This window comes from Apium graveolens, chromosome 10, assembly GCF_009905375.1.
Source record: "Apium graveolens cultivar Ventura chromosome 10, ASM990537v1, whole genome shotgun sequence".
NCBI classification, from domain to species: Eukaryota; Viridiplantae; Streptophyta; class Magnoliopsida; order Apiales; family Apiaceae; genus Apium; species Apium graveolens.
The window spans coordinates 184456239-184527743 of NC_133656.1; the positions used below are offsets into that span (position 1 = coordinate 184456239).

Below are 71505 nucleotides of genomic sequence, written 5' to 3' on the forward strand. Positions count from 1 at the left end.
AGTGTTTCTGCAAGTGACTCTTTGACTAAAAGACATGCTTTCGAAATAAATGATACCTGGTGCCAAGGTTCCCTGTCATAGAGTGTTCCACAGAGTTGTTGGCTTTGAAGTTGTTTCTCATCATAACAAGAAATCAATCTTCTTCCATGAAGTTGACAGCTTCTCGAGATGTTTCCCCTGTCACTTAAGTTGAGAGCTTCAGAGATGCTTCTCCTGTCTTTCTTACAACCTGCGTAATCTATATTTATATAGCCAAACATGTTAAGCATAATATCTTTAGGGTACTTTACTCCAAGAGTTGTTAGTCCCTTAAGATATCTATTAATCTTGTTAATAGCTATAAGATTAAATTCTCTAGGATCCATTTGGAACCTTGCACTTTGGCATCTTGAGAACATTACATGTTATCTATTAGCATTTGAGTAAAAGAGTGAGCTCGTCATACCTCTATAGCTTGTCATTATACCTGAGTTTCATTGATCAAGCTTTAGTGGTTTCTGTTGGTAAATAATCTTGGCATGTTCAGAATCTTCCAAAATTTTACATCTTCAAAAGATCCTTAACTTACTTGTATTTCCATCATTCTTTTGGTTTACTCGATCTTCTAAAGAAAATATTCTTTTGGCATGCTTGTAGTAATTTCAAATAGACGTGCAACCTTTCCAACACGCTCCTCCATACCTACTCTGCAATTACTTAGCAAATAATCTTGCACAAGTTTTTGTTAGTAGACCAACATATAACATTATCATGATATCATTACACATATATAACATTATGTTCGTGCCTGGTGATAAGAGGGTTATTAATATGACGACTCTACTAGTTCATATTTAACTTTAACTTCAGTCAGAGTGCCATACCATATCATTGATGATTTCTTGAGTAGTATACTAGTTCATACCAACCTGAAATGAGCTTGTGAAGAAGAGATATACAGAGTCCAGTAGATCTGCAACTACAAAGTCCATGAACTGTTGTGCATTGACTACTTCCTTTGACTCACCAACCAGGAGTACACTTGTTCACACTTACCAAAGTCCAATTCCAGGTAGAATGTACAACATGTGCTAAATATGTCGTAATATCCTCAAGTCTCGTCACCGGTGCTTTCTGTCAGATACTGCTTCCTGATAATAACCTAGGGTTAGTATCCAGTTTGGCCTTGTCCCTCGTAACAATGCCATTGTCATCCAGTATTGACTTCTGGTTATCCTTGTACCAATTGCAATATTGTCACTTGGTTTGGATACCAGCTTCCCTACAATTTGCTTGCTGACTAATTGAGTTCATCTTATTTTGCAATCACCCAATCAATCCAGATCTATCATAGCTTCTGTAACTTTCTCAGTTTCTTCCTTAGATAAAAAACTAGATAAATAATCATTCATACTCAGTAGCCCTGCTAATCATTACTCCACCATCTGGATCATTTAAGAACTTGACTCTGGGAATAATATTAATATCAAACCCTTTGTCTCAACAGATATGTTCTTGTAGTGTCCTCTTGATTTGCAATGTGGTGTTGTGTCTGACTAGTTGATCCTTTTTGTGCTCCCCCTAAGCTGTTGATGGGATTTCCTAAAAATCTTTACCCTTGCTGATTGGCTTCATTGAAATAATGAGTTGTGTATTACACTGCCATTCCACTGCTTGGATATGAATCATCAATACCATTAATTTATCCTTTAATAGCTTGGAGCATGGAGTTGTTGAACTGTGCACTTAGACTTTCAATCATCTTCTGTTGATCTACCATAAATGCCCTGTAGGTTGTAGATTCCACTGAGTAGCCATAAAGAATATTCTCACAAGTCTTAGCTGCAAATGCCAAGATCTTCAAACAACTAAAAACATTTTATTGTTTGCTTCTGTAGAACATTCTCTCCAAACATTTTCAGGTTATCCAGTATTTGCTTCTATTGGCTATTAACTCATTAGTGGTCTTCATGTATACACCCTGATCAAGGCTTGATCTTACTTATTGCAAACTGTTTTAACTGCTCCAGCCCTTTGGTATCTAGAAAGTCTTGATTAGCTTGATATTTCCCTTGTAGCTTTAATCAAGTTCTGGTTCTTTCTTTGTACCACTCCATTCTGACACGGAGCTCCCAGTGCTGAATATGTCTCAAAATATTCTTGATGTTACAGATATTAATCAGAACTGCTTCTTGAATTCAATCCCATTATCTGATCACCAGATCATTTCTTCTACAGTTGCTTCCAGGTTGATTTGTCTGATATGATCGATCACCATATGTGATGTCTTGTCTTGAGAACGCATGAATAACAACTTTGTTTAATAAGAGTAGTCAACCACCATCACTAAGATATGTATTTACTTTGATGTGATGTTGTATTGGACTCCTCTTTCTGATATGCCTCACATTTATCATCCTTCTAAATTCCAGATGAGGCAGTCTTCTCACTAACCCCATTTTACAAAAGAGTTCCTTGAGTTGATGTTAAAGGGTGACAGCTTCTAATGACATAGCTAAACTTTTGTCAAATGAAGCTTTATAGTAGAAACCATTGACTTCATCTTTATTGAGATTCTAGTCTAGCCATGAGCATTTTCTTTCCTTACTCTAAGAAGAGCAAGCTTCTCAACCTTCCTGCTTTAGATGAGACATTAATCCTTCATTGAATTGACAATTTATCCTTTGATGCAGAACTGTCTGATAAGAAGAATTGTGCCTTGATTCTCCAACAAGAAAGATGCTTCAACTGTTATCAGTGACTCCAATTATTAGTTGTTATCAGTGATAACAATTGTTGAATCCATGATGACATCCCTTTTTCTGTATAGCTTGTCCCGTAATAAAAAACTTTATTGTCATCTCCAAAGATTACTGACGGAATAGCTTATGTCTATCACATTTGATTGTGAGGCTCTTTCTTTGATCACATACCTTGAGTATCAAATACCAAGAATACATATGAATCAAATAACCTGTTACGTCCTGCACTCACAAATTGATTAACAGTTCTTGGTACCCAACTTATCAGTTTGGGTCCAGATGGATTAGAGATTTTACTATAAGCAGATATAATAACAGCTGTAACCTTATCATGCTAATTCTTATTTTTGACTGACCATTTTCTCCATTTTAATACCCTTGACAAATTTGTCTCTAGGCTAGGGAAAAATTGGTTCCAACCTTACATAAGGAGGACTAGCAGTCTTTGCCTTATTGTAATCCTAAACATGCTTCTTCTAAAATTAATGCAAGTACTAATAGATGCATTCATGGCATAAAAAATAAGCAAGCATTGAAATAGGAGTGCATGGCATTCATTCAGAAACATTATGCATAAGAATTAAGCAATACGGGCATGATATAGAACAAACAGAATTAACATATAAATCACTAATTCTATCTAGTCCAATCATGTTGATGTATCTCATCTAGCTGTCTCAATCCAAATATAAACCAATACATCTTAACAAACAATTCAGATCAAATGAATAAATCACAGTATAATAGGATACATGAAAACATATATCTCACTAAAGCAATTAATCATGTTCAACAAATATTCAAACACATATTTAAGATCATCTAAAGTAACATGCACAAGTTAAACATCAATCCTAATTACCAGAAAATAATCTAGTGAACTAGTTCAACATTATCTATGTGTGATGCTATCATGCTTGTGCGAATGTTAAATATTTAAACACTATGATCTTAACATACATTGAATATTGAAAACAAAATATTGCAGTGGTTCAAGAATTTGAAACCCGAGATATGTAAGTTGGACCATCTTCAAAGTTTGCTACGAAATTAAGATATTCATTATTCTCGTCACCTGATCCATCCCTATTCTTTCCCGTGCACTATAAGTTTTGACTGGATGCTTCCCTAAGAAAACATTCCACCTTTGTCACAACTCTTCAACTAAATCCCTACTCATCCTTGTTTGTCAAGCTTATTGTTCTGTTGTAGCAAAACCCCTGAGAGTTACTTGACATATATTGCTTGTCATACCGGTAGCTATCAAATCTTGTTTATGTCCCAATCTCAGTATTCTAATCACCTCTTGAACTGAATCTGTAAAAGCCTTTGCTTCAGAATAGATAGGCTTGATCCTTGGATATAGCTTATGTACTCCTTGTGAATCTGATTCGACTAAACTTCCCTGACATGTGAAACACTGCCTTGACGTCCAGTCCCTCAAGTACTTCTACCTAAGCTTCCTCTGATTCAGCTATCAGTAACTCTTACATTCTGTCTTGAGGTTCCAACTTTACTAATTGTGACTGAGATGTTTGTTTGTCCCTACTATTCTCTCTAACCTCCACAATTCCTGCATGTATGATCTCATTGATTCCCGGATAAATATAGCATTGGTACAAACCACTGCATGATTGTATAATCTTGAATCATAGAGTTGTCTTAAAATCTCCGAGAAAAATTGTACCCGTAGAAATTTCATTCAATTCCTGCGTCTAAAAACCCTGTGGTATCCTATGGAGTAAGCCTTTGAGGAAGATCCACAATTTCCGTCTGTAGGTCTTAAAATCATTTTCATTGGAGTGAGAAAACCATTATCTTCAATTTTCGTATTCGGGAATTTTCCGTCTGAATAGCACATGGTCTTCGTTCACGTGGTTGCAGGCTATTGCGTGAGACCGCATGGTTTACCCAGTGCACACTCGAAGGGTAGCGGCTACGGGTTACCTACGATAAAAAAGAATTGCCCGCAAGGGTTGGCTCAGTTGGTTAAAAGAGGGAATAACTATACTCTTGGTCACAGGTTCGAATCCCACGGGAGGAGAATTTATGATTATGCCTCCAGAGTCAGACCCTGTCGCTTAAATACGGTTTACCTTGGTTCGCGTAGTTTGCAGGCTATTGCGTGAGCCCGTAGGGTTTACCCACTGCGCACCCCAAGGGTAGCGGCTGCAGGTTACCTACGATAAAAAAAAAAAGGAATCGTGAGTCTATCAATCCTTTGAGTACCCTTAATTCAATATTTAAGGGAAATTTAAATTTTCAGGATTTTTAATTTTCTTAGAAAATAAATAAACAAAAATAAATATTTACGTAAAATCTAATTTTAGAGAATTTCAATTTTTCTTAAAAATTAAATAAAATGTAAATTATTATTTAAGAAAAATTAAATTTAAGAATTTTAAATTTTCTAGAAAAATAAATAAATCAGAAATAAAAATTATGGCTAAGTCCAAATTATTTAAAATTCAAAAATCCCAAGTGTTGATAATTTTTGAAAATTAAAATATCTGAAAATATGAGAACTTGACTGTTTGGGCTGACACACCAGATCTGATCTTTATATCGATCAACAAGCTCTGATACCAATTTTTAGGTCCCGAATTATCGTAGAAGGGGGGTTGATAAGATAATCACTAAATTAAAAATTCTTTTGAATCTTTAGCGGATATAAGATTTAGTGCTCGGTTAGTGGTTCCGTGTTCTTGAGTTGAATAATATTTGAGAATATAAAACAAGGAACACAAGATATTCGGGGAAGTATATATTAATTTATAAATCCGCGAGGGGTGTTGCTACACTCCGGTAAATAAATTAACCATCTACAATCTAAGAACAATAAAGTTCCTAGCTTCTACAAAGATTTACAAATTAAATTATATAAAATGATCTAGCTTTTGTTTGTCTAAGAATTTAATTACCGGGTAACGATTATAATGCCCCTATGAATATACAATAATTAAATCGGGCATTATAACGTTACTCCGGTGATAAATTAAACATATATAGAAAAAGCTTGAGCTTCTCTGAAAATCTTTGATGCTATTTTTATCTCCTCTTGTCAGAGAAGAAGGTAAAACTCAGAACAATACAACTGATTACTTTTGCTTCAGATGTGTAGACTTTATATCAATTGAAATATGTGGCTCTGAATAAACCACATAAATTAATTTATAATTCAATAAAGTTGTGGCTGAGGTTTTTGTGGCGACCAAGGTAATATAAGTTCTGTGGCGACCAAGAGTGAATTTTGCCTTAGAAAAATTCAACTCAATTTCTCTGTGGTGACCAAGGTGAACATAGGGTGAATTTGCCTTAGAAAAAATTTAACCCATTTCTCTATGGCGACCAAAGTGAACCTAGGGTGAATTTGCCTTAAAAAAATTCAACCAATTTCTCTATGGCGACCAAGGTGAACCTAGGGTGATTTTACCTTAGAAAAAATTCAACCCATTTCTCTATGGATATCAAGGTGAACCTAGGGTGAATTTGCCTTAAAAAAAATTCAACCCATTTCTCTATGGCGACCAAGGTGCACCTAGGGTGAATTTGCGTTAGAAAAAATTCAACACATTTCTCTATGGCGACCAAGGGATGAAAACTACACTTGTGAAAGTATTCTTGCTCTCATTTATTCCCTCAGTATCACATTAAGTCAAGATCAGTTCCAAGTACTGAAATATTGAACTGTACATCCAGAATATTGCTTCTAAAGATCAATATACTGATTAGGATGACTCCTACTACAAGGTAGTGATCACCTTGACTTAGTTTCTGTAGAGCATTGCATTCCCTGAGCCGTCCCATCTTTAAATTTTCTCTCTTGAGTCTTTGTCTGAATCATAAAACCTGTATTCCCTGATACGAATCCTCACTTAACAATTCTTCTAATGATAATACTCAGATTCCTTTCATGAAATGCTGACGCCTAGTGCAACTGGTCTGGTTCACAGACGACTGGCTCCAATTCAGGTCTTCATATTATAGACTTGAATAGATTGTTAAGTTTGCAACAACTTTATCGCTTCGAACACTGACTGTCAACAAACAAATGTGCTTTCACTGGAATCTTTTCTGGTACTTTAGACAACGTCTTCATTGCTATTACAATATTGAATACTTCATTCACTGTTCTTCACCGATGCTTGAACATATAAATGAACTCTTGTCAGTGAATATAGCTTCAAGACTGCAGTTGTCTTTTTTAACCTCTGTCTATACCATGTCTTCAATTTTTTAGATTCTTATGCTTCGAACACTGTCTATCTTCAATCAGTGCTGATACACTGAAACTTCTGGTAGCACTTATACATTGAATCTTCATCATTTCTGAAACCCTAAAAGTCTTTAACCTTTATTCTTCACTGATGCATGATCATTTTAATGAGCTTCTTTCAGTGACCTGTAAACAGACTTCAAGTTTTCTTCTTATATTTTGATTCTTTGTATTTGCCTTGTCTTCATTTCTTCTGATTTCTTATGTAGTCATAGTATTATTAACATGTCTTGTTCTGGTGTTGTTCTGGTGTTGAGTTATCACGTAACTGTTAATACAGCTACACAGTCTCACCAACAAACAAGTTTGCTCGTGCTTGGAATGCTTTTATTTGTGCCAATATCATATCTTCTTCTCATGTGCATGATGTGACTGTGGATCGTGCAAAATTGTTTTGGGGATTTTGCAGGGAGATTATGTGGATCTCGGTTCTTTTATTTACCAGGGTATTTTACGGTTTTTACGTGGAAGTACTACGGGGTCTATCCCTTATGCTTCGATTGTGACTAAGCTTTGTGTTGCGGTGGGTGTCCATTGGCCCGCACATGAGTAGCTTCAGTTATCGAGCGCCCCCATCGACAATTCTATGATCTTGAGCATGCAGTTTTGGTATGGAGGGAAGGCTGACGAGAAAGGACTTGGGTACACCTTTGATCATTTACCGGTTGGCCAGCCAGCCGATCAGATGTATTCTGGTGGTTCGACTCAGGCACGCAGAGCAGCATGAAGACATCAGGTTGGTGGGGCTAGTTCTTCTCCGCAGCAGCAACAGCAACAGGAGGCAGATGATAGTGCTGGTTTAGGCTCGACGCAGTATAGGCGTTTGACGAGGCGGATAGATGCGATGTATGAGATGTAGAGCAGGTTTATGCAAGATCTTACTCAGGCATTGGGTACATCTTTTAGAGCCACAGAGGTTGACATTCAGTGGCCAGTTTTTGAAGAGGATTCAATGTACCCGCCTCCTCACACTTCACCCGCGGAGGGTGATGATCATTCTCCTTCCGAGTAGGTATGCCTGGATTCCTTGCTATTATCTTTACTGAGGACAGTGAAATTTTTATGTTTGGGGGTGATAGTTAAGGAATATTTGTGTGTGAGTCCATATAGATGCTTATTCATGATAGTTAGTTCATATAGTTTGCATATCTGTCATGTAGTTATTTGTTTTTGTTTGCGTATTTGTTATCATGTTAGTATGTTGCATATAATTGCATTGGAATTATATCATGATCCCTTAGGTAGCTTTCCCGATTAATTTGTGACGTTGATTCGAGTGTAGTGATGTCATACAGAGGAATGTTAAGTCCTAACGAATTGATTTGCATTCTAGAAACAAGACAATTTTCACTAAATCTTATAGGTTGCTTGAGTGCTAGATCACGAGCATGACTTGTTTGTTTGTCGAGGTTTAATCACTTGTTTATGTCTAGAATTTATGCTATTCTCTTAGTGACGAAATAACATGGTTTTTTTAAAAATTGGAGAAAAACATTGGATTTCAATGCTAGTTGTGGCTAGGCGTCAAACGGCTAGTAGCCGGCTCATATTTATATGAGTAGTTTAGGGTTGAGCGAGATGGAGCGAAACACACTCGTTCAGAAATTGTTGAACAAAAAAAGAAAAAAAAGAAGAAAATAGAAAGAAAAAAGAAAAAAATATGTGTTATGCATAATTGATCATGAGTGGGCTCTTTTATAGTTTGGGATCCGCTAACCTAACGCTCGCTACATGAGTATTATTGCATAAGTCCTTTGTGGACCTCGCTCATTGCACGATCAAATAAGCATGTTTGTGTTTTTTATGTGTTATCAATAAAAGCATGAATCCTTTTATAACTTTGATAAAAATTGAAGTATTTTCAGTCATTTTGTGTTTATCGTTTATTCTGTTTATAACCTTGTGATTGTTTTGACGAGAGGTGAGTTATGGTTATTGATCTAATTTTGAGAGTATATCTGTTAAGCAATTGCACACACACACATTTTTGGTTTGTGAGTTGATTTGTGGGATTTGATTGAACTTTGTGCGAATAATTGCATTTATTGAGATGTTATTTATTGGTTGGTTTAGTTATTCTGAGGGGATCATTGCATTCATGTTAGTTGCATTCATGCATTTTTATTTCTTGTTTTCGAGTCTGTTATGCTCGAGGACAAGCATCGATTCAAGTTTGGGGGTGTGATAAGTGGCATTTATATCCACTTGGAACGCTTCGTAAAGGCTCGAATTGGTGTTTTGTACTCAAGTTGTGTGTGTTTTTGATGTGTTTTTGTAATGTTTTGCATTTCAGGGTATATTTGAAGGAAGGTATGGATTTTACATGTTTTATTCTTTGAAGAGTGTTAGGATGGAGCCTCGGTCGAATGAGCGAAAGAAGCCAGCAATTGAAGGCAAAATAATAAAAAAAACCAATTTTTCCAGAAGGTCGGGTCAGCCGCGCTACACTTTGGAGCGGCCGCGCCCGTTTGGCAGAATCTTAGGGAGGCCGCGCTGGATCTGGAGGCGGCCGCGCTAGGTCGTTTTCTCAGAATCCTGTTTCTACTTGAATTTTGAGCGTTTGAAAGCCCAGGACGTCCAGAAGCCTATAAATACCAATAAAAAGACGTTTTTCATATAGAAGAGCAAAGAGAGAACAACAAGAAGACCTAATAGCACAATACAATGAAGAAGAAGAAGATCTAGTTTTTACTTGTGACTCTTTGCTTAAGTTGTATCTTAGATGCTTGTTTTCTTTGTTGTTTGGACCTAATACTCTTGTTAACGTACTTTGTTATTATTATTCAGTTTATAAAGACCTAGTTTATTTATCATGCTTTCATCGGAACCTATGGTGACGATGAGTTCGGTTATGAACTAATCGTTATTGCGGGGTTCTAAGGATTTACTTATGGATTTCTATAGTTAATTGTTTATATAGTTAATTGTTTCGATACCTAGTGATTGTATGATATCCTAGTATTGGTTGTGCTTATTCGTCTTATGTGTGTCGCGAACATATAAGATAGCGTGTTGATCTCTATTGAAGCGACAGTGAATATAAAGGTTTAGAACTTTCCATGCTAGCATAGGTTCATGTATTTGTTATGCATGATTCGTAGGTAATTTTAACCATCTTACTTGCCCTATGTAATCACAATAAATGACTTGTTCATTAAACTTTTATGTTGTCAAATTCTATAGACATATAGGGTCTCAACATAATTGGTGTCTATTCAGCTTTTATCTCTTTTGTGGATGTCTGGTAGTAAGGTATTCGGACAACGAAAGTTGGCGTTTACTAGTTTTTAGTATTATTTGATTAGCTGTCATCACCATTGCATGATAAGGTTAAAAACAATGACTTTGAATGAAGTATTTAATGAAGTTAGAATCCCATGTATGTCTCATATAGTTAATTCAATCACTTTTAATCTCTTAGTTAATTGCATATTAGTTTAATCTTAGTTAAAAACATCTTAATTTGTTATTGTATTAGCATTGAACGATAGCCATACCATTGTTGCATAAGCGCATAAATTGAAGTTAACCTAAACCAGTCTCTGTGGGAACAAATCTGATTTATATCTAATACTACTTGCGTGTAATTTTAGCGTGTGTTTTCATCCTAACATTGGTCTCTACAATAAAATAACGTAAATATAGTATATTTTGTCACCCGAATAGAAAATAGTATGCTAATAAATTCATAAAGTGAAAATATATTTAAAATATCTCATTTTTCAATTCAATTTTTTTATAGTAATAATTGATACCAATAATTTTGAACCAATAATTTTGAAAATTATTTTTAAAATGATTACAATTTAAATATAAAAGGTCATTTCATTTAAAAATAATGATTTCGTTTGTTATTTTTGAATATTCAATTTTTCCCCGATAAATTTATCTAATCGAAAATTAACACATAGTTCAGTGATGATTTCAAAATTTTAAATCTGATATGACATAAAGGTCAACACATTTTTAACGGCGTTGTAAGTATTTTGAACTTTAATGTTATGATTACAAGTTAATTACAACTAGCTCTATAGCCCGTGCAATGCACGGGCATGTTCTCTAATACGTGAATTGATGTTATTTTGATTGTAATTATCGACGATATATTCATGTTGTTTCATGATGGATCGATTATCTAAATATCTCTCTTTATGGAATTGAGATCGATGTCGTGCTTAACGTATTTTTTCTCAAAATGAATTAAATATGCGGCAATGAAATCGAAATATACGATTAAAATATTATACAAATGACATCACACATATCTCATGAAAATAATTACAATGAATGAAATATTGTGAAGTTAATTAAAGATTTATTATATTTGTTTACATGGTACAATTAGTGATACAAAATACAATGAATATGAGGTAATTCTTACTTTCCATATTAGAAAATATAATGATTGGATATGAAAGCCGACATATTAAATATAATATTATACAATTGATAATATAAATATATTTTTCAATATACATCATTTTTAATGATAAATATATTAATAGATAGGTCAGTAATCAATGGTTATGAAAATTGAAAAATGGACTACATCGGTTGAACTACCGTAAAAAATCGAGAATTTATCGTAAAACTAAATCGAAATAATGTCGAAAATTTTTTTATATTCTTTTTAAAATATATAAGTAATATAATTATATTTGAGATGTGTAAAATTGCATTTGTACATCCATACTAAGTTATAACATTATTTTGTGTGCATTATTTATTAAAATAATAAGAGTCTTAATCATCTTTACGCATCTCTCTTCTTCTTCCCTTATATTTTCAGTTTCTATTCGGCAGCCCTCTGATTTCTTCATTTAAAATCGTCATTCTTCACCAACTCAATGCTGAGTATATATCTTCTTCCTTTTCTTCTCTTCATAGCCTCAAATTGTGTGTTTGATTCGTCAAATTTTGACCGGAAAATTGCCGATTTTGATCGAAAATGGCAAAAATGTTGTATGCTCCGATTTTGCTCTATAATATTATTTGGTTTCCTTCTAGCAATTTATCGGCGAAACTATCGATTTCTATAACACTGCAGTAATCTTATAACTCTTTTACTTATACCTCTGAAAAAACTTTAAAGTTAATGTAAAAAAAATGATTCACCTTACCATTGTAAAATATTAATGTAACCATAATGAAACTTGATATTTTAATATTTTATTATATATATTCAAAATCTTCAAAGCAGTCTTAGTTTATATTCGATTTGGCCATATAATAAGAATATCAACTTTATTTAAACCCCCTCATAACCCACTATTTTATTCATGGGGGCCGGTCTACAACTAATGTTTGTTGTAGACCGGTATACAACAAACAGGTTTTCCACCGTTGAATGGTGGATCTAACGGCTGGTAATTAAAACAGCATCAAATGGACCGCGGAAATTTTCAGCAGTCCGGGGTAATTACCAAAATAACCCTCCGCACAGACCGCGGAAATTTTCAGCGGTTGGTGGCGTTTTTTGTTTACCTAATTCTTGGCAAACATAGACTCTCAGAACACATATACACAAACACACAGCCGCAACACAAACACAACCACAAACGCAGCAGCAGCCAGCAGCAGGAGCAACACCCACAACAAAGCATATTTGGAGCAAAATCAGTCTTCTTTTTCACTAATCAAGGTATGTAATCGGTATCTTAATTGTTATTTACAGTTTTATTGATATAAACTTATGTTTTTTTCTTGTTATAAATCTGATTTTGTGTATGTAATTTTGATATTTAGGGTTAGTTAATGTATGACTTAACATACGAATCGTACTATGAATAAATTCAAATTTTTAGAATTTCTAGGGTTCATAATTTGGACTTGATTTAAATCGATTTTAGGATAAATTAGTGTTAATTTAGAATTAATTTAGTGTATAAAATTGAAATTTACAATTTTAATTCGAATTTACAATTTTAATTCGAATTTTTAATAATCAAATTTATAATTTTAATTCGAAATTACAATTTTAATTAGAATTTTTAATAATCGAATTTATAATTTGAATTCGAATTAATTCGGATTTATAATTATAATTCGAATTTTTAATAATTGTGTATAAAATATAATTCGAATTTTTAATAATTGTGTATAAAATTAGATTTTTATATTATAATTCGAATTTGAATGTAATGAAAAATCTGTAAATTCGAATATTAGTGCTAAATTTAGTGTTAAATTTAGTGACAATTTAGTGATAATTCGAATATTTAGGAATAAATTTAGGATTATTCGTGATAATTTTAGTGTTAAATTCGAATTATAAATAAATTTAGTGTTAATTTAATTTATTTATAATTCAAATTGGTAATGATAAATTTAGTGTTAAATTCGAGTTATGTTAGTGTAAAAGTATGGATGCAAATAACATATGATTTTATTGCAAATAATGGGTAGTTATTTCGAATGTATTGTGAACTTGGTGTTTATATATGTGTTGATTGTCTTTATTATGTATGTTGTGGTGTTTTTATTGTGGTGATTGATGAATTTTGTTGGCAATATTTTCAGGTATGGATAATTTTGGTGATTTCGGGAATATGTTGCCGGGTCCTAACGCGCATAATTTATTTGGGATAATCGGTATCACGTCAGTGAGGATGTTTGGGATGGTGCAGGGAGAGATGAGTTGCAGAGCTATTCGGGGAACAAGTCATTGCACTTGTGGAAGTTAAGGAGACCACAACGGGAATTGCTACACATGCCTGAGTTTGGGATTTTTGCAGACCCTGCTGTTGTCTTGGCTACTGACACTCGGTAGATATCTGCTTTGGTGGAGCGTTGGAGACCTGAGACCAACACTTTCTTCACGAGGCAGAGGATATGACTGTTACATCGGAGGATGTAGGGTTTATTTTAGGGGTGCCAGTTCAGGGGGATGCGATGACTTGTGGGGTGATAGAGAACAAAGCGGCGTATTTTGCTAATAATTGGTTTGAGCCTTTGACCGAAGAGGAGGTGAAGGAGGCTTTGTATCGGAATAACATCAAGTTGGGGTGGTTGTTTGAGAGATATTGTGCACAGAAGCCTGAGAAGAACAATATGAGGGTCACGGTTGTATATACCAAGGCGTATCTGCTATTCATTATGGGTTGTATCCTCTTCCCCAGCATCAACCGGTCTTTTGTTCATGTTCGGTATATGCACCCATTGATTAATATGCGGGAGATTCCTTATTATGCTTGGGGTGCAGCTGTGTTAGCTCATATATACTGGGATTTGGAGATTGCTGCAAGGAAGGGCAGCAAGGGCATTGCTTGTTGTGTCTTGGTGTTACAGGTTTGGTCTTACGAGAGATTTCCTCGTATTGGCGTGCCTTTACGATCTCCCGATCAGGAGGATTATCCGGTTGCTGGGGGATGGGCTTATGCTAGTGATACTCATGTCGGGGTTTCGAAGAAGCGCAGGATGTCAGGTCCTCACCACAGCTTACCGTTCTATATGGGTGAGTTTGATGGTGTTGTTGGGGATGAGGTAGTCTGGAGGCCATATGCTAGGTTCGAGGATGTTATGGACAGCGAGATGATACAGGCACAGTTAGCTGGGTGCGGTCGAGTTCCCCTTGTATGTTACGACGTGGTCGAGTGGCAGCATCCGGACAGGGTGTCGAGACAGTTTGGTTCTAGTCCCCAGATTCCATGGGCACCGGTGAACATGGTTGGTTACAGGGGGCTAAGGATGCCACGTTTGCAGGGAAGGATTGGCCGGTGCGGTGGTTTATTGATATTGGCAAATGGGCCAGTTTCTATTCAGATTTGGATGGCCTTATTGATGACTCGGTAGACATAGCTTCGGAGGCTGATTACATGGCGTGGTATGCTAATATATCTCGTATGCGCATAGGGAAGCCCGATCCACAGCCTCAGCAGCAGTACAAGACGAGGGAGTTGTATGATAGCCTCGAGGGATATGAAGTTGTAAGTGTTTTACAAATATGCATATTTCACATTACACCCCCACACACTACAAAATTTGCATTCACACGTATTTCATCTTGATGATATGATATCCTTGTGGAATTAATGAAAAAATGTTTGCTTGTTTTTGTTTGTAGATGGTTGTCGGGCTTAATATGTTGAAGCAGCTGGATGTTAGGGTTCCTCCTGAGTTTGTGAAGGAGTTTGGGAGGATTTCTGGTACCTTCCTCACACCATTCTCTCGGTTGACGAAGAAGATCAAAGGACCCGCCTACAGACCTCCCACATTTCAGAACATAAAATCAGATTTCATTGCACCTTTGGCTGACGACTTTGACATTCCAGCCATTCCTGCCCAGGATGTCGTTGACATGACACATCCATCCCGACATGTGTCTCAGCCACCCCAGGCTATTGCCTCATCTAGTAGGCTCGCGAAGCTTTCATCCCGCAGGATGAAAGAGGAGAAGTGGAGTATCACTAAGAGTCTCAGCATGACAAAGAAGAATGTTATATATTCAGATTGGGCATGGGGCTTTGGGATGGCGCCGAGGAATCCCGGTGGTCTTAGTGTTCAGGATTATCACGTCCATGCATCAGCTATGCAGAGTCTGGCTTCAGGAACATGGATTGATGACAGGATCATATACACTTATATGGTATTGTTCGTTACTCGTTGCTAAGACATTTTAGTTGTCTAATACATTTTAGTTGTCTAACATATTTTAGTTTTTGCATTCATTTTAGTTGTTGCATTTCTTTTAGTTGTTGCATTCATTTTACTTGTTGCATTCATTTTACTTGTTCCATTCATATATATTTTGCATTCATATATATTTTCATGGATTGCTAAGGAGTCGGGAGGAGGAGATTCACACTGGAGGTATATGGGAGAGGAAACCCGTCTATTATTTCATGGATCCCTACTTCATGGTTCTTGGGAAAGGACATGTGAAGAAAATCAGAAAAGCATTGAGGGTCGGTGGAGATACATTGCAGAGGGCTTGGAATAAAGCATTACGTAGTTTTACTGGTTTTTCCAGTGTTACTATTGGTCCTTCTGTTCTCGAGGCGGACTACATATTCATCCCATGTTGTGTCAGAGATGTGCATTGGGTTTTGTTCATGTTCGGTACTAGACGATTTGAAGGTCTTATCATAGATTCAATGAATGACGAGCCGGATTATCGTGAGGATATACGAGTGGTGGTATGTTCCTCTGCTATTACTGTATTCTATATAGTCCTTACCAATTGTATATTATATTCATTCTCGGATCATAATTTCATTGCAGTCATGGTTGTTGCCGAGGCTATTACATATGATACACCCAGTCGAGGGGCGTGACCCTACTTTAGCCGAGGTCCTAGCTTTACCGTCCAGGCCAAAACAACGAAACTCTAATGATTGCGGTGTTTATGTGATGAGGTACATGGACTACTTCACACAAGGATATGACTTAGCCGAGGTACCGAATTGGTCGCAAGAGGAGGTGGATACCTTTAGGTATCGGATAGCCAGGGAGCTTTAGCTAGGGATGGCAAGGGGGATTCCCGGGATTCGTATGCGTAGGCGTCACGAAGCTTCGTAGTTGAATTTCATTTGATTTTAGGTTGTCAGATTATGTAGTTGGATTTTATTTCATTTTAGGTTGTCGGATTATGTAGTTGCATTTCTTTTGATTTTAGGTTGTTGAATTATGTAGTTGGATTTCATTTTATTTTATTTTTTCGGGTTTTATTTGGTTTATTTGGTTTGTTTGGTTTGACGTAGTTTAATTTTGTTGGATTTTTGTTGTTTTTGAGCATTTTGGATTGTTGTAGATTTTGGTGGTTTTTTGTGTAATTTGGTGGATTATGGTGGATTGCTGTAGGTGTTGGGATTGTGGAATTTGGTTGTAGTTGTTGCTAAATTTTGGTTGTGAATTTGGTGGATTTTTTGGGTTGTGCATGTTACGGCTGCTCTGTTTTCAATCTGCAAAAAAAAATCACAGGCCCCAACCGCGGAAAATTTCTGCGGTCCCTCTACAGCCCAACCGCGGAAAATTTCCGCGGTCCATGGGTTTAGTTTTCTGCCCCTAAAAACAGAGCAAAACAGAGGGAAAACAGAGTATGCTAAATAAGCTTCTGTTGAAATTTTTTAATTTTTGGAAGTTGGTCCTAAACTAACTTCCAAACTTCCAAACCACTCTCAAAAATCTTAAAACATGGTAATGAGTGATTTTCAATTTTTTTTTCATTTTTTACATTAAATTGAAAATTCCTTAAAAAAGTCAACAAAAGTCAACGTTTGTCCAAATATTAAAAAAAACTTTTCAATATATTTCATAACAATTTCTAATGTATAGTTCGACTTGTAAATTTTAATTCTCAATCTCAAATTTTTAGGTACACTTTCAATCTAAAATTTCATACTTTAATTCATAGAAAATACATAATTGCCGCTCAAATTCAATGAAAATTGTAAAATACATAGGTTCGAATGAAAATTACACGATCAATATAATCCACTGAATTTTACGAAATTTGTTGATCCTAACAAAAAATACCTAATATATTAGAAAGACCATCGGATAACCGGTGTTGAGCAAGTCCTTGCGTAGTGTCCCCAAAGCATGCGATATGGTAGAGAACAAGTACACAGCCTTCACGGATATGCCCTTCCGTAAGTTTCCACGGGTAAGGGTTGGAGTCGTTCCAAATGGTAACGGGAATCGTATTCGACCCATCGTAGAGACGAAATCTTGCAAAACATGTCTCGCGTTCCCTCTCGGTCCCTCCCGTTAGGTGTAAAACCCAACCCTTCACATATTTGATGCGTATTTGGTCCATATTACAACCCTCACGAGGCCTCAAGTTTACAATATCGGCAATCCGATCACATTTAACAAGCTTACCGCCATTCCATCCAGATTTTTTCCATTTTCCATCAGGCGTGTTGTTGCCCAAATTCAAGATCGGAAGGAAGTACGGATCCGGATGAGAGTTCACCAATCTCCACGGTTCAGTACCGTCCATCCAATTGCATGCCTAGATCCAATTTTTGGCCTTATAAGCCTCCTCATCGGGTGAGTACAAGTCCGTTTCCTCTTCCTCCACATGGGGCGGCTCGTCATTGTCCACAAGGGGCATCAACTCGGCACATGCATCTTCCATCTCACTAAAGGTTGGTGAGACCACATCTTCCTCGTCATTGTCCTCATACCACGAGTTGCTTGGTAGGGAGTCCGAGAATGTGTTGCTAACGTGGGAAACCGAATCACAACTATGATCGGAGTTATTGTCACCACTATACTCGCTAGTCATGTTACCTATCACAATAAAACACAATTATATGACAATAATTGGCAATTATATGACAATAAAACATAACAAAAAAGAAAGCAATGTTAAATACTTAAAATTCAAATCCATTAAAAGATTACAACATTCGGTTACAAAATGCTACAGTGCTAATTATATTACGATTCTTGAACATTTTTAAGATCTTCTAGTCTACTAGCACACTTTCTTTTATCATGGCCTTCCATTTGACAATAAGTGCACCTTCTTGGCGGCTTCTCATTTTTACCAATCGATTCTATGGGACTTTTGAAACGAACGTCCTTCTTCCTCCCTTTAGTTTGGGACATAATAGGGTCAATAATTGGTTCTTCATGAGCACTTGCATTTGGAGCATGCGAATTGCTTTCGTAAGATTTAATTCCACCAACGCTCATTCTTTTGAGAATTGGTATTTCTCGATTCATCACTCCAACGGCATAATCATACCGTTCCTTGGATGCAATGCTACTTTGACAAAAACTCATGGTTAACATTGTCATGCTATTAAATCGATCGGTTGAGGTCATCTCATGACTTTGTCCAACATCCAAATGGTAAGGCAACACACCATCAACTCTATTGGCATGCATTGTCTACCTCCGGTTTATGTAATACGGGGGAATTTCCAAAACCCGTTTCTTAGTGAAGACCGCCAATAGGTGTCTACAAGGTAGCCCCGAATATTCAAGCATTCTACACGTACACATTCCCAAAGAGCTTGCTTTCTCAAATGCCACAAAATAAACATTTCTTCTCGTAGGATCGGACATTGGCCTATAACAACTATAGTACGTATAAACATCCCCCAATCCCTCCCCTTCTTCACTAGCTCGTCGGTCTTTTTGAACAAAGTATTTTGAAGACTCAACCAATTCATCTTGAAATCTTCTAAACATTTCCTTAGTGTAGATACAAGAAGCATGATACTCCAATGTGGTATGCAATTTCATGGGACGTTTTAGATTAATGATGACATAATCTTCTTCTTTCTCCCTCATGAATTGCCTTGCCAATGCTTTTTGGGCATTTTCAATAAATTCCTTCAAACCTGTTACCGAACTCACATACTTATCAAAGAAATAATTCATCCCCTCACTCCTCGATGTACTATTTTGAAACGCCAAAAATTTATTTCTAGTATATGCAGGAATCCACTTGTGCTTCAACTCATATAACCCATTTAACCATTTATGATCTTGCAAGTGATACTTTTCCACAAACGACGCCCATCTAGCTTCAAAAACACATTCGGTGAGAGATTTATAAATGTAATTGTTGAAGTCCGTCTTGAATTCCGGAAAAGCCGAATAATAATGAGCTAATTTCTCGGGGAATTTTTGACTAATGTGCCAAGAACACAATAAATGGGTAGTATTCGGGAGTACAACCGCAATAGCGCTTGTCATGGCTTGATCTTGATCCGTGATTATAGTCAATGGAGGATTATTCCCCACACCTTCAAGCCAAGTACGAAGAATCCACTCAAAAGTCGATGTGTGTTCATCCCGCATCAATGCAAACCCGAAAATTACCGATTGATAATGATGATTGACTCTGGTAAATGGGACAAATGGCATTGCATACCTATTTGTCCGATAAGTGGTATCAAAAGCCATAACATCGCCAAAATTTTGGTAAACCATTATACATCTCGGATCAATCCATACTAGACACTTCAAGCGATTCTCTTCATCGATTTCGGTCCTAATAAAATATTTAGAACCACTTTCTTCATTCAACTTATGCAACAAGTCCAACCCCGCTTGGGCGTCACTAATCTCAAACATTTTCTTCCTCTCGTCTCTTAACACATTCCTAACATGTTGAACATTGAAACCAACTTTGGCATTACCTCCATGAATGTTGCCAATCACATTCATCACTTGACAATTACGAACCCCCGAACCATAAAGCATTTTAATCAAACTACGGGTTGCGGTGTTGACATGTCTTTCTCGTTGTACCAAATTCATCTTACTAGGGGAAACAAGACCGTGGTTGTGTACCAATTCAAGGCTAGTTACCTCCCAGTAACGTTTTTTCTTTTGATAATTGACATACATCCTCACCTTGCACTCGCTTTTAGGAAGAACCTCTCTACGCCGTTTATTTTGACTACTCTCGGCGACGACACTTTTTCCATAAAGCCTACAAACATATAAACGACCATATATCTCGTTGTCTTTATTACGATGGCTAGCTTGAATTTTAATAACAAATCCATTTCATAAAGCATAAGCCCTAAAAAAATGACCGGCCTCATCCACACTTTGAAAAATTTGATTCAAACATGGAACCCCCCCCCCTCAACATTTTCATACAAATTTGCATCCTCTACATTATCATCTTCATCTTCCTCCTCACCCTCAACATTATCACTATCATTTTCAACCTCGTTTTCATCATTTTCATCTTCAACAACAACCAAATCATCATCTAAATTAATAAATTCCTCATTTCTATCTACAAAATCATCATCTTCAACATATACAGGGGTTTTAGGTTCTTCACTAGTATTTAAATCATCAAGATGTAAACTATGATCAATAGGCTCTTTTTTTTCATTTTGACGTTTATGACGAAACATACGAGCAAATAATTTATCCGCCATGAAAATGTAAAATTTAAGACAAGAAATATACCTTGAATTGACAAAACTACTTGATGAAAATGCCCCAAAATCTTGATGAAAATGCCCCAAAATCGCCTAAAATGTAAACTTTGAGATAATAGATTTTTTCTTGAAAATTTTGGTGTTTTTGTGGTGAAATGAGCTGCTGTTGGGATGTTGGGGATAAGGGGACAGTACCAAATCACGAAAAATTTTCGCGGTCCGTCCAGACCAACCGCTGAAATTTTCGCGGTCCGGATACCATCTCACCCGTTAATCCTCCATCCAACGGCTGAAAAACTGTTTGTTAACAACCTGTTAATAGCAAACAGTTGCTATAGACTTTCCCCCTTTATTCATATACAAATAGAATATCTATTATATTTCTTGGGTTTAATACTTGATATATTAACATTGTCATTTTCAGATTAGCTAGCATAATAATTTTTTTTTATATAAAGTCTTCAAAAAAAATAAGAATTTAGTATATATACATGCAAATATTATTAAATTTTAGATATCTAATTATAGGTTATTATTATTCAATTATAAATGGTAACATATATAAAATTATTAATACTGATGAGTTAAGTGTAATTAATATATGTTATTAAATATGACAATTATTTATATTTATTAATAAGGAGTAATAATGACCTAAGTGTAATTAATATATGGTATTAAATTTGACAATTATTTGTATTTATTATTGAGGGGTAAATTAATAATTTGGAATAAATTGTCTCACCTAACCCCTTATTTGTTCTATTATATATATAATAGATTTATGATACGATTGAAAGTTTTTTTAATTTTGTGACTTACTTACAAATTACCGGTGACTATAATAACGAAACGACCATTTTATCCAAAAATGATTGTTACACTTCGACAAATTTAAATTTAATAACGTGACACTAAAATTTTACATAAAAGGAATTTTTTTTATCTTTGTATTTACCGTAATATATCTCGTTAATAAAGATGCATTTTTTTCCAATTTTAGAAAAATATATTATTGTCAAATTTTTTAACTTTATTCATATATATTTTATACCCATTTATAAAATTGACTAGTTGTTCAAACCTCATCGATAAGACACTAAAATTTGAAACTAGACAAGAGTTTGAAGTCGAACTTAGAAATATATACATTAAGCTAAAAAGTTGAAATCGAGTTATTAGCGTGTGTGTTTAAGACTCGGTTTGAAATCATTCGACTTAAACTTGACTTTTAAAATCAAACAGAATTAAACTCGCATGCATCGTGATTTTTCATAATACTGTAAACTAATTATATAATTACTATCCATTAATCTAATCTATGAATCATTTATGGTAATAAATTAAAATTTAAGATCGGGTTAATACGAAATCAATAATTAGTTACATCAAGTAGGTTTAAACCATTTTTCCATGTAAAATTTTATCATTCACAAATATATTTGTTAAGCGCTCAAGTGTGGCTCGATCTAATTTTGTCCAACAAATTTGAAATCAATTATATTTTTTGTAAAATACAAAAACTCGAGTTATTCAATTTAATAAGAAAAAAAGTTTAACTCGACCAAATTAAGTTGACTAGCTCATGCTAATTGTGGTACATGTAAAGAAAATCGACTCAATTCGTCTACAACCTCTCATGTTAATTATGGAATAGATTAAGAATTTTATCACCAGAGGAGTAATTTGACTATTACTACATGATATTGAAACGAAAAATATCATATTTTTTTGTGTAAATTTTTAACGTTTATATACTTCCATTCACATCGATAATCCATGATAATGTTGTTAGATGTAAAGTCCTCAATCCTCAAATGTTTGCACGATCATTTTTTTTAAGGATTTCAAATAACAAAAAATGCTCTATTTAGTAATAAAAAAAAACCTTAAGTAAAGAAGAAATAATTTAGGGGTCATTTGGTTCAGAGAATTTGGGTATCCGGTATGAGTTTTGTTCCATCCATACCCATATCTGATGTTTGATTCATGATTTGTATTCACCAAATCCCATACTTAAAACCCGCTTGGAATCAGATTTGATACCTTAGTGGAGAGGTGGGTATGGAGAAGTGGTATGAGTTATCAGATTTATTTTTATTATTCATCTTTATTTTTACAATTAAATATAATTTATGTACACATATTTTAAATTTGATCTATTATTTAATTTTAAATAAAATTATAATAATATTTATCTAATGTCAGTTTGTAAGATTTAATTTATTAAAAAATATTAAATTATTATTTAATTGTTTAAATTATATTTTACTAATCATATACTTTTTTAGTAAATTTTCATTTGTAAATTGTGTAAAAATTTAATTTTAATGTACAATACACATAATATTAAAATCAAAATTAAAATATCGATTATATTTAAAATAAAACAGATTTATTCCAATACTGAACCAAACACATAATATCAGGAATTATTCCTCATCCCCATACTAACCTACCTGATTCCTGATTCCTGATTCCAAATTCATAACGATTTCTGAACCAAACGGCCCAGTGAGGTCAAAGGCAAAAAGCAAGACTAGTAGGGGCTATATAAAGGTGTATGTAACAATGTATGTATAGTTATTTCCCGCTTTTCTCATTTCCCGCTCCACCCAAACCCTAAAAATGAGCACCAAAAACCCTAACTCCTCCGATCTCGTCTCCGAGCCCAAAAAGCGCCGCCGTGTTGGAATCGCTAAAATCGGTGAGTCTTCTCGTTCAACTCGTTCCCCTTTCCCCTAATTTATTTCTTCCCTAATTGTTCAATTTTCTCTGCAGATGCTGGTGTGGACCCCGCCGATTGTATCAAAATTTACCTAGGTATTATCATTTTGTTTTTAATTACAGTGTTCTATTGCTGTTTTAGTCAGTTATTTTGCTTTAATTTGAGGTAATTGTGTGTTTTTAGTGTGCAATTTGATGATTTGAGCTGATTGCGTTTCGAATGAAGTAAATAATTTCTTGTGTTGTGAAACCTGGTTTAAATTATTTTTCTCGGGACCGGAGAATGTCATTGTTTATGTGTTATGTTAGGATTGAGAAGAAATGCTAATTTTTCGAGGTTTTAGTGTATGTGTTATTGTGTATGTAAATTAAAATGGACACAGACGCACACAGTCACACACACAGAGAGAGAGAGAGAGAATACCTGTGATTGTGATTGTATTCTTAATTACAGTGTTGTAGTGCAGTTGTAGTCAGTAATTTTGCTTTAATTTGAGGTAATTGTGTGTTTTTAGTTTGTAATTTGATTATTTGAGTTGATTTGGTTTCGAATGAAGTAGATGATTGTTTGTCTGGTAAAAATTGTTTTAAATAATAGTCTCGGGACCGGAGAAAGTTATTGTTTATTTGTTGTGTTAGGATTGAGAAGAAATGCTAATTTATCAATGTTTTTGGTGTTGTAGAAATTTTGGATATGTTTGGGAAATGTTTTTGAGTTTATGTTTTTCACGGAGGTGTTTGTTGACGTGTTCTTAACGGTAATAGTAGTCTAAACTCTTGTAAATGCTCAGAAATTGAAGGTTTGTTAATCTATTGAATAAGTAAACTAAACTAGAAAACAGATTTAAAGTAAACTGATAACCTGGGAACTCTTGCTTTAACTTTTGGACAGTGTTGTAAATTGTAATGAGTCGATTTGGTCTTATAGTTTTCTTACAATCTGACTGTAAGTTGTAATTGGGTTAAGAATCTAAGTCCAAGCTTTTATACTAGTTAACTTATTATGCTTAGAAATGATGAATGAGTCACATTGAGCTTAATGTTGCTTTGTGATTATGAGTATGAGTAGGTCTACTTGTTTCCCATGCATACGCTATGTGATGATAACTACTCTATGTAGAACAAAATGATACATGATGAGAGGTAAGGTAAGGTATCTTGGCTTGAATTTCTTATTAGTGGTGAGAGATTACCTAGGTTTAGGCCCTTGTGATATAGTATTTAACCTGAAATATAGTATGTTCTCAGATAGGCTTTTAGTTTGTACCTATCTTTCCCTTGATTACAAGTGTCCATACCATGTTATTGTCTTCTTTCCCGTATATCATTGTTTTCTTCAGTAATATGCTTGGGCTAACTATTCACACCTGTTTATCGGATTTCTGAAATTTTAGTTTCTAGCAAAGAAGAAGTGGATGCTCCAGATAGTTTCTGCATTGAATCAGTTGATTTTGAGCGGTTCTTTGAAGAGGATGGGAAAATCTATGGCTATCAAGGGTTGAAGGTAAACTTTGAGGTTTTGTGGGTCATCATTCCGATGTATATAGTATACACGTAATTTCAAGTAGGCACATGAACAGAAATCATGGTTACAACACTCATGGACTTGTTTTCTGGTTAGAACACCCCCACAGAATGCTGGTTGTGCCATTACCAAATCATAACTAAGATTACTCTTGCTCCTCTGAATTGGAATTAGTATCTGTCTTTCTTGTAGCCAATCTTCTCATTTTCTCTCAACACATTCTAAAACCTTACTTTATCAAATATGTAAATATGCAAATATGCATGTGTGTGTGTGAACCTAGGAAGATAGATTATCTTAAAAGGTTTAAGTGGAGACTCTTCATACCAATCAACCCCTCTATAGTCATGTCATCTACAGATTCTTGATATTCTATTATAAATTGCATCTCCTTCCAGGTTGCTTTCAGTACCGCACTGTATCCTTCTTTCTCATAAACATTTTTTCATTATCAATCATTATGTTAGATGTCTGACTAACTTTTTTTATTTTGCTATTTCGTTACTATTGCAGGTTACCATCTGGGTTAGCACCATATCATTTCATGCATATGCAGATATTTCATTCGAGAGCAAATCAGATGTTAGTATTTGCCTTTATTTTTATGCTATGGGGAGAGTCTATGAGTTAAATTACTATCTCCAATTTGGGATGTAAATACAACGTTCAATCCAAAATTCTTTTTTGTGTGTGTCAGTTAATTGCTTTCCACTAATTGTTTTCATCTGTTTGTCATAAGGGTGGCAAAGGGATAACAGATCTAAAAGCTTCTCTTCAGGTATTTTTCATGTTTTTGTACTAAACAACTCATTGTATGATATTTCTTCATACATGTATGACTAATAATTATGTTTTTGTAGAATATTTTTGCGGAAACTCTTCTTGATGATAAGGATAACTTTCTTAAAACTTTTTCAACAGAGCGCGACATTGTGAAGTATGATTCTTTCATGTAAAATATAGCATATCTTTATCTGTATATTGTATGGATATGGATCTATTGTGAAGTTTTGTCTTGAACCTTCTAATTTATTTGTGAATTCTTCCTCAATTTTTATTGATTTGTTCTGGTCTTTAATTTTTGTGCCTTAGTTCTATGGTCTCAAATGCTAAGATATTGGAGCATAAGGCCCCAAATGGACACAGTAGTGATTCAAAGAGCAACTTGAAGTCAGATCCTTCTAATTTGGAGGTAAGTTTGACCTTTTTTACTTGAGAGACTATGGCTTTAGCACTGTCTTGTTCTCTTTTATTACCAACCATGGATGACATCCAGCCATCTAGGCACCTTGCTGCATCTCTAATTGAATAATTTATTTATTTTGAATTATCAGCTGTACTGTAATGCTAGTATTTACACAGTACCTTGTAATATGTTGCATTCAGATATATGCCTGTCTTAGATCAATTGCTATCCTGTAAAGTTTTCTGTATCTGCAACAGGTTGTACGGGTCGAAGATACATCTGTTGGCGAAGTCTATGTTCGCTTGGTTCCTCTCGCCATGCTCTTAGTAGATGGTAAAGAGCTGTTTTGATATGGCTTTTACAGGAGCTTATCTTTCTTAATTTATCGTAGTAGTATCAAGGAATTAGATGGGTTCTCAGCCAGTTTTTTTCTGAATCAGGTAGCAGTCCCATTGACATTACAGACCCCAGATGGGAGCTCTATCTTTTGATTCAGAAGAAAGTTAATGATCAGGAGGACATACAGCACAAATTGATTGGGTTTGCAGCCCTTTATCGGTTTTACCACTACCCTGGGAGTGAACGATTAAGACTTAGTCAGGTTTGCTTTGCTTTGCATGTTAGCATACTTTTTTGGTAATTTTTTGGCTCATGGTCGAGGTCAATGCATGGCATTGGCAACGTCTTATATATTTGCATCTACTGAGATTCCCTTTTTTTTGCAGATACTGGTCTTGCCTCCTTTCCAACGTAAAGGTTATGGCCGGCTTCTTCTAGAAGGGCTAAACGTCGTGGCAGTTTCTGATAATGCTTATGATCTGACAATAGAAGAGCCACTGGATTCATTGCAACATGTGCGCACCTGTATTGATGTGCAACGCTTGCTTGCTTTTGATCCAATCAAAGATGCACTGGCTTCAGTTGTCTCAAGTCTGAAACAAGAAAATCTATCTAAGAGAAGTCAAACTGTTCGATTTGGGCCACCTCTGGATGTAATTGAAGAAGTCAGGAAGAACTTGAAGATTACCAAGAAACAATTTCTCCAGTGCTGGGAGGTTCTCATCTATCTTGGCCTTGATCCAATTGGAAAGTACATGGAGAACTACAGAACCATCATATTGGATCATATAAAGGCTACTGTTATAGGTAAAGATGCCGGGGACGCTGGGAAACAGGTAGTTGATGTCCCAACTGAATTTGATCAGGAACTGTCATTTGTTATGTTCAAATCCCCAAATGCTGAATCTACTATCACCGTGAGGGAGGATGATCAAAATAACCAAGAGGAACAGCTCCAGCAACTTGTCAATGAAAGAATAAAAGAAGTCGAGTTAATTGCGAAAAGGGTATTGCCGCACCATCCATGAACATTTTCGAACCTGTTGCTGTGCTGATATATTCGGAGATTCTTATTTTGGGGTCCTAGAAAAAGCTTTGTTGGGATAAGATATGATCAGTAGAGGCTTTTCTGCACCAGTTTTATGTTGAGCTGGCTGAGCTATGCAATTTTCTTTAGCGAGAGTTTTTAGTGCTGCTCAAGAAGAACTTTAGGAAAAAAAGAGTATGAACTTAAGTGATATTGAATTTTTTTTATTGATAACTTCATCTCAGTTTACTCTATATTCCCTTGGTTTGAATTTTGCTTGTATTTGCTGCCAATTGCTAATTCTATTCGTAAGACGTTCTTCATAAAATGGGGAAATTACTGGGTTAATCACGCCGTTAAAAACTTTCAAACAGTATTCGAGTCTTAGCCCTTGCTCCCGAGTTATAAAGAGGAAGAAAAGCAAGTGTAAGGTAAATAAAATAGTTTTACTTTCACTCCTAATTGTGTTTTAAAAATGAACGAAAGTAAGTGATAATAAATATAAATTTAGTATATTTTCATCTCAAAACTTTCATTTTAAAAATGGAATGAAAGTATTTTATCTCCTAATTACTTCCTTCTTTTTAAAAAACTCAGAAGCAGGCCTAATTATTTTATCTCCTAATTACTTTCATTTTAAAAATGGAATGAAAGCAGGCCTCAACTTGTTAGCTACTTTCAGGAATCCATGTTCTTTAGGGGAGAGGAGCTCCTATAGACAGGACTTGTCTAGTTAATAATTATAGGGGATTGAAGGAATAAATAAATGAACGAACTAACTTATGGCTCGATGTATTGACTCCATGCTCAAGAAGGTGTGTAGAGATACATGATCGATTGAATTTGTCAAAATTCAACAAGAATATATTATAGACGATGAATATAATGTATAAATCTTTTTTTGTGAGAAGAAAATGCGAATGTCGTTTTACAGATTGATAAATTTTAAAACAATTGCTTCAGGCCTGTTTTGACTAAGCAGAAATCAGATAAATGAGCGGTTTTAAGAAAATTTAGTTAAAAATTAACGGAGACGGTGATTAATTGATAAAAAATTTCGAAAAATCTTTCAGATTAATTTTTCGTAAAAATAAAGTTATAAAATAAAGTAAATGGTCCTAAATTCCTAATACTAAATTCTCTTTGTTTCATTCTTAAACTCATTTTATCGATTGATTTACAAAAAAAGGGGTAATATTTAAGCTGAAACTTCTCATCTAGTTGTGAGAATTTTCGGTAAGTTCCATACTATTTAATTGACTATTTTCTTATAAATAAATTGTTATTTAAATTATTTTTGAGATTGATATAAGTTCATTTTCATTGTATTATTATTAAATATCGAAATATTGAATATTTGTAAGTTGTCCAATTAGTACGGTGAAGTATTTTTAATAATAGCATTTTAGTCCATTTATTTTTACAACTAAAAATTTAATGGGAAATAATCAGGAGCCAACGTGGGTTGGGGGGACAGCCAGCCAACCCACAGCAATGAAACATTGCGGGGAAAGCAATGTTTCAATGCGGATCTTGGCTTCCGCAATGAAACATTGCGGGATGTCGCCATGCACAGGAAATATTGCGCAATGTTTCATTGCTGGGCCGCAATGTTTCATTGTTGGTTAGGCTCCCAGTTTTTAATGTCCAAATTGCCCCTCTCTTTAACTTATTCTAATATTTAACTTATTTATATAAGTATAAAAATAATATTAATGTTCAATAGTAATTAATTTTTTAAAATATGTTAACATTAAATATAAGTAGTAGTAATATATTAAAATATTGTCAATTTTAATAATAAATTTATCAATTTAATTTTTTCTGTACTTTTTCTTTAAATTATCGTATGAATAATTTTAGTTAAAAAATAATATTATTAATTTTATACTTTTTAGTGAATTGAGTTATTTTAGTTTAAAAAATTTATCAACAGTCAAACTTTTTTTTTGTGCAAAACTTATTTTTGTGCCAATATTAATAAGAATTTTAAAATTCACAAAATTAAATTTGGCACAAAAAAAATTTTGCTGAAAACATTTCATTTGACTGTTGAAATTGCCGCAATGAAACATTGCGGCAGTTGAATTGACTGGTCAATAGAGCAGAAGCTTGACCGACACACCGCAATGTTTCATTGCGGCAGTTTGAAAGCGCTGCAATGCTTCATTGCGGCAATTTCAACAGTCAAATGAAATTTTTTCAGCAAAATTTTTTTTGTGCCAAATTTAATTTTGTGAATTTTAAAATTTAGATTTTCACCTATAAATAGTCCTGCCTCATCTCATTTTTTTTCAACATTCTCTTCTCTATTTTCATTCTACATTTTCTCTTCAACATTATCTTCTCTAATATCTGAAAAATGGTTTTCTACTACGATTTAGACAATAATAAGGTAATTATAGATGTTGTGGCTTACGACGGGCCCGAAGGAGAAGAAGACATGGAAATAGCTCTCCGCCGTATTCAAATGGCGCTTGAGCGCAAGAAAAAAAAAAGAAAATGAAGCTAAAGCGAAGGCGGAAAAGTCGAAGAAAAAGAAAGACGACGATAAGGGTGATAAAAGCGGTTCTTCCAACACCGTTAAAGTTTGATCATTCTCGTCGACATAAAATGTTATTATGTATTTGTTTTGAAAAAATATTTGAATGTACTCCATTTATATTTGAATGAAATAAATTATTTAATGTTTTATTTTTCTTGTACTTGTCCAATATATTTTATCAATTTTAAATTTTAATAAACAAATATAATACTAAAATTTGAAAATGTGAAAATCCAAAAAAATGAAAATTTATCGAATTTTCGTTATCTATAAAAAAATATAAAATAATTTAGCCCCCAAAATGTTAAACATTTCTTGGTAACAAAATATATATAAATACCGTATTTTATTTAAGAAATAATTTTTCTTAATTATTATAATTATTATATTTTAACATCCATATAGTTGGATCGTCAAAATTTGTACTTTACAACTTACACGTCAAGAAACATCATTTGACATAACTATTATGCAAAATTTTCACAAAACTATGTAAAATAGTTGCATATTATAATTAAGTTACTCTTATAAACATTTATATTTTCAAACTAACATTTAACATATTAAATGAAATATAATAAGTCTAGAAACTATTTTTTATAATTTTTTTGATTAATTTTCTAATTTTAAAGAAAATAACAAAAATAAACAACCCAACCGCAATGTTTCATTGCGGTAGACACTTCTCCCCGCAATGAAACATTGCTGGGGTACGTTGTAAAGTTTTATTAAAACTGCAAATATTTACAGTTGTTGGCTTGGGGTTTTGTACAGTGTGGCAATGTTTCATTGCGGCCATCGCAGTGAAACATTGCGGGCGTGCATTTAATGCACACAACTACCTTAAAATGTCTGTATTTTTGAAACATTGTTGTTTTAGTGCTTCTTAACATTCTGCTCAAATTTATTCTTCTGAAAAAAAAGGTTAGTATTCAATATCCATGGCTTCTTATTTATTTGATTATTCAAGTTCATCTAGTGATCATAACGATTTTAATTATGTTACCCCCCCCCCACAAAAAAGAGGGTTTATCGTAAAATCTTTAATGATGATGAAGTAATAGATGTTGATAGTATTGAAGATAAAGTTAATGATCCGGGGAAGCGAAAAACGCATAGTGATGATGATGTTGGTTTCGGTTGGAAGAATCACGATGTTCACGGTGATTCCGATGATAGTAATGATTCTTTTAATGGCGATGATGATGATAAAATTAATGATGAAAATTTTATTGGAAATATGAATGATGTAGTTCCTTATGTTGGTATGATGTTTGATTCGTTGGATGAAGCGGAAAGTTTTTATCGAGGTTATGGTCGAAGTATAGGGTTCGAGATAATTATTCGAAGTAGTCATAAGCATTCAAGAAATGGTGGTATATCGTCACGTTTGTATATATGTCGAAAGGGTGGAAGATTGGGCCCAAAACCCTTAGAAGTTGAAGATAAGGCTAAAGGGAAACGACCTCGAAATGTTATTCCTCGAACTTGTTGTCGTGCTCGTATGTGTGTTGCTCACAAAGTAAGCTCAAACAAATGGGAAGTAACCAAGGTTAACCTAGAGCACAATCATGTTATGGTTACATCGGATAAGGTAAATTTCATGCAAAGATCACGCAACATAGATCCGTTTACCCGATCTTTGATTGAGTTATTCAACAAATCGGGTATCGAGACCCCGAAAGTGATGAATTTACTTAGTGAGACGTGTGGTGGTATTGAAAAAATTGGTTTTTCCGCTCAAGACGTACGAAATGTAATACGTGACATTCGAAGACGGGTTTTTGATTCCGGTGATGCGGAGTGTGGATTGGTTTTGTTACGAGACTTGCAAAAACAAAGTGATGGCAATTTTTTCTACCGAGTGGATGTGGATGAGGAGAATCGGGTTAGGGGTTTGGTGTGGGTTGATCCTCGTTCGCTTAACGCGTACAAGAATTTTGGAGATGTGGTGACTTTCGACTCGACATATCGGACTAATAGGTATGACATGCCTTTTATTCCAATTACGGGAGTGAATCACCACTACCAAAATATTTTGGATTTGCACTTATAAGGGACGAGAAAGAGACTACTTATAGATGGGTTTTGAAGACTTGGTTGGAAGCGGTCGATAACAAGCCACATATTACCATTATTACGGATCAAGACATCGCTTTAAGTAATGCCATTTCTGAGGTTATGCCTAACACCAACCATACATATTGTACGTGGCATATTAGTAGCAAGTTTCCTGAGAAACTATCTATTTTGTATACTCAATACTCGAAGTTCAAGACGAATTTTAATGCATGTATCTACAAGTCATTGTCACCAACGGAATTTGAAGGTAGGTGGGAGGACTTGAAAGAGAAATATGATCTTGAAAATCACAATTGGCTAAATGATATGTATGCAATTAGACGGCAATGGGTTTTTGCTTTCACGAAACAACATTTTGCCGCCGGTATGACTACCACCTCAAGGAGCGAGTCTATGAATTCATTTTTTGATGAGTATGGGAAAGCGTCGACCGGTTTGAAAGAATTCATTGAGAATTCACAAAAAGCTTTGGACTCACAATATTTACGGGAGGTTCAAGCCGATTTTGACACCGAGTACAAGGAAAGGAGACTATTCTCTAACTCGTCAATGGAGATACATGCCTCCAAGATATACACAAAAGAGATGTTTAAGCGATTTCAAAAAGAGATTCAAAAAAGTCAATCTTTTGTTGTGAAAAGCATGAAAGGTTGTGGAGATTATCTTTCAAAGATGTATTTGGTAGAAAAGTCCACCTTGCCGGAGATTAATAGAAGGAATTTTTTCTTGAAGGTTTCCATCGACGGGAGTTATTCTTGTACATGTAAAAAATTTGAACATTCCGAGATGATTTGTAGACACATGATCCGTTACCTTAACAAGAAACAAAAGACGATGATACCACCAGATCTTGTAACAATGAGGTGGACAATAAACGGAAACAAAGTTGCAGGACCTCTACCGTGTATGCCTCGGATGCTTGGTAATGTTGTAGAATCTCAAACGACAAGATATAGTGGATTGTGTAAAGCTTTCCAAGGTTTGTCCGTTGTTGGTAGTTGCTCCGTTCCGCGGTACAATTACTTGATGAGCGTGATCAAGAGAGAAAAGGAGTATGTGATTAAGTCTTTTCCGGGAGAAAAGAGAGAGAAAAAAATAAATGAGGACTATGAAAGTGATGAAGAAGATGATCCGTTATTAGATCCCCCAAGGTTACAAACAAAAGTACGTCCAAAAGCGGGTAGATTCAAAAGTGGTATCGAGACGTCAAGTTCAAATAAACAATTTCGAAAGTGCAGTTTTTGTGGGGCGAGGGAAGAAGGCCATGATAGAAGAAATTGTCCCTCGAGATTATTAGGAAAAAAGGAAAAAATTGATTGTAATTTCTTATCATGTACTTTGAAATATTAATGAATTTTAATTAAATATTTTCAATGTTGTTAATGTTAGTACTTGTTGCCATTATTAATAATCCCAAAAAAAGAAGTGACTCCAAAAAAAAATTTGAAAAAAAGTTATTTCTGAAGATTTTTTTTTTCCAAAATTTGGCAGAAAGTTTTCTGTAAAACAGAAAAAGTATTATATAAAAAATAAATCATTTGCAAGCGCAATCTCCGGCATCCCGGGTGCCAATCTCTCGTAAGCCCACAACATCAATAGCAGACTACACCCGTTAAAGGTGCGAACAGACCTATCAGCCGACAAAGTCAGTGATCTGTACAAGTGTGCCAAAACAGCTACACCCCATGCATAATCACGAATCTCCGACTCCTCCATCAGCAGCTGCATATACCGGGGATGCACCACATCCCGCGAAGATGTAGGGAAAAGCACGCCTCCAATAATAAATAACATATAGGCTCGTGTATGCACTCTGCACTGCACCTCAATCTGAGCAGCATCCATATCTCTGGTATCAGCTCTCGCCCCGTACCGGTTTCTCAGCTGGTTAAAATGCAGCCCATCCTTATAGAACTCCCTGCGCTCCTGCTCTGACATAGACGGATCCTCCCAGTTCTTCATGAACAACGCCTTCGGGTGCTCAAGCTCGCCCTGGGTGAGAGGACGGCCAGTAACCGGTAATCCCAGAATCATATAAACATCCTCCAAAGTAATAGTCATCTCCCCACACGGCAGATGGAATGTGTTAGTCTCTGACCTCCACCTCTCAATCAAGGCCGTAATGAGTCTGATGTCATTCTGCCGAACCACTCGGGGGTTGCCGAACGCCCCAAAAGCATATGCATCCAACAGAGCCTGCTGATCTGGAAGTATATGCCACTCACCCATCCTCGCTGTCAGCTGTCTAACATCTACGGTATTCCTGTCCCCGCCTCCCATATCAGACTGCTAATATGGCGGTCCTGCATAGTCAGCAAGGATCGATCAAGAGGTCCACACTCCATGTCCATAGTATCTGCAATATTTTAAACCAAAAAGCACATCAGTACAACTCCAAACAAACAGTAATTACGAAAAAGAAAACAAACATTCTTTCAGCTTAAGAATGATACTCTTCAGCTACTTCTGTGTTTTGAAACTCCAGTTTTCGATATGTCAAAATTCTGATTTTAGTTGGACTAAAACTGTGGCTCTTTCTTTAGCCATGGAACCAGCATTGAGAATCTTGAGTAGAAATTTCAATGCTATCACTAACAACACCAATCCCACACCTTCTGAATGATAATATTATTTATATGGACTCTTATGACTTGAGTAGTAGATATAAGATTAGATAATGTAGCATGATTCCACAATTCTTGGTTAAAATACTGGTTATACATTTGGTTTAAAGATTCTCTTATTAGATATACATGAAGAAAGAAATTAGTGAGGAATGGCAAAGAATACTAGAATAAGATATTCACAATATTTTTGTATCAATCTGGTGTCTCAACAACTGCAGAAGATATAGGTAATGACAAGTTTAAGAATTCTTACTATGTTCTTATAAATAAATGACATTCTAATGAGTGGAATGCCATCTTGTAGAGTTGCATTATCACAATTTGTGGACATAAAAACTCTATCCAGAATGCAACAAAAAACAAAGTTTACTGTTAGATAAATTGTACTTGAATTCAAGCAATGATCTTAAAATATTGTACTTCACACCTTAACAGTTTAGACAACTGATGTAAAAAATCTCAAGCTTAAGAATGATACTCTTCAGCTACTTACTAATGTAAAAAACAAACTAATTCTCAGAGGACTTTCATCAAACACTTCATTGGCATTAATAAAAAATTAGTTTAAAATAAAAAAAACTACAAAATACACACAAAACCCATCTAAATTACCCCTAATTCGAAACCTAATTTAACCTAATTATTAACTAATTTACCCCTAATTCGAACCCTAATTATCACATAATCAACATAATTTCGAACAAATATCACATTCACATAAAAAAATCGAATAGTAATCGAATAAAATCGCACTCAAACTCAAACTCATTGTATAATCGTGTGTATAAGTGTGTGCATAGCTATAAATCGTTTGTATACCTGATGAAACAAGAAGATCAGTGGAGTGGTTGTGATTGAAATTGTCTCAAATCGCTTCAATGTCGCTGATGGTCGTGTTTGAGTGTCTGTTTTTGAGTTTCTGCGTGTATATGCGAGTATCTGTGCCTGAGTTTCTGTGTCTGTGTAAGGTAAAACGACTACCGCAATGAAACATTGCGGGGACGCAATGAAACATTGCGGGGACGCAATGAAACATTGCGGGACTACCGCAATTAAACATTGCGGAGGTATAATATTTGTATTTATTAGACATTATTAATGTTTAACATTATTAATATTTTCAAATATTCAAATATTTTCATTTATTATTAAAAATATTGAATAATTAAAATATTTAAATATCAAAAATATTTTCCTTTATTATTTTAATATATATTATTAAATATTTAAATATATTAATTTCATTTTAATGTTTCAATACTTTTAAAATATTGAATATTAAATATTAAATATAATATTTAATATTATTATAAAATATTTTATAATATTTTTTAAATATTATATTTTTAATCAGAAATATTAAGAATAATATCTTATTAAATTAATATTTATGTAGTTAAAAAAGCATTGATAAATGAATTAACATAGGAAAAGGGTAAAAAGGGGAATGAAGTATTCAAATATTTTCATTTATTATTAAAAATATTGAATAATTAAAATATTTAAATATCAAAAATATTTTCCTTTATTATTTTAATATATATTATTAAATATTTAAATATATTAATTTCATTTTAATGTTTCAATACTTTTAAAATATTGAATATTAAATATAATATTTAATATTATTATAAAATATTTTATAATATTTTTTAAATATTATATTTTTAATCAGAAATATTAAGAATAATATCTTATTAAATTAATATTTATGTAGTTAAAAAAGCATTGATAAATGAATTAACATAGGAAAAGGGTAAAAAGGGGAATGAAGTATTCAAATATTTTTCATTTATTATTAAAAATATTGAATAATTAAAATATTTAAATATCAAAAATATTTTCCTTTATTATTTTAATATATATTATTAAATATTTAAATATATTAATTTCATTTTAATGTTTCAATACTTTTAAAATATTGAATATTAAATATTAAATATAATATTTAATATTATTATAAAATATTTTATAATATTTTTTAAATATTATATTTTTAATAAAAAATATTAAGAATAATATCTTATTAAATTAATATTTATGTAGTTAAAAAAGTATTGATAAATGAATTAACATAGGAAAAGGGTAAAAAGGGGAATGAAGTATGTGGGTCACTCTCGCAATGTTTCATTGCGCCTGATTTGTTGGTTGGATAGGGTCCCTATCCAACTATGGCTGTGGATAGGGACCCAAATTTAATATACCCTTTTTTATATAAATATTGCTAGTTTAGAATGAACAATTCAGCAAGGCAACATTTTATTTTAGGAGCAGGTCTGCGCCGCCGCCACATTTTCTCTCCTCCTCTGTAAAATTGAACTTGTGGGTTTTGTTTGTAATCATCTAAAGTGTCTTACTCATCTTTAATCATCAAATGAGCAATTGATTTTATATTAGGGTTTAGTTTTGATTCGATTTGGGGGTTTTTTTGTTGCAGGTAAGATTTGAAAATTGAAAATGGTGGAGAAGACCAAAGGACGAAAGGAAGAGGTTGTCACTAGGGAGTACACTATTAACCTCCACAAGCGCCTCCATGGCTGGTAATTTATATATGTATTTATACGTGTTTGGTTTGTGTTTTTAAGTTTGATTCATTATGGGTTTATGTTTTTGTGGGAATGTCTGTTTTTGTGTAATTAGATCGTTTGCAAATGGGGTTTTGTTTTTGGAGTGTAATTATGTTTGTGTGTGTGTTTATGTGTTTTTGACTTTTTTGTGCAATGAGATTGTATGCAATTGGTGTTTTTGAGATGGGTTTATGTTAATGTGTGTGAATGTGTTTCTTGTGCAATTAGATTGTGTGCAAATGGGGTTTTGATTTTGGAGTGTACTTATGAGTGTGTGTAATTATGTGTTTTTGTGCAATTAGATTGTATGCAAATGGTGTTTTTTTATTATAGTTTTTTGGAAGTAAGGTGTGATTTGGATCTTGAAATGTATTGGGTATTTTGGTTTGGTTAGGTTAGTTTTCTTGTTTCACTACTTGTATGGTTTATCTTGCTATCTGGCTCTGTGTTGCGAAGCTCGGTTGTTTCCGAGAGGGATTAGTATATCTGGATAGATTTGGGTTTTTGTCAAGTAAGAGTTATTTTTGTTTCTTAAATTTGTTCTGTGAAGGTGTATGTCACTGCTTCCTAATTCTATTTTGTCACTGCTTTCGTAAGAGTTTGTTTTGTAAATGTATCTGCCTTCCTTTTTAATTTCAGCATTGTACTTTTGCTTTCATCTTGAATGCATGCCAGTTTTTGGTGGTAGTTTTTTTTGCTAGTAGTTCCATAGTGCTTTATTTAAGCACAAGGAGAGGGGGAGTGATGAAATGATGATTTGAATTTTGAACCCATGGCCTTGTCATTTTGGGGGAAGGGGTAGGATACGAGTCATTACTACTACGTGCAATTTGCTGTCTTTTTGTGTAATATTATTGTGGGGGAAGGGGTAGTATATAGCTCTTTTTTGTAGTTTGTGTGCTCCCATTTGTTGTTTTGAATGCCTGGAGGCCCTGGACTAATGATAGAATCTATCTGGTAAATATCTCAGCACCTTCAAGAAGAAGGCTCCTAATGCTATCAAAGAGATTAGGAAGTTTGCCCAGAAGGCTATGGGAACCAAGGATGTCCGAGTGGATGTTAAGCTAAACAAGCAAATTTGGAGCAGGGGTATCAGAAGTGTCCCAAGGCGGGTCAGGGTCCGCATTGCTCGCAAGCGTAATGATGATGAGGATGCCACTGAAGAGCTTTACTCCCTTGTCACTGTTGCTGAGGCCCCATCAGGTCTGAAGGGACTTGGCACCCTAGTCATTGAAGAAGATGATGAATGATTCACTCTTCCTAGTTTTTTTATTGTATGCAACAGATTTTTGCAAAGCCTAGAACGGTCTGAGACATTTTTATTACCTAGTTGCTTTGATATTATTAATTATGGTGTTTTGTTGCGGAAGGATATTACAAATTTTAATGTTTAAAATATTGTTGCATCCTGGTTAGTCTTCCTTTACTGTTTTACTCTTTGATTTGAGCAAATGCCATTGCCGTCTATGGGATTGTTTAAAATATTGTTGCAACCTGATTAGTCTTTCTTCTACTGTTTAACCCTGTGATTTGAGCAAATGCCATCTATGTGATTGTTTTGCTGTCTCAGTGCAACCCTGTATGGTTGATTTTGTTTTAAGATAGTACAACTTGAAATTGCTGGGCTGTTTTAGTGAAAAATGATTTTCAAAAGTGTTAGTAGTTGTAACTTGCAAGTAAAAAGGTAGTCTCTTTTTTGTATCCTCTGTTAAACATAACACAATTGTTTGCAATCTTTCTGATTAGTGTAGATTATGACATGCCTTTCCAGTAAGTTATTTCTATGTTCACCTTGTTGTGACAGGCGTTTAAAGAATGTTGTGTGGAATGTGCTTCTAGTACTAAGAAGACAATGTATAAGTTTCGGAAGCTTGAGATCACAAAACACTCGCTTTGGGTAATTTCTCACACAAGTCCATGATTTTAGAAATTGAACAAGTAGAAGGTTTCGTTTTCTTTTGATCTTTGACTAAAGAAACACGGGAGATGCATTTCTTCTGGTTCATGTAATATACTAATTTAATATCATTTTAAGTTTCATATTTGCAATCTTATATAAAAGATGTGCTAGGCGAGAATTGTGTACCCTTGTGTCATTCCTTTTCACAACCACATTAAGGTAGTTAAGCTAGCTGTAGCCTGTAGCAGAGAACGTTGCCATCTTTACTTTCCTTGATTTTACTGGATAGAAACATAAAATTGGCTGGAGATGAACTGCATCGTGACATTTTTAATTACTTCAAAATTTGAATCGCCGAGAGCATTTGCGAATTCATGAGAGCGTTTGGCTTGCAGTATAAGTGGTTTGAATAGATTAAAAGTCTATCCAGCCCTTTTCTACAAGTTCTCTTACCATTTTTGTTGTCCTATAATCCCTTGTAACAGGCCATCATTTGGCCTATATAAATATTATTTTATATAAAATGTGTATTACAGTCGGGTCAAAGAAAACACAGTTTTAAATGATTTCGTAGTCTACAGAAAATTCTCGAGATATTTTAAGAATTTGTCAGGGCCAAAACAGGGAGTAGACCAGATTGGATATGAACCAAAAGAAGCATGACTAACAAGATGGCTTGATAAAATAATAACTCATAAGTCATATGTAACAGGAGAGCTAGCTTAATAAGATTAAGAGCTCCTAAATAAAATGGGAGCTGGCTTTCTGCTAACAGTATTACCAAAAGCAATACAAATCTGCTAGTCAGTCACTGGATGAGGACCCTTTCTGTTGCCTCTTTTTCCTTCCACTTGGAGAAGTGTTTCGAAAAACAGCTTAATTTAAGTACCACAACCAGACTAACCACACACACTTCTGAGATAGTCCAACGCTTGCTCTATTTCAACTCTGGTTACAGTAGATTGAAAAAGGACCACTTCAGCTGGCCTTAAATGAATACATGTAACCCCGAAGCTTTCTTACTTCTTCAGAGGATTCATTTAATAGATGGTCCACGTATAAACTAACCCCAGCAGCGCTGCAAGTTTGAAAGCATGAATGGTCAGCAATAGTTAGACAGGAGAATAAGAGGGTCAAGCATTAAGACATAGGCTTACTGATAAAATTAGATAGGCTTTGATTTACGTAACTGAATATGCATGGATTATATTAAACCATGGATCAGCTACAATTATTAAATTAAGACAACTCTTTTTTTACTTTATAGTGTTAACTTGCAGAAAACAGAGACAGCTAATCTTTTTTAGTACAGAACTGTAAAAGCACACTGAAATGAAAAATAAAATGGAGAATAATAATTAAACTTGAGACTTTTAAATCAGAATTGACTACCTAAACTAAAAGTCTTCAAACATCAGAATCATTTCAACCAGTGCATATGTGAACCTATCAACATACTCTCGATCCTAAAGAACACTTGAACTCATATGGCAGCTGTAGTAGAGTTCTTCCCACCCGTCCAATTTTTTTTTTTAATTATCTGTTGGCCTCTATAAATGCATCACAAAAGTATTATTGACACAATGTGGTGTACCTTATTGGGCCAAAAGGTAGCCATATAACCTCCCATCTAAACTTGGACAATCTGAAAAAGCAAAAAGATACATATTGTTGTTCTATATATATTTATTATACAGAAAATACTTCAAGCATTCAATTGTAAATTCCTTACTTGAGCATTTGATACAACCAAAAGATCGCAACCAGAAATCCAGCACAGAAGGAGCACCAAAGCCACTGCCTATGATACCTAGAGTTATGAAGCAATCCTGCTATGGTCATTGAGCAAACTAAAACTGATGCCCAATCTGTGCAATAATATATATTAGTGTTTATCTGATCTGACGATAGCTATAATATGACAGATCTGAAATGAGCACCATATCTAACAAGTTACACATCCCTGTTATAACATCAATCTTTTATCGTGCAAGATACTGATGCACAGAAGGTTGGTACTATTATAATAGAACTGCAGTAAGATACAGAGTAAATGATTAAAAGAACCTGCAGATATGACGATCCAAGACTCAACCTCCTTCATGAAGTAACCATGATAACGCTGTTCACCAAGGAGAGAACCAATGTTTATAGCTTTCATGTTTAGCATTTAAAGCAAGATCCAGCATATTATCTATTTACTATGCATATATATCAAGCATTGGCTAATTATCAATTACTTGGAAATTACAACTCATCAAATGACTGTAATATTACTTCAATGATAGCTCATAGGTAATTTAACACGCCACCAGCACAGTATAGTACTTAAATCTCCACAAAAACCTAAGCCTAAATTTTTTTAAACCAAGGCATCTTAAAGATGTCGAGAAAATAAAATGACAGGTAAGCTCCGAAGGCTCGATCTTTATATCAATTATATACATGAAAGATATGATACAATGCATGCATAATACCTTATCACATAAAAAATAAAATGAACCCCGATATATGGAAGTGAGATATACGAAACTGTACAGGAAATGTGCGAAAGTCCTTAGCTTGGGGCCGGGAAAGTGCAAGTGCAAAGCAGGAGAAGAAGAACAAGTCTCATAGCCATGCTCATAAGAGGATGGTTCATACTTATCCACTAGTATGTGATGATAGAAAACTAGCGGTAAAAGTAAGTATGCCATTCAAAGGATAGAGGCTACAAAGATTCATTCTCTAAATAATTTTACCCAATAGAAGCTATGAAGTAGGCTTGACAAAACTTGGATCCATGTTCTAAAAAGGGTTCAATTATCACAATGATTACTTAAAAAATGGGCACTTTATAATTATATGATCTGTGCTAGTTTTAAATGGCCCCATAACATATCCTTAGAGAAGAGACAGATTTCAGTCACTTAGAAGTTGTACATGATCTGTTATCTGCTCCACATAATAACAATCTAAAGCTACTTGTAGTTCTATAACACTATTATTTATGTATTTACGAACTACAAAAGAATCGCCTTAACTAGTGTGCAATTTTAAAGACCATGCCAAGCTTTATCATATCTCAATCTTAACATAAGAACTCCTAGCCACGAGCATAAAAATATTAATTTTTTACATATATGTTTATATTACAATTTAACTCCCAATTTTCATAGATAGCACATCTGAAAAATACGAGCCCGACCTCCGAATATACAACCATTTTCACTATTAAAAAAAATAAATCCAAATTAATGCAAACTGAGTATGTGCTGACTTATTTTTTTATGTTTGTTCTGGTCGAAAACTAGGCTCAAACAATAATAATATAAAATAAAACAAAATACTTGGACTTGTACATAAGTTTATGTGAGGTGAACTACACACGGTTATACTCACCTCTTTTCTTCATTCTTATCATCTGCATAAGCACCTTTCATCAAGTATTAATATTTTCATATATTCTTGGGAAAAACATCAAAACCAGGATATTGTAGACTTCACAGAAAATACATGCATATATATTACCATAAGTTGACAATCTTCGGATCTGCCCGATCTTACCACAAAACTCAACTTTAGAGAAAACTGCAATGCTTATTAAATATCCAATCAATTCGTACAATAAAACGTCAGAATCACCGACCATTTGTTTCAGCTCTGCCGTAGTATAATGTTCTAATTGAAATTAAACATTTCAATTAACAAATTTCTTAATGACGTCTAATGATTCAGCTATTACAAGTCATATACCAAATGAAAGCTTTTTTCTATATTGGAAAGAACAAGTTCAAAACAATAAAAGTTTAACAACTGGAAAAAAATATATCCTAATTGTTTTGTAACCACAGATTTTAATGGAATCTAAGGCAAATGCCTTTAGAAAAGCAAGTCTGCTAAACCTTGTTTTTAGGACATGATTTTTGTCATATCAACTGCACAATCGGCCTCAATTTTGGGTACAGTTGGAATGACTGCAGAAAGCAATTTAAGACCAACGTCTAGTTGAGTTGTAGTTGTAATCGGCAAGTGTACTATTGATACAACACGGATTCTTGTGCCAAGGTAATAAAGATGTAAAAGAGGTTGAGATTAGAACATCGATGAGACAAGGTAGGACTAGACACAAAGCCAGACATCTCATCAATATTGTAAAACTCAATGACTTCTCAGTATTCATTACGTAACACACGACTTCATAATTTATTAGTAATTACACACTTGAAAGTTAAAAACTGCAACTTAGTTAGACGCTACTTACACATTTTTTTGGGCGACTCGCTCTAAAGTTATGAATGACCTCGCTCAAGGAACCAATGACAATATTTATATTATGCATCTTGGTCATGAAATCCTGCTAAAAATCTATCAATTGATATTACAACACAATTAGGATCCCAATTACACATTCTCACTATATATGCAACTTCCAAGAGTGACTCCTGCTTTGAAAATCTTTTATGATATAGAATGAATTTTTAATTTGGCACAGGGTTTACAGAAACAAAAAATTGGAAATCACAAAAAAAAACATTGATAAGATATTCGAAGTCAACAAGAACCAGAATAATATGAATGAGCAAAGCTGTGAAACACTGTAGCCAATAGGTGATTCTAATATATTACTAAGTGCTTGAATTTTTTATGTAGAATTTGATGCTTTGCATTAACTTTAGTAAATGCTAGATATCTTCAATATATACAAATACTAGCACTCCTCATGTTAACAAGTTTTTTATATATAAAGATTAAATCATGGTACTAAAAGCAAAATGCAAAAGTATTATATTATCAACATTCAACACTTGGGATTTGGGTAAAACAAGCATTTTGATGTATGTTAATTTGAATTTATATTAAAGTACAAAATCAGAGGTTAATGTTTGAAAGGTTTATAGAGTAAAAAGACAAAGATTCCTAAGTTTTAGCAGAACGCGTGCTGTGGTTATTGGTAATTGGGGAATGTTGAAATTGTTGAACTACTTTTTCCTACTATCTGTTGAGACAAGTTTGATTTTAGTGCTTCTCTTGTACCTTGGTGATACAGAGCAAACATTTCTCTTTTCCCGAATGGAACTAATTATAGGGAAATGGAAAAAATATTGAATTTGTTTGGACAAAAAGAGAAGGTGCCTAAATAATTATTTTATAGACAGTAGAAGAATTAGTAACCTTCTCATTCATATATTTGTATCAGCGCAGGTTATTATATTAAAACGAAAGAGAAAAGAAAATTACCAGTTCCCATGGAAATTGGGCCTGCTGATAGATTGAGAAAATCAGAAATGCCATGAAACATGTTATTAAGGCCGCAAACACGCTCTGCAAGAAAGAAATTTAAATTTTCAAATTTAAAAGTTGCAAACTTTAAATCCGGATCATATTATTACCATATCAAGAATACTATACAATTGTTACAATTATGAGCCCTCAACAATAATTCGGGTCACATCTTAAATTCGTCCGAACATAAAATTAGCGTACTTCCCAATGCAACCGATTCAAGCATCAAAAGCCTACCATATAAGGATATACCCCATATATATCGATTAAACATTGAGGCTGACATGTTGTACAGAGTAGGTTTTAAGTAACTTTTAACCATCCCTCTCAGCCGCCTCCCTTCTTTCATCCTCTCTGTTAGGGTTTATCTATTTTCAAGTAAATCGAGGGGCTTCTACTGGTTTTCTCCGGTGGAAAGCCCCAACCCCTTCATTCTCTGTTATTCTCGTTTATTTTCTTTCAATAAAACCCAATTTTTTGGGTATTTGTGTGTCTCTCCTCTTGGAGTGTGTGTTTTGTCTCTCCTTTTGGAGTGTTTGTTATGTTTTTATTTAGTCATGCTTGGGTTTATCTTGGGTTTATCTTGTGATGGATCTGTTGAGGACGAATTTATTGATATTTTTGGTGATCTGCAAAGCCTGCATCGGATCTGGGTCGGTGGTGATTATTGCAAAAGCTTAACTTTCACAACTAAAGATTGTTGATCTTTCATGGGTTTATACTTTCGGCATGTCTATAGCTGGTATTCGGCATGTAGATAGCTGGGTGCCTTCGGCATGTCTATAGCTGATGTCCGGCATGTAGATAGCTCGCTGGGGTGCCGCTTCTCCAATCTCATTTTATGCGATTGGTGTTTCTGAACACTGGGTTAACCATAGTTTTTATGTGATATGGTCAATTGCGATACTGCTATTTTCAGAGATGCTGCTGCAATTTGGATCGCTTGGGATGTCTTTGATTTCGTTTTTAATTTCAAGAATTTTTAAATTCTATGTGTTAAACGATCAGGAAACAAATCATCTAATTGTTTTTATTTTTAGTATGTTATTTGTTTTATCACCTGGTTGTATCGACAGTTGGGGGGTTTGTCCCGACTGTACTATATTCAATTTAATGAGAACTTTCTGCCTTTGTCAAAAAAAAACATTGAGGCTGACATTCTAATACAGGCATTCACTTCTAATTAAAATCATGTAGCAAAATTTCAAGTATAATTGGCGCATTCTCTCTTAAATAAAAATCATTTAAGATGAACATAAACATTTGTTTCTGATCAAAAGTATCCCACATATTTCCGATACGGGACAACAAAAAATACCTTCCATAGAGAAGACTGGTAATTTAGAGTCTTTTCCAAGGATCTAACCAGCTCTTCTTGTTCTGCGTTTCCAAAAAAGATTAAATTTTTAATTAAATCAAGAACCTGAATATAATCATAAAAATATTTCATATTAATACATGTGATCTTATATATAAAGGCAGAGAGAGAGAGGGGGGTTGGGGGAGAGAGGGAGAGAGAGGGAGAGAGAGAGAGGGAGAGAGAGAGAGGGAGAGAGAGAGAGAACCATTAGTATCAAGAGGTTGGAAATCATCACGAGTGGGGAGAGAGAACTTGTCATCATCATCATCTTCTTCAGTGTAATCATCCGAGGATTTGTTTATCCATGTTCTGCTAAGCTTTTTCATCTTTCTTTGTTTAATCTAGTTTTTGCAAAACAAATGAAACAAACTACCGATACCTGATAGTCATTTTCATGAATTTACTATTGAAGCAATTTATATTTCTCAGGTTAAAAAACGGGTTAAATATCAAATAGGTTATTTACTGCATCATGTCACTGATTACAAAACTGACTCAAATGAGTAACTCGTTTAAAAATTTATATCAAAAATATTACTCTATCGTTAGTCGAAATTCTTAAAAATATTATATATTGTGTTTCGCACATTTTTTATGAATGATATTACATCCAAATGAAAGGTTTTGAGTTCTAGTATTTTAGATAATATTTTTAAATTTTTAATAATTTATCTACTATTTATTTTTATTTAAATAAAATAAAACAATCAAAAAATTAAAAATAAATAGTTGATAAAATTTTAAAAATCTAACAATATTATCTAAAATAGTAGAACTCAGAACCTTTCATTTGGATGTAATATCATTCATAAAAAATATGTTAAACTCAATATATAATACTTTTAAGAATTTCGACTAACGATATAGTGATATTTTTGATATAATTTTTTAAACGAGTGACTCATTTGAGTCAGTTTTGTAATCAGTGTCTCACTTAATATATTTGGACGCAGTAAATGACCTAATTGATATTTAACCCGTTAAAAAACTAACAAATATTCTCTTTTGACAATTACCGAACTACTTTTGATGCAAGGTTTACCGGTCAAATTCTAAAATAAGTAAGTTATAACTTAAAATAAGAAAGTTATAATTGAAAATAAATAAATTACTTATAAATAATAAATATATAAATATTTTAAAATTACGTAGTTTTTGGATAAATTTATTTATAAGTTATAATTTTTTTACTTAAATTGAACTAAAATAAATATTTTTTAAATATAATTTTTTTATTCATGAATATAATATTAGATTAACATTTACAAATATATATTTTAAAATTAAAATAAATAAAAAATAAAAATTCACGCCGTTCATAACATTCAACTTATCAGCTTTTAAATTGTAAATTTGACTTATAAGTTAGGTCGACAAACAGTCATCGATAAGTTGTTACGGAGTTATAAGTTGCACACAAACAAGCCCTTAATATTTAAGTTTTTATTTATCCCGTGATATTATAATTTTTAAATTAATTATATAAATATATAATAATAATTAATTTATAAAGAACAAATATGATAACGTGTGGTCGTAGTTTAGTAGATAAGTATATTATATTTAGTAGTTTAATAATTTACTAGTTTAGCGGATATATAACATTATTTTTGTAATTCTTTTAATAATATGATAAACTGTGATTATAGTTTAGTATAATAAATAGACTATGTGTACTAATTTAATAATTTAGTAGTTTAACAGATATGTAACAATATTTATTTATCTTTTTTAATAACCAAAATTAAAGGGTAACCGTTGAATCAAATTATACTTCATTCTGATTATTACAGTATAATATAGATCCATCCCTTGATATCATAATTTTTAAATTAATTATATAAATAATAATAATAATCAATTTATAAAAAAATAGGATAACTTGTGGTCGTAGTTTAGTAGATAAGTATATTTTATCTAGTAGTTTAACAATTTAGTAGTTTAGCGGATCTATAATATTATTTTTTTATTCCTTTTAATAATGGAATAAAACGTGATTGTAATTTAGTATGATAAGTAGACTACGTGTGTAGTGTGTAGTAGTTTAGCAAATATATAACATTATTTATTTATTTATTTTAATAACCAAAATTAAAGGGTAACCATTGAACCAAATTATATCTCATTCCGTTTACTATAATATATTATAGATTGAAAATATTGGGAATTTACTAAAAATAAGTTTTTTGTAAAATTATTTATGATTTTATCCATTATTGAAAAAAATTACAAAAATATAATTTTGCTCTAAAATATTTGTAAAAATACGATATTGTATAATAGGTTGCAATTTAGTTTAAATTTTAGAACTATTTTATGTTGCATTACAAGTTACAAATATGGTTGCAATTTACAAAATATATATTTTCAATTTTTTTTATAAATTTAAGATGCAAACGTAATTGTAAAAATGGTTGAACGTATTTTCATAAATATTTTTAAAATTCAAAAAATTTATAAAAATTGGTTATTTATGAAAAATCCTTTGAATACTTTGTGAGGTTCTTTAATAAATACCCAACCTAAAAAAAGAATTATCATTCCTAACTTAACTTGGTTCACGTGGTTTGCAGGCAGTGGGTTTACCCGGTGGTACCGAAAGGTAGCGGCGGGTGGTACCGAAAGGTAGCGGCGGCGGGTTATCTACGATTAAAAAAATTTACAACCGTATTTGTAACCTAAATTTTAAAAAATAATTATACAAATAATTTTATAAACTAAAATAGTTATACATTTCAAATTAAATGTAATTTAAATCTAACTTAAAATGTAAAACTTTTTTATAAATATTTTCATACTTATTTTCACAAATATTTTAATAATAATATAGTATTTTAAATAAAAATTAAAGAATAAAAGAGGAAAAATGATTATTATTTTTAAAATTATATTCGATCACCAAAAAAATTATTTTGAGGATGGGAAATATTTTCATAGATGTCTTCAATACCCAGCGGAAGGAAATGGCGAAAAGATAAAAATCACATAACAATTCGTGGGAAAAAATAATACAAAAATAATTCGATTTTTAACTAAACTCTGAAAATAACATTTATCTTTGAGAATAGTTAATTTTAGACTTTTAGTCTTTTTTGTTATTTGAAAAATTTACGCTTGCTTCCTTTCTCAGTTTCTTGAGAATTGGCCCAAACCAACTTAATGTCAGAATTGGCCCAAAACGATGTAATCAAACATTTACTCCAACTAAGCCCAACATTAGCCCATTAGCACAAAGCCAGCCCATACAATTAACCTAATATATACTCATTCTCATAAAACCCTAACCCTAAAAATCAAAGCTCGTATCTTCCAGCCGAAGCAGCCCAAGAAGCTCCAAGAAGTCAAGAAAAGAAAAACATGGGTATGCTTAAAGACTCGATCTTTATATCAATTACATATACTTATACTTACATGATGATAAAATATGATATGGGTTTTGTTTAATTGTGTTCTTTTTACAAGAATCCCCAATTTAGTTGTGAATTATGTGAAAATGCGTGTATTTATAACATGGGTATGATTAAAGATTCGATCTTTATGTTAATTACAAGGTATAGATACATATATAATGATGACTGATGAGATATGATATGGGTTTTGTGTAATTGTGTTCCTTTACAAAAATCTTCAGTTCGGTTGTGAAATATGTGAAAATGAGTGTATTTAAAACATGGATATGCTCAAAGATTTGATCTTTATGTTAATTACCTGTACATGTACATATATGATGATAAGATATTATATGGGTTTTGTGTAATTGTGTATTTTTTACAAGAGTCCCCAGTTTACTTATGAAATATGTGAAAATGTGTGTATTCAAACCACGGGTATGCTTAAAGATTCGATATTTATGTTAATTTCATTTATAGATACAAATTTGATGATAAGATATGATATGGTTTTTGTCACTTTTGTGTAATTGTTTTCTTTTTACAAGAATCCCCAATTTGGGTTTGAATATGTGAAAATGAGTGTATTCAAACATAAGTATACGGAAAGATTTGATTTGTATGTCAAATATACATGATGCTTTCATGAATGATTATTTATGATATGGTTTTTTTATTATAACCAGTTTGATTATGAGTTATATGAAAATGTTTATATCAATTTTTGTATGTTTTGTATTGTTCAAGTAGTTAAAAAAATGGGTGGGTATCCTCAAAGTCTGGATTTCAATGTCAGTTTGATGTGATATAGTTTCTGTTTATTGATGTGTTTTATTGAAGTCCTAGTTTGTTTATGAGATATATGAAAATGTATAGGGAAGGTTCACGGATCATTGGCTCGTGCTGGAAAGGTGAGAGGACAAACCCCAAAGGTAGCCAAGCAGGACAAGAAGAAGAAGCCCCGAGGCCGTGCTCACAAGAGGATGCAATACAACCGACGTTTTGTCACTGCTGGTAATTTAATTATTTTAATTTAGGGTGTAGATGTGTAGTTGTATATTTACATGTATATATGGAATCTCAAACGAGGCTAAAGTATAGTATTTGTTAGATCAGATGTTGAATTAGAGAAAGGGTTGTTTGTTTAAACTGAATCATTTTTTAGGGTGTTTTATCATAACTTGGACTAATAATTTGCGTTGAAATTGAAATTACTAAATATGATAACTAGAGCATTGACGAGGCCCGGGTCTTTTTATTTGTTTATTTTGAATTTTACTTCACCGTAAGGTTATGCTTTTTCAAACTGTGAATTATTTACGTGAGGTCTAGTTCGAGTAGCTAATTAAGCAGAGTATTTTTTCAGTTATAGTTAGGTGCAGCTGAATCGGTAATGGAAGTTTGTTGAGTCCTTGTTAGATTTTATGGACTGATCTCAATTTTCTAATGTGTTGCAGTTGTTGGTTTTGGCAAGAAGAGGGGACCTAACTCATCTGAGAAGTAAGAAGCTGGAGGAAGCATATGTAGTTTTGTTTGTGTTATGGAGATCAGTTGTTATGTTCTGACTTGAATTACAAATGATGCAGCCAGACTTATTTTGAAAACTTTCCGTTATGCGTTTTGTGATCATTGTTGAAATTTAATAGAAGTCAATTTTATGGTAGTATTTTTTTTATGTTCCATGTGTTGGTTGATTTCATTACCTGAAACTCATAGACCAATTAATAGTGCAGAGTTCTACTTTTAAAGCATAATATGCAAGTTCTGCATATGTTACAAGTTATAACCAAAATGATAATGACATTTTGGAAGGTCAAGGATTGACATGGATTCGGGATAGTTAGTTCTTTTCATAAGTAATCTTAATTACCTAGGAAAACACTTTTGCACTATGGTTTTGGTATGTCATTTGAGTGACTTTGCTGGTTAATATTAAGCTATATGGACACCGTGATGCCAAATATTGTTAATAATCTTTTATATTTGTTCACGGTGGAAGTAGTCTAGTATGCAATTTTGGTTAGCTTGCTTGCAAAACTTGTTTTGCTCATTCCCCTTCTAATTCATAAACCAAGTCCTACTTCAGTGATTAGCTTAAAAATTCTTTTGCCAATGTCTAGACTTGTCAGAATATGAAGAAGGGCAAATAGTCGGGATCAAGAACTTGTCATTCCTGCTCTTGTCGGCATCTATTATGGACAGACTTTAGGAAAAGGGGTTGTGTTGGTCATGCCAGAGTTATCTTCAGAACAAATTATAGTCAATATATCTATTAATCCTATTGAATCAAATGCAGAAACCACCAACATATCAAGATTTTAAGATTATCATTCAATTGCAATATAGTACTATGTAAATTAGATGCGTTGAGCTGTGACAGGATTACTCTCTGGCTCTCAGTGCACTAATTTTAGACTGCAATCTTACTTGTATTGCCGAGCGTGGTTGGAGAAGTTGGATTTGGCTTGTTTAAGGCCAGAATATTTGTCTAAACTATTTTTTCAATCTATAAAAGATTAACAGTAAGTGAAATAAGATCAGCAATTCAACGTTTCCAAATAAAACAACACATATTTACTGCAACTGGAAAAAGAGATTATGATGACTGTCTGGTAACATTGATGAGTATTCTCATCAGACAATAAATTTATAACAGTTTCCATGATTAAAATTTACGCAAGGATATGATAGAGATGTTAAAAAAATCCGAAGTCCGAAATCGATCCGATCCGGAAAAAAGCCCGAAAAGCCTGATCCGGAAAAAAGCCCGGCCCGCGGGCCTTAAATGTGCCTCCTTTTTTCTCGAAAATCCGGCCCGGCCCGAAGCCCGAAAACCCCGGATAAAAGCCCGTATTTAAAAAAGCCCAGATAAAAGTCCGGATCTAAAAAAGCCCGGATAAAAGCCCGGGCTTTTTGAAAATCCTGATTAAAAAACCGATTTTTTATATAAAATTTGAAAATATACAATACTTTTTATGATTTTTAAAATAATATATCATAATATTATAAACAATTAAAGTATAAATGATTATTTATATGTTATATTAAAAATAATTATTTATTTCGATGTCTAAACTATATATATCAAGATATTATTTTCTCTGGTATTTAAACTACTCATAATTCGAGTTATAAAATATTAAAATATTTTTTAAATATATAAATAAAAAGCCCGGATAAAACCTGGCTCGGCCCGATCCGGCCCGACCTGCGGGCCTTATATTTTATGAGAAGCCCGGCCCGGCCCGGTCCGATTTTAAAAAAAGCCCGGCCCGATCTGTTTTAAAAAACCGGGCTTTTTAAAGACCGGATAAAGCCGAGCCCAGTGGGCTTTTTGTCCATATCTGGGATATGACACTTTGTATACAGATTATTGCATAATACATGTTCAAAGACCGACTCCTGGAATCCTGCCAGCATGTTTCCCATGAGTATTGATTTGAAATAGGGAAAGTACTATATGGTGCAGAAACCTGAAGAGTGTGGACAAATTTCGTGGAAAGACAACATATGACTGCCAGCTGTAGTGTAAAACGAAAGAGACAATCATCTGGAAATGAAAAGCAGAGGACCGATAAGATTAACTGGGAGAGTCCTTGTATGGATGTACTGCAAAATTTTGAGGGCAGATGCTAATTTTTTTCTAGCTTCCGATTCATTTATTTTCTACTTGGCTTAAGCGCCATGTTTGGTATTTTAGAATTTGCCATCTAGACAGGAGGATATGTAATTCGTATTCCAGGCTGGAATGTGAACAAATCTTTATATGATATTGTGTAATAATGAGTTTACTATGCCCCATGCATCCGAATTAATGGTAAGGATTACTCAACTGTAAGATATTTAAGGGTATGACAGAAACATTAGGGTTACTTCACATAATACCAATGATATGAATCCAACAAACATACAAACAAATGCTGAAGGAATCAGAAAATATATGTGTAATGTACGGAAGTAATACGAGCTCAATCTGTGAAGTAGCACTGATAAAGAAACCTACAACAAGCATGATCACTGAAATTTAACTACATCCGTACATTGTCTAACAGAGACGATTAAGGTACAAACTGAGCCATTCCTTTTGAAGTTTATTTCTTCCTTGTGATGTTTGGATTTATTTCCAAACACTAAAGGAACTAATTTCGTGGAATTACCTGGAACTAAATTACAGTTCTTCGTGTATTCTTTTGTCAGGTGAAATTGTCTTCGGTTGGTTTTCAAGGAGGTACCTTGTGGCCACTGATGCATGCAGTGCAGCGCCGTATGGTAGTGCATCTTCATTTATAGTGTAGTACGGGGAGTGACTTGATGCAAGTTTTCCTTGGGTCTCATTGTGCATTCCAACAAAGTAGAAGTATCCTGGGATAGCCTCTGCAAAAAATGAGAAGTCTTCGGCTCCCATTAGTGGTTGCATTTCTTTATGGTTCTCCGCTCCTAACATGTCCTTCACAACCTTCTGAAAATGCTTGTGCAAGTCTTTGTTATTCACAGTTACAGGGTAAAAGGTTTTTCCCATGGCACTAAAGCTGACACTTGCTTTGCACCTCTGCACAGCAGCTTGTCCTGTAATAACCTGTAAGTTCATTTTAGTTATTATATTTCTTCTAAAATGGTTGCAGAATAAACAAGATTTATGCTTCTGTTTTTATGAAAAGTAGTAATGTTAAATTGAAAATCACTGCCGGTCTCCCGACACTCCAAGTCACTTTTCTGCTATACCCCAGGACACGGCCTAACAGGATTCTTTTTTCCTTTTAGAACGAAAATATGAAATCACAAGCATGGAGAAATTTAAAATATTTCAATAGTATCAGTCTCATGTGCCCTGTATATAACAATTATGAATGTCAAGAGTTTTACCTCTGTGATCCTCCATTTCAGTTTCTCAAAACTCTCTTTTGAAAATGCTCGAAATGTTCCACCAATTGTAACTGAATCTGGAATAACATTGTATGCTCCACCTCCTTGGAACTTCCCAACTGTTACTACCTTGAAATGCAGGATTATGTGTCAGAAAAGCAATCAGTGTAATCTAGTCCATCTGTTCATATTATTCGCCACTTACGAGAAGATGAATTCTGGAAAAGATTGCACCTACTCTACTGTCCTAATATCAGTTGTGTAGATGTAATATACAGTGAAGAAGGAACTTCATTTTTCAAATTGTGGTTGCTCGAATATATTTTCAGTAATGGAGCTACTTAATAGTAATCACAATTGTTTAAACTTCATTCTGAGCTATATGAATAATATGTTCTATTCAGTTCTTGATGTACAAATAACCAAGGGAATTTTGTAATGATCATTTTCCAACAGATATGAGGGTACAAAAAGGAATACAAATCGTAGAGAACGAAAATTCACACGTTGCAAGTAACATTACAAAGTCCAATGTGCAAATTACAGTGGTTTATTTTTCAGATTTTTTTCCCTCATAATAAACTATGAGTAACAGAGGAAGTAAAAGAAAAACAGGAAGCAACGATAACATAAATCTACACAATAAATCTGCTTGCAGATGAAATATCACTAAATAATAATAATCAGTTACTAGTCATCCATATTTTAAAAGATAAAATTGATAATCAATCACTAGTCTTCCTAGTTTTAAAAGAAAAAATAATTACGGATCCTCAATTAACTTCGTAAACAGAAATAATAAACTTCGCACAGTGATGGCGTATGTGCAAATGTTATACAAGAGCCGACAACAGATAGAACCGATTTTGCATGTGTGCACACATGTGTTTTACACACCTGGGAATCCAAGGGATCAGCTTCACGTGAAACAAGATGTTGCAAACTAACAATAACATTCGAAGCTGCTAGGATTGGGTCAATTGTGTGCTGGGGAATAGCTGCATGACCACCCTTTCCGCTTATTACTGCCTCAAAGAAACCACTGGCAGCTAAAATAGGTCCAGGCCGAGAGGCGACTTTACCTATAGGATGGCTGCTTGATACATGCAGTCCAAAAATGGCTTCAACATTCTCAAGTGCCCCATCATCTAGCATTTTCTTGGCTCCTGCACCTCCTTCCTCAGCTGGTTGAAAAACCAGAACTATGGTTCCCTTAATAAAACCAATAGAAAAATTGTGACTTTATATGTATCAAGTATGAGTATATTCTGCAAGATCTCTTATCGATTCTCACAAAATCATTTTACATAATTGCATCCGATTCTATGAGAAAGAAAGTTTAGAACACAGTTTTTTTCCCTTGGGAAAAATTAAAGCATTGGATACGCTACTTCTACCAATGATTAGGTGAAAAATAACTGGAATAAGCTATCGGAATTAATGTTCAAAAATTTGCGTAAGAGGAACCGACCAATATTCAAATAGCTAGCATTTACTCCTCCATACCGAGAATGGTGCTGCGGGGATGGGAACTTTAACATTTAATTGCTTACACACATTTAAAACAGAAGCTGTGCTGTCACATGTTATGCCAAACCGTATGCTTGGTCAAAATGTTTTTAAGTATTGTGACAAGTAAACCGTCCCACTGCTTATTACATCGTTAAGAACATACGAACATATATTTAGAAAATGAACTTTAGTTCCGGATTCCGCGTGGGGTTGTTCATTTACAATGTTCTGCATCTCATGGTAATTTTCAACTTCCCATGAAGCTCGCATATGAATGCATGCTCATTAGTCATAGGAAGTACTGATCTTGAGTCTCTATATATCTTTTGAGAGCATCGAATCTCTAAAACTTAATTTGAACTTGTATGAAATCCTTCTTTAGTAAAAGCAAGACAAACAAAGAAATTTACTTTTTTCTTTAAACCAAATATACAAATTTCAATTAATATACTAGTGAGATTGCGGAGATTTCAATAACATATCTATCATGACCATGCACTGATAGAAATGTTTTTAGTGAGCAGCTACAATCGCAATTTGCAAATTATACAGTTAAACTAGCTGAAGAAAAAGAAAGACAGATATACCTTTAAATCATGCCGGTGCTCTTGAAGCATCTTTGCTGCTCCAAGAAGCATCGCTACATGTGCATCATGCCCACAACCATGCATCTTTCCAGGAACTTTACTTTTATGCTCCCACTCCACTTCCTCCTATTTCATTAAAACACCTCAGTCAGCTTCAAAATAGATCCTCAAAACACATACTCATAAGAATCAGTACTAAACTCTAGGTACTTTCAAACTAAAATCACTTTCAAGATTTATCCAAGCAGCAAAGTAGAACAAGGCATGCACATAAACATCATTCTACACTACAACAATACGAAACAAATAAAAGAAAATCAATAGAATTAAAAAAAGAAGTGACCAACCTGCATAGATCCTCAAAAACACATACTCATAAGAAACAATACTAAACTCTAGGTACTTCCAAACTAAAATTCACTATCAAGATTTATCTAAGCAGCAAACTAGCACAAGGCATGCACATAAACATCATTTTAAACTACAAAATTACGAAACAAAATCCAGAAAATCAATAAAAAATTAAAAATCTGACCAACCTGCATAGCTAAAGCATCCATATCTGCTCTAAGAGCCACAAAAGGAGCATCACCACTTCCAATGAAGCCAACAACACCAGTTATAGCAAAAGGGTACTTATAAAAAATGCCCATTTTATCAAGTTCAGTTTTTATAAGCTCACTAGTCTCAAATTCTTCATAACCAAGTTCAGGATTTTCATGAATCTTTCTCCTAATTTTTACCATATAATCAACAAGATCACTTCTTTTTGCCAAATTAAGGAACTTCATAGGAATTTGAGACAACCCTTCTTGCAGAAATGAATTTGACAAGATGGGTGTTGAAAAATATATACAGATAGTATTAATCAAGAACACCCATTTGATTAAATCCATGAATTTGGCAGTTTGGGCTTAAAATAGAAAGACTGAAGTGTGAAGTGTCTGGTCACTATTAAGATGCAGCCTGCGGAGCTACCTGCCAACTATTTTTATCTAGACAGGACCAGGAGACTAGGAGTAGAAATTTTTAAAGGGCCTACATGACAATACATTTGGAACTCTCTTGCAAGATTTTTTTTTTATTAACATCTTGTTTTTTTATGGATTATAGTATTTCAAAATGTAATGTTATATACCATAATTCAAAATATATGTCCTTAATTTTCTATGTGATACCGGACCATATACCCCATTGTGAATTTATTATTTGCTAATTTGGTTTAAAACTAACTTTTTAGCCATCATGCACGAACATTAAGTCAATAATTTGTTTAAAATTATTTTCTTAACGGAGTAATTTGTTTAACAAAAATTTGAGTTTTGTTATCGGTATCAAGATCTGTAGCGGTAATCCTTTGCCGTAAAATTCGGCGGAATATGGTGATTCCGACGAATCGGGCTTGAGATCGCAAGGGTGTTTGGTTGTGGCGTATAGAGCTCTCGCTTCCCCTCCCCTACGTACCTACTTTTATAGATGATCAAGCCCTGATAAAATATATATTTATCTACATTTTCAGGGATTTTATCCGCATATTTATATGATTTTGTATTTAATTGGCCATTTATTAATATTATTTTAGTATTTAATGGCAGGAAATAATTATTCTCAAAGTTGGAAGGAATTTGGCTTATTTGGGCTAAAATCATATGAAAAATCAGATTTGTTGGAGGGCTTGGGCAACAATCTATGTTTGGGCTTTAACTCGAGTTCTGGATATTAGATTTGGGTCATCCACCAGTTCATGCGCAACTAAAAGAATTATCTTCAATTTGGAGGTCATCTCATATTTTATTTTGGACTGGATCAGATAGGAAACATGACTGCAAATCAGCCTACAAATTTCATAACATTATCCAACTTCAATGCAGATTGTATTTTATTTAGGATACAATTAAAAATACTTTTATATTAGGATTTATATTTTTTATTCAGAATTGGAGAGCTTGTATTGTTTTGAGAGAGAGAGAGACTAAGAGAGAACTTGAGCAAGGATTGAAGGGATTCACTCCAAACTTGAGAGATTTAATCAAGTTGTATCTTTCTTAACTTTATACTTTTATAATCATGGTTTCCGTTACATATATATATGTTTGTTTTTTTCATGTATGATGAGTAACTAATTCCATAATCCGGGAATTGGGTAGTATTCATCGGTAAAATATGATTGTGTGATTGTACTGTGATTTCTCTACCTTGCTAATCTTTTGTTGAGTGCTCAACACAATTGAGGGAGTCGTGAACACTTATTTATATCTTTAGGAATTGTAATGAATCGGGAAATGAATTATAATTCTAGTTTATGATCTGACAGACATGATTCTATTATTTGATTGGGAGATTAATATGTGAGTTAAACACCAAGAAATTCTTTGGGCTTTAATAGTTTATAATTATATGTTGATTGATCATGCAAGTGACTTCGATGTGTAGTTGTAGGCATTATATTGTTTCTTGGGAGAGAACACTATAAAGTTTAGTGGGATGTTTTTAGCAAGAGTATGAGACTTGAACATCACAGTTGATCCACATTCGTTAATACCAATGAAAAACCTTTATTACTGGATTACTTTCTATCAGCGTTAAATCGTTAATTCTATTTGCTCATTTGTTTAAATTAGTTTAAAAACACAAACCCAATTTTTCTTCTCACTTCTAAACAATAAAAGAATTACAACCTGAACTAGTATTAAATTCAGTCCTTCCCTGTGAATGAAACACTGAAAATTACTTCAACAAGCCCTACGTAGTTCTTGGAGAACAAGAAACCTAGATGGGCCTGACTTCTCATTCCGTGACCTAGTAAAAGTTATCGAACCAACTTCCTATTATAATCCGAACATAGATTTGCTTATGAGTGCCCAATGATGCGGACTAGTCACAAAGGCACAAGACTCGGTTACGACTTCGAAACTTCACGAATAAGGAAACTCCCCGGCCGGTGGATAACCCATCCGCTACCGCTATTTTCGTCGATCGTAACCGCGGGTATAGCCATGACTCACCGCAAATGCTAAGGCGCGTCCTTGCCCCTGATGAGGATAACCCACCAAACTACATGACAAGTGATCCTAAGCGTATAAGTGCAAAGTGCGAGATACCCCTAAAGTCTCCCAAAGAGGACAACCTGGCGAATGCAAAGACATGGATCCCAAAAGCACACACTAAGTGTTAACGATCGTTCCCCTACAAGGATAACCCACAAGACTACATAACGACCCCTTCAATATATTTTCCGGGACTAGGGATCCCGGAGGCCCTATTTCCTTCACAGGGCGTGCCCTGAAAGGGGTCGGAGTCCTCTTGAGGCATTTCATATGCCTAGGGCACGCCCCATACATGGGAGAGCCCCTTCGAGGCTCCTCCGCTTCATTTGTATATTTCTAATGTCTCATTTACTTCCCATTTAGTTGTGGGAGCAGCCTCCATGCTAATCCTTGATAATTATTCAACTTGCATTGTAGAGCGGCCACCCCTTGCGGCTTTATAGCACGAGGCGCCCCCTAAAGCGTCCGGGGATATTTTCGTGAAGCCCGAATCATTCTTTAATTCTTGATAGCTTTTTTCTTTCTCCCTTGGCTTAAAACACCTTTTTTGGACTCCTTCGTTAATACTTAATCTTCGTCGCCACATTCCACTATAGAGGTTGTCGTAACATCCTTGTCGTAGCGGCCGTTGTAACATTGTCATCGCATCGACCAGTGTTGAAAAATTGAAATATTTTTTAGATATGTAATTCATTAGTAATAGGCAATTAATGTCATGATTCTCTTATTCTCTCAAGTTTTAGGTTAAGATCTCGCTCACCCCAAAATTTTCTTTAAACAATTACTTAATTGAAAAGTATACAATCTTAATTATTCAAAAAAATGCCAAAATAATTCGTCCAATTATACAAGTATTCGGCCCGAGTACTTATTTTTTGTTATGATCCAACTTAGTAATTAAGCACATATGTGTGTTTATGTGCATGTGTGTATATATATCTAGGGCTACATTCCTCATATGTGTTATTTAGGGCGTTATAACTTCAATTTGTGCCACATAGGGTGTTGGGAATATGTTGTGAACTTGATGATTACATTAACAAAACACCTTAGTAGATTTAACTTAGTGATATTTGTAGCACCCGACGGATGATTCAATATAGTCCCGGCGGATGACTAATTGATATCCATCGGGTGAGTAGCTTATGTAACAATAAGTCATGTAGCACATTTCTGCAAACAATTTTGTATAGATTCTGTAGCAGCGTATGAGTCATGTTGACTCTCATTAGATATGCAGAATAGGTTGATTAATTGTAAATATAAGATGTCTTATAATTCTGCATAAGTGAAATGAAGTTAAGTGTCAAACAACTACCCGACGGATGATCAATAAAGCTACCCGACGGATGATCAACAAGGCAACCCGATGGATAACAAGCATGTACCCGACGGATGATCAATTCAAACATCTGTTGACAGTGACAACACAGTCACATACGTTGAGTGTTTGCAAAAGGAATGTGGAAGCCTGTTTAACAGGAAATGAAGAACAAAGAAGCATTACCATTTCCATGTAAGTTAAGAAGATTTTCAAAGTTGCTGGGATAGAGTAGTAAAGCAGCATGGAGTTTGACTTGATAGTTTTGTTTTATTATCTTGTCTCATTACCTAAACTTGGTGGTATATAAACCAAGTGTAGCTAGCAGAACAAATAACTAAGCAAACACTTTTAGAAGAGAAATAGAAAAAGCTGTGACTGTTAAGAATTTCTCTGTAGTTTGTTTGTTCACTTGTAAAAGCAGCTGTGAGACAATTTATTCTTCACAGAGTTCTTAATTCGATATATATATATATATATATATATATATATATATATATATATATGGTGGATACTTTCAAATCCACCAGAAAGTTTTAAAGACTTGTGTTTTTATTACTTTGTGTTTTTAATTTATTTAACTTGTTATTCCGCACCTTGCAAATTAAAACACTTATATATATATAGTTTGAGTTAGAACAATTTATAGTTCAAGAAAAAGTTTACTAGAATTACATTCAACCCCCCTTCTGTAATTCTTGCTGCATTGTTAGGGACTAACAATTGGTATCAGAGCAAGCTCTTGAAGCACAAAGTGTTTAAAGATCACAACAAACAGCAAGATGAACAAGAAGGATGTTGGAGTCAAGAGTCCTTTTCTGGACAAAGATAATTACCATCACTGGAAGGTAAAGATGCATCTTCATTTACTTTCTCAAGATGAGGCCTATGTGGATTGCATAGAGAGAGGTCCCCATGTACCAATGAAAGCTGCAACTGGAAATGAGCCATCAGTTCCCAAGACAAGGCATGAATGGTCGGATCCTGATATTGAACAGGTCAGGAAAGACAAGAAGGCCATGAATATTCTGTTCAGTGGAGTTGATGGTGACATGTTTGATAACATCATTAACTACAAGACAACCAAGGAAGTTTGGGATACCATTCAAATAATCTGTGATGGCACTAAACAAGTTAGAGAAAATAAGATGTAGTTACTAATTCAGTATTATGAGCATTTCCACTGTGAAGAAGGTGAAACTCTCACTGATATCTTTAGTAGATTTCAAAAGCTACTAAATGCTCTAAAGCTGCATGGAAGAGTCTACCAAACCAAAGATTCTAACCTCAAATTCCTGAGATCCCTTCCAAAAGAATGGAAACCGATGACAGTCTCCTTGAGAAATTCACAAGAATACAAGGAGTTTATACTAGAGAGACTGTATGGCATTCTAAAGACTTATGAGCTTGAAATAGAGCAAGATGAAAGAATGGAGAAAGGGAGGAAGAAATGAGGGTCCATCGCACTGGTTGCTGAGTTAGAGAAAAAGAAAGAAATGAAGATGGAAGTTGTTGAATCTACATCAAAGGTCTGTGAAAGCAAGGGAAAAGGGTTGGTATCTGATAATGAAGATCCATTGAGTCAAGATGACATGGATGATATTGATGAACACTTAGCATTCTTATCCAGAAGGTTTGCCAATCTCAAGTTCAAAAAGAACTTTGGAGCTGCTAAGCCAAATAGAAACATGGTGGATAAATCAAAATTAAAATGTTTCAAATGTGGCTTAGCTGGTCATTTTGTAAATGAATGCAGAAAGTCAGATTCCAAGAAGAAGTTTGAGCCTGTGGATTATAAACAGAAGTATTTTGAGTTGCTCAAACAAAAGGAATGGGCTTTTATTACACAAGAAAATGACTGGGCAACAGATGGTCTGGATGAGGATGAAGATGTCAGCTATGTCAATCTAGCCCTAATGGCCAAGTCTGATGAAACAGAGACAAGTTCTTCAAGTAATCAGGTAATCACCACTAACCTTGCACATTTATCTAAAGCTGAGTGTAATGATGCAATTAATGACATATCTACAGAATTATATCATTTGCGTGTTACACTTAAGTCCCTCACTAACGAAAATGCTAAAATCAAAGAAAATAATTTGTTTTTAAGTGAGAGGAATAATGTGCTAGAGTCTCAGTTTATTGAACTTGAAAAATTCAGAATAAAATGTAAGATTGCTAAGGATGAATTAACTGAGTCCTCGAAGAAAGAAGAGATTTTGAAGAAGCAACTTGAACGAGAGCAGGAGGTGATTAAGGAATGGAAATCATCTAGAGATGTCCATACTCAAATCACCAAAGTTCAAGAAATTGAATCCTTCTGTGATGCAGCCTGGAAAAAGAGCAAAGAGAAGCTGGAATCCAATTTGGTTGAAGGATTGCTAACATATATAGACTCGACGGATGATGAGAGTCATCCCTCAGATAATCAAAAAGATTATCCGTCAAGTGACATAAATCCTCATCCGTCGGCTGTGAGCAAACCTGTGAGTAAAGCCAAACTTGCCAAGTTAAATGAAAAATATGGATCAGTTTCCAAAAACTTTATTTCAGGAGAAACAAGTCAAGTGAAGAAGGAGAAGAAAGTGAATGTTGTGTTAGGTCCCAATTTGTTTGTAGAAGGGGGGGTTGAATGCAAACAATACCGTTTAATCGAATAAGATGCGGAATAAAATTGTGAAACAAAATTCAAGTTAAATAAAACTTTTATTAAACTTGAAAGGTGTTACAACTACGGTATCGGTTACAAGGGATTAATCTCAAATCAATTATTACAAATCTAGAATAAATTCGACATGAACTTTTTCTATTTTTGTAATTAAAAGATCAAATGCTAAATGCGATTTGAGATTAAGTTCTAGGGATTTTAATCCGCTAGATTGATACACAAGAACAAGATAAGTATTTCTAGTTGATTGAATTTAACTTTACAATCTAGAAATTGATCTTGAAGTTGCAGATGAGATGAAATATTTTTCTGCTCCTTTTTCTTTTGTTCTTGAGTTTTTGTTCTGTTTTTGTTGATTGTAAAATAACAGACTTCTGCTCCTTTTTATCAAACAGCCGAATGTAAAAATGTACTGGCATGATAATCTTCTTTGGCCAGCAAGACTTTCGGTATGACAAAATTTACTACTAGCAAGACAATTAAAATGAGCTAGCAAGACTTTCGGTATGACTATTGATTGTCATACCGATTGTCATATTAGTTCAAATAAATTGTCTTGCTGAATTAATAACAGATTTTAATCTAAACAGAAATTCTAATAAGACAATTAAATGTATTGGCATGACTTTCGGTATGACTATCAATTGTCATACCGATTGTCATACTAGTTCAAATGAATTGTCTTGCTGAATTTAAGCAGATTTTAAACCAATTAAAATCTTATAAATCCTTAATATTAATTCTAAATTAATTAATCAATTTAATTCAATTAATCAATAAATTAATCTTTGCAGATATAATTTATTTTCTTAATTAAATTATATGACTTAATTAATTAATAGAGAATCAATACTAACCCTGAGCAGCATCCATTCTTCTGACAATCTTCTGAAAGTCACTGAGACTTATGAATCAATTCCGCCACTTCAATGCTGACACTCGATGTACTGTCTGGTTCATGAGTGACTAACTTCTGTGACGTTTCTTCATGTCTTGACTTTGATATTCTGATTGAATCTTTGTAATAAATGATACCCTGACGAGATCTCTGTCACTTGATTAAATCCACGATCTTGATTTATATCACTGAGGCATGATCAAATTCTTGAACTTCTTCCAGTGAATCTTCAAGTCTGCAGATGAACAATGTTTCTTTATTCTTTGACAGATGTTACATTGTGAGATCTCACTGACGATTGATCCACTATTTACTTATTACATTCTTATTTGAGTTGAGTTAAATACTCGAATAAACGAGTAGGCTATGACATATGCCTTTCAATCTCCCCCTATTTGCTTGTTAGACAATAACAACAAATACCTAGAGGATAACTCAACTAACAAATAAGAAAAAGATATAAACAGTAATGTAAAGTAAATAGCAGAAAAGTTCTGGATTATATTTAACATTTTCCAGATTCCAAATGAAATTTTCAAGTGAATACAAGATAGATGTTCCTCTAGCCTGAACATATAACTACATTAGACTATCTTGATTCATAAAGTTCTAATCATATTACATTGAGTTTTGAGCTAATTGACTTCAGTTGTCTTCTCTTCTGACTTCACCTTCTTCTAAATCTTGAAGCAATTCCTTGTCAAAGACACGATCCTTTTCTGAAGTGAAGCTTGCTGGTCTGACTGGTTGAACTCCAACTGACTTCAGCTTATTCTTGAGTTGATTGTATCTTTTAACATTCTTTTCACAATAAGCTTGAATCAAGTCAGCAGCTTGAGTCTTCAACATGGATGAATATCCAGCAGTTCTCAAATGATGTTCCATCCAGACCAGATGCTTAGCTGAGTAGTCTTTAAGAGATTGTACATCTAGCTGACAGATTTGAAGACAATCAGACTTAAAGAATCTCACCTGATGAGGATTGTTGACCACTTGAGGACTAGCCCTGCTGGCAAACTCTTTAAGCCTTTCTCGAAGAACTTCATTCAATTCTGAGCTTCTTTTGACTTTGTTTAAAAGAACCCAAATCTCTGACAAAGAACGATTCTAAAATAGATGAAGTGACACCTTGAATGATCCTTCACTCTGACAATATACAAAAATGCTCATCTCATTTAGGGATCTATCAAAAGCAGCTGTGATCCTTGAGACTTCAGTCTTGATAGCATTCATGTACATGTCATTGTTAGGATTTGAGATTTCCAGCTTGTCAAGAAGATGTAAGAACTGCCTATCATTGTTAGTGCTCAGCTGAGGCATATCAAGTACTCTCCTAGCTTCATCCCATTTTTCACCAATCTTTAGTCTGACATCTCTTCTCCTTTCTTGAGCCTTAATGTCATGAAGACGTTGCTTTTGAAGAGTTTCTGTTCTTTGAATGTCTTTTCTCATGTCAATGATCTGAGAGACCTTCTTGAGTTCAGCTTCTTTTCTTTTCATCTCTGACTGCTCCTTCTGAAATTCTTTCTCAAACATAGGATCCACTTGAGCTTCTTCTTCCCATTCTCCAAAATCACTTTCCTCTTCAGCTTCAAATAACCCATCTTTATCTTCCTGAACTGGTTCAGTGGGAATGTCAAAAATATCAAAGTCATCCTGTTCTCCACTGTAGTAGACATCATCAGCCTTTCCTGTGTTTCCAGCAGAGGTATCTTTTTCTTTCCCTTTGGCACTACTCCCTTTCTTCTCCCCCTTAGTTGAGGGATCCTCTACTGACTTTCCTTTGGAACCTCCATCACCTCCAGAGCCTGATCCTCCACCAGACGATCCTTCAAAATAAGCTCTTTGTTCTTCATTAGGGCAATGAGAATTCTTGATCATGAAATATAGGTGCTTCATCCCTTCATTGAGATGTTCCATTCCCGTCTCTATCTTTAGAAATCTTGAGGAGTCCAGTGAATGATTCATCTCAACGAGGTCTTCAAGAGAAGTCATTCTTGTGTGTAGAGAGCAGAAGTTGGATATGTCATCAGCTGATAAAGTTGGAGTGTCCTGAATAGAATTGAGCTTTGGTATTACAGTGGTCTTTAGATCTGAGATGTCATTCCTTATGATTGCAAGCTGATTGTTGACAGAGGTGGAAGAAGAAGACCGTTCAACCACTTGTGCTTTGAATGCTTGAGCTTCAGCTTGGCTTTTAGCAAGTTCTTCTTTTAGGGCAGCAATCTGAGCTAACAGGTTTACAGTATCAGTGTCTGTGTGTGCTCTCACCTGAATTTCACTCGTGTTTGGTTCACTCACCTCACGTGCATGTGTTTCTCTCAATATAATTGCTCGTGAGGAGTCTTCCTGTTGCTGTTCTTCTGTACCTGCATTAAAAATCACCCTAGCCTCTTCAAGAGAGGTCAGTGGTGGTGCAATGGGAATTCGCGAGTCCCGATCCTCAGTCAATACTATCAAATCTTTTGGAATAGATGTCTGAATCACTTCAGGGATAGTTTGACCGAGTTGCCCTCCACTTTCTCCAGATAAATCTGCGAGTGGAGAATCCCATAAGGGAGCCAGAGGTGTTGGATCTGGGAGGGGAGAAAATGACTCTATTAAAGATGGCGGAGAGTCAGATTTTCCCTCTGAAGCATGTGACTGCTCTTCTGCCGTAACTATGGCAGGCACTGTAACCGACTCTACGTGCACTCCTCGCTGTGTGTCCTGAGTATGATCTGGGGAAGTGTATGGTTCCATTGTGAGTAATGGAATTGTGCTTGACTCAGTACAAGATGCCATGGCCCTATGGCAAATTTCAATAGATGCATCCTGTTGAGAGAATGCCTCTAGTTACTGTTCATTGGCCATTTCAAAGTCCATGTCCTGTTGGGAGGACAAGGATGGGCTTTCAGATACCTCAGAATATGTTCTTCTTTTCTTTGGAGGAGGCAGAGCTGAGGGTTCACTCATATTTAACAATGTACTACTTCCTAGTAATCTTCTGGGTAACATTTTAGACAGTGGGGGAGAGGTTGAGATAGAATGTGACTCTGTGTTTGGCTCTATGACCTGGGATTGAAGCTGTGGTTCTACAACTTCATGGTCAGCCCTATCAACCACTGGGGGTCTTTCAACAGAAGTAGGAAGAGAGTGAGAGTGAGGAATTACTACCTGTAATGGAAGAGCCTGAGTGGCTTGAACCACTGGAGGTTGAGGTTGCTGTTCATGGTCGGGAAGATTGAAAATAGGTAAAGGAATATAAGTGGCCATGAAAGCAGATACAAGTACTGGAACTTGCATGAATTTGAAGGTTGTGTCTTGGCGAGTGTAAATCTTTTTGCTAACTGGAGGGGGTTCGGTTACTGCAGAGTTAACAAAAAGGGCTTTGTGTTCAGGTGAGAGAAGATGATCTGCTATAAGCATGAGAAAACGAGCATAGTAACATGATACCCTACGATTTGTAGAATGATCACGTAAAGCAGAAGTTAGACGTCTCAAGAGAATGGGAAAAAGTAGTTTGCCAAAATTGATCCTTTGATTGAAAACAACCGCCAGACCAATATACTGCAGAGTGGAAGTGATGTTATGAAAATTGGATTTTGTGCAGTTGGCAAACACTTTGGAAAGTGTATCGAAGAAAATATCCCATTCAGACACCAAATTTGATTTAGAAAGTTTGGTTAAATTGATCACCCCCTGATAGTGAATAGCATTGAAAAAATTTGTGATATCATTTTCAGAGGGTAAATTACAGAAATTGTCTAGTGGAAAATTTAACGCACGATTGACAACTGTTTCATCAACTACATACTGGGTGTTTGCGACGGTGAATGAAAAAAATTTTGAATCATCGGCCATAGTAGAGGTTGTGCAAATCAGTCTAAGTAGATCGACGTTTAAAATCACATTTGATTTGATAGCAGAGCTAACAATCGAATGGTCATTTAAAAATCTAATCCATGGCTTAAATTTTTCAACATCACATTTTTCCGGATTAAAATAACCAACCTGATTATGCGCGGCAATTTGGAAATTAAGAGCCATTTGAAATAATAATAAGACACACGCTTTTCAGAATTTTAAGAATAATATTAAGAAAATTTGAATTAATTAAATTAATTTAATAATTCGAATTAAATTAATTATAATCGAAAAATTTAGACAGAAATGTATCTCGTTAAAATTCTTAACTCACAAACGCAGTTTTGAAAAACCAAAAGACACAAATCAGAGATTGAAATAAAAATAAAAAATTCAAAATCAACAAACACAAATTGAATTTGAAGGGGCAAACTGATTTTTATTTGTTTTTGTGTTTTTTTTAAAAAAAAAAAAAAAAACCAACAGCACCTCTGTATATATATACTTGTATGTATATATCACAAAGTGATGAATTTGTGTGCTGAGTAAAAACTCGAGCAAGGAAGGAAGCAGTTCGAAGAGAGAGAAGAGAGAAAATGAAGAGAAAAAACTGTTCGAATTTTTTGAAAAGAAATGAACTGATCAAACTGGTTTAAAACGAAACAAACAAACTGCTTTATATGACAGCTGGTATGACAATCCTGGATTGTCATACCGATTGTCATACCAGTATAATAATAAACGGAAAATAATTATATATATAGTTTATAACTGGCAAGACAATTGATAGTCATACCGATTGTCTTGCCAATATAAAACTGAACTGAATAATATAATAAACAAAATTTAAACTGAAATGACTTTCAGCAAGACAATTTCAATTGTCTTGCCGATTGTCATATCAGCTTTAAACACAGAAACACATACATATATAAATTTATAAAGACTTATATAACTTAGTAAAAATATCAGAAAATATTTACAAAATAGTAAAACTGAAATACAGACTTATAATATTTACAGAATCAAAGACAATATATCAAAATTTATTATTTTTATTCTAAAAATAGATTTCTATTGAATTTTAGCAAATAAAATTCATAGTAAAATATTTTTAGAGGAAATAAAATATTCTGAGATATTTTAAATTAACAAGTAGGGAAAATAAAAATAGATAAGATAATATATATTACATAGAAATAAGCAAGAAATATGATAAAATGATAAAATAAATTTGCAAATGAAATTTTATTGAAGAAAAATTCATTTGAAAATTTATTCAAGAACAGATCACAGATATTAACTAAATTAATCACTAAAACTATTCAACATGCCCAATTTACCAACTAATCTGGTAAATGTGGATTCGTCAAGTGGTTTAGTGAAAATATCTGCTATTTGTTCTTCTGTTGGAACAAAAAATAGTTCAACAGTACCATTCATGACGTGCTCTCTAATAAAATGATACCTGATGTCAATGTGCTTTGTCCTCGAGTGCTGCACAGGGTTGTTGGTGATGGCTATTGCACTTGTATTATCACATAAAATAGGAATCTTGTTCAATACAGAGCCATAGTCTCGGAGTTGGTTCCTAATCCACAAGATCTGAGCACAGCAGCTTCCAGCAGCAATATATTCAGCCTCGGCCGTTGAGTTGGAAACTGTTTGCTGTTTCTTGCTGTACCATGAGACTAGCCTGCTTCCTAGGAATTGACAACTTCCTGAGGTGCTTTTCCTATCAACAACACTTCCTGCATAATCTGAATCTGTATATCCGACAAGGTTAAAACCAGATTCTTTAGGGTACCAAATACCTAGATTTGGTGTTCCCTTAAGATATCTTAAGATTCGTTTAACAGCAACGAGATGAATATCTCTAGGATCCGCTTGGAACCTTGCACATAAACATGTAGCATACATAATATCTGGTCTACTTGCAGTAAGATAGAGTAACGAGCCAATCATACCTCTGTAGCTTGTGACATCTACCTTAATGGAGTTTTCACATGGTCCAAGCTTGACAACTGTAGTTGATGGAGTCCTTGCTGATGCAGAATCCTCTAGATTGTACTTTTTGAGGAGTTCCTTGAGATACTTGGATTGACAAATAAATGTTCCATCTAACCTTTGATTTACTTGTAATCCAAGAAAGAACTTCAGCTCTCCCATCATGCTCATTTCAAACTTGCTGTGCATTAACTTAGCAAATCTCTTACAGAGATTATCATTAGTAGACCCAAATATTATATCATCCACATAGACTTGGACTAATATAGTATCCTTCTTATGTGTTTTAGAAAAGAGAGTTTTGTCTATGACACCTCTAATAAAGCTATTTTCAATAAGAAATTCAGAGAGAGTGTCATACCATTTTCTTGGAGACTGTTTTAGCCCATAGATAGCCTTGAAAAGAAAGAAGACAAAATCCAAATGATCTGGATCTTCAAAACCAGGAGGTTGCTCTACATATACCTCTTCATCCAGCTTTCCATTCAGAAAGGCGCTCTTGACATCCATTTGATAAACTTTAAAGTTTGAAAATGCTGCGAATGCCAGAAATATCCTGATGGCCTCAAGTCTAGCCACTGGAGCATAGGTTTCATCATAATCAATGCCTTCGGCTTGAGAATACCCTTTAGCTACCAGTCTTGCCTTATTTCTTGTAACCACACCATCTTCATCTAGTTTATTCCTGAATACCCACCTAGTACCAACAACTTTCTTGTGTACAGGCCTAGGTACCAGTTTCCAGACTTGTTGACTTTCAAACTGATTGAGTTCATCTTGCATAGCAATCACCCAATCTGGATCAGTCAGTGCTTCTTCAATTTTCTTAGGTTCCATCTCAGAAAGAAATCCTGAGAACAGACACTCATTTTGAGTAGCACGTCTAGTTCTGACTCCAACATCTGGATCACCAATAATCAACTCAAAAGGGTGAGCTTTATTCCAGACAGTCTGTCTTGGAAGATTTGATCTTGATGATTCGCCTTGAAATTCATTGTGATGTTGTGTCCTACTAGATGATCCTTCAGCATCTCCCCCTGAGTTGTTGCCATGTTGACTTGAAGATTCTCCGTCAGTAGCAGTGGTATCTCCATTGTTGCCAAAGTTTCCATCACTATTACCTTGAGTATCATCAGGATTAACAGGTTCTTCACCAGCAACAACCTCAGGTTCTTGACCATGTTCTGATTCTGAATCTGACGTATCATCAAACTTCAGTTTCTCAGAAGGATCTTCAGTTTGGATACTAGGGAGTTTAGTGTCATCAAATGTAACATTGACACTTTCAGTTACTTTGTGTTGATCAATGATATACACTCTATATGATCTTCTTCCATA

At 34.2% G+C, this 71505-nt stretch overlaps 7 protein-coding genes across 9 annotated transcripts; 4 read left to right on the forward strand and 3 right to left on the reverse strand.

Moving 5' to 3' along the window:
* Positions 1-18858: 18858 nt before the first annotated feature.
* On the reverse strand, positions 18859-20876 carry LOC141691427 (protein FAR1-RELATED SEQUENCE 5-like). The gene is made up of 2 exons (XM_074496166.1): positions 20587-20876; positions 18859-20413 (listed from the first exon to the last, which is right to left on the reverse strand). Exons 1-2 carry the CDS (start codon positions 20874-20876, stop codon positions 18859-18861), a joined length of 1845 nt encoding a protein of 614 aa, XP_074352267.1.
* A 2556-nt stretch (positions 20877-23432) lies between these two features.
* Positions 23433-27965, forward strand: LOC141693023 (histone acetyltransferase type B catalytic subunit). The gene is made up of 10 exons (XM_074498001.1): positions 23433-23586; positions 23661-23702; positions 25001-25110; positions 25645-25713; positions 25871-25909; positions 25992-26068; positions 26224-26323; positions 26575-26650; positions 26758-26918; positions 27043-27965. Exons 1-10 carry the CDS (start codon positions 23508-23510, stop codon positions 27682-27684), a joined length of 1395 nt encoding a protein of 464 aa, XP_074354102.1. The 5' UTR covers positions 23433-23507; the 3' UTR covers positions 27685-27965.
* A 1155-nt stretch (positions 27966-29120) lies between these two features.
* On the forward strand, positions 29121-33607 carry LOC141691428 (protein FAR1-RELATED SEQUENCE 5-like). Its single transcript, XM_074496167.1, has 5 exons — positions 29121-29307; positions 29787-29857; positions 31253-32211; positions 32286-33289; positions 33549-33607. Exons 1-5 carry the CDS (start codon positions 29121-29123, stop codon positions 33605-33607), a joined length of 2280 nt encoding a protein of 759 aa, XP_074352268.1.
* A 3566-nt stretch (positions 33608-37173) lies between these two features.
* Positions 37174-38910, forward strand: LOC141693754 (large ribosomal subunit protein eL31-like). 3 transcript variants are annotated; one of them, XM_074498918.1, is made up of 3 exons: positions 37174-37259; positions 37375-37477; positions 38475-38910. In XM_074498918.1, the coding sequence occupies exons 2-3, from the start codon at positions 37395-37397 to the stop codon at positions 38752-38754; spliced, it is 363 nt and encodes a 120-aa protein (XP_074355019.1). In that variant the 5' UTR covers positions 37174-37259; positions 37375-37394; the 3' UTR covers positions 38755-38910. The 3 variants fall into 3 exon arrangements, with proteins under 3 accessions (XP_074355019.1, XP_074355021.1, XP_074355020.1); XM_074498920.1 differs by having other exon boundaries at positions 37188-37211; XM_074498919.1 differs by having other exon boundaries at positions 37199-37272.
* Positions 38911-40064: 1154 nt separating this feature from the next.
* LOC141692553 (uncharacterized) lies at positions 40065-46421 on the reverse strand. The gene is made up of 7 exons (XM_074497424.1): positions 46235-46421; positions 45988-46049; positions 44625-44708; positions 41472-41526; positions 41137-41272; positions 40999-41049; positions 40065-40482 (listed from the first exon to the last, which is right to left on the reverse strand). The coding sequence occupies exons 1-7, from the start codon at positions 46353-46355 to the stop codon at positions 40383-40385; spliced, it is 609 nt and encodes a 202-aa protein (XP_074353525.1). The 5' UTR covers positions 46356-46421; the 3' UTR covers positions 40065-40382.
* A 2833-nt stretch (positions 46422-49254) lies between these two features.
* LOC141693896 (small ribosomal subunit protein eS30z/eS30y/eS30x) lies at positions 49255-51084 on the forward strand. Its single transcript, XM_074499084.1, has 3 exons — positions 49255-49390; positions 50295-50432; positions 50876-51084. The coding sequence occupies exons 1-3, from the start codon at positions 49387-49389 to the stop codon at positions 50920-50922; spliced, it is 189 nt and encodes a 62-aa protein (XP_074355185.1). The 5' UTR covers positions 49255-49386; the 3' UTR covers positions 50923-51084.
* Positions 51085-53270: 2186 nt separating this feature from the next.
* Positions 53271-57365, reverse strand: LOC141692601 (IAA-amino acid hydrolase ILR1-like 4). Its single transcript, XM_074497492.1, has 5 exons — positions 56920-57365; positions 56381-56506; positions 55179-55493; positions 54282-54410; positions 53271-53994 (listed from the first exon to the last, which is right to left on the reverse strand). Exons 1-5 carry the CDS (start codon positions 57274-57276, stop codon positions 53587-53589), a joined length of 1335 nt encoding a protein of 444 aa, XP_074353593.1. The 5' UTR covers positions 57277-57365; the 3' UTR covers positions 53271-53586.
* Between the last annotated feature and the right edge of the window lie 14140 nt (positions 57366-71505).

Coding starts and splice junctions, on each gene's coding strand:
- LOC141691427 (XM_074496166.1), bottom strand. CDS start 20,876: ATGGCGGATAAATTATTTGCTCGTATGTTTCGTCATAAACGTCAAAAT. Junction 20,414..20,586: donor AATGTAGAGGATGCAAATTT/GTATGAAAATGT, acceptor ATATGTTTGTAG/GCTTTATGGAAAAAGTGTCG.
- LOC141693023 (XM_074498001.1), top strand. CDS start 23,508: ATGAGCACCAAAAACCCTAACTCCTCCGATCTCGTCTCCGAGCCCAAA. Junction 23,703..25,000: donor TTGTATCAAAATTTACCTAG/GTATTATCATTT, acceptor CTGAAATTTTAG/TTTCTAGCAAAGAAGAAGTG. Junction 25,910..25,991: donor ATCTAAAAGCTTCTCTTCAG/GTATTTTTCATG, acceptor ATGTTTTTGTAG/AATATTTTTGCGGAAACTCT.
- LOC141691428 (XM_074496167.1), top strand. CDS start 29,121: ATGGGAAATAATCAGGAGCCAACGTGGGTTGGGGGGACAGCCAGCCAA. Junction 29,308..29,786: donor GCCGCAATGTTTCATTGTTG/GTTAGGCTCCCA, acceptor ACTGGTCAATAG/AGCAGAAGCTTGACCGACAC. Junction 32,212..32,285: donor TCGACATATCGGACTAATAG/GTATGACATGCC, acceptor TGCACTTATAAG/GGACGAGAAAGAGACTACTT.
- LOC141693754 (XM_074498918.1), top strand. CDS start 37,395: ATGGTGGAGAAGACCAAAGGACGAAAGGAAGAGGTTGTCACTAGGGAG. Junction 37,478..38,474: donor CACAAGCGCCTCCATGGCTG/GTAATTTATATA, acceptor TAAATATCTCAG/CACCTTCAAGAAGAAGGCTC.
- LOC141692553 (XM_074497424.1), bottom strand. CDS start 46,355: ATGAAAAAGCTTAGCAGAACATGGATAAACAAATCCTCGGATGATTAC. Junction 46,050..46,234: donor CCAACCTCTTGATACTAATG/GTTCTCTCTCTC, acceptor TTGGAAACGCAG/AACAAGAAGAGCTGGTTAGA. Junction 41,527..44,624: donor CCCAATTTCCATGGGAACTG/GTAATTTTCTTT, acceptor CTTGGTGAACAG/CGTTATCATGGTTACTTCAT.
- LOC141693896 (XM_074499084.1), top strand. Junction 50,433..50,875: donor CCGACGTTTTGTCACTGCTG/GTAATTTAATTA, acceptor AATGTGTTGCAG/TTGTTGGTTTTGGCAAGAAG.
- LOC141692601 (XM_074497492.1), bottom strand. CDS start 57,276: ATGGATTTAATCAAATGGGTGTTCTTGATTAATACTATCTGTATATAT. Junction 55,494..56,380: donor AGCACCGGCATGATTTAAAG/GTATATCTGTCT, acceptor GGTTTTATTAAG/GGAACCATAGTTCTGGTTTT. Junction 53,995..54,281: donor TGAAATGGAGGATCACAGAG/GTAAAACTCTTG, acceptor ATGAACTTACAG/GTTATTACAGGACAAGCTGC.